Source organism: Centroberyx gerrardi, chromosome 7 (assembly GCF_048128805.1).
Source record: "Centroberyx gerrardi isolate f3 chromosome 7, fCenGer3.hap1.cur.20231027, whole genome shotgun sequence".
NCBI classification, from domain to species: domain Eukaryota; kingdom Metazoa; phylum Chordata; class Actinopteri; order Beryciformes; family Berycidae; genus Centroberyx; species Centroberyx gerrardi.
Window position 1 is genome coordinate 11346843 of NC_136003.1, and position 69445 is coordinate 11416287.

Sequence of the window (69445 nt, forward strand, 5' to 3'; positions counted from 1 at the left end):
GGCCTAGCTCCCTACACACAAAGGTGAGGACCTAATCACGGATTCAGCTAATGTGATAGACCTATATAAGATCTACACTAACCCAAATTATACTCCCTTGCACAGATGACACAGGGCTTATCCCAGCCGTTCCTACACTTCCAGATCAATGGAATCTTCTCTACACAACATGGTCTCCAATCCATAGAGACGCGGTTTACAGACACGCCATGCGATAATGATCAACACTCCAGGGATCTGATAAACCTTCAGAGTAGCGTTCTCAAATACCTGTGTTCTGCTGTAAGACATGTAATGCCATTGTCATTGTCATTGTCATACGTACACAAGGGCAATATGGCGGGCGTCTGTATCACACTGAAGTACGATGTACCCCCTTTTCAGATACTGCAGAAGGATGGATGTCGGCGTACATTCAGCGTGCAAGGATATATCGACGTAAACAATGTCACTGAATGTATGGAAGCATAACTTGTCCTGGTCTAGCTATTATAACCGAAGAAACAATCTGTTGCCACACTGAAGAAATGAAGGCTATGCAGGAGTTGGAAAGTGCCACACTGGAATATTTTGGGCCCCTGTGCATATGTACAGGGTTGGACATGATGCACATATAAGAAATCAAGCCAGATGGTACATCCAAACTGTGTATGCATTTCAAGTGATTGTGTAGAATAAAGTGTATCCTACGGTCTTGGTTTTAATTCACTACGCTCACACAAATGCAAGTGTGTTGTGTGAGCTCGACGAGGGCCCTCATGAAGTCCACAACTTGGACTCTACCGCTGTGTCAGATGGACATCTGTTTATGACACAGTGTTATTCTATAGCATTTTGTTATTTCTTTCTACCATCATAAGAAACAGACACACTGGTAAATATCACAAGGTTTTTTTTTTGGGGGGGGGGGGTCCGCTTTAGACCAGTTGACCATGTAGAAAGATTTACAGGTAGTCTCCATCTTGCCGGGGAAGGCTGAGGGTGTCTTTTTTACTCAATGAGCAGTAATGAAAGGCAGTCTTTTCGATGCTCAACGAATAGGTATTTCGTACGATCCCTCTCTGTGTTGCAGAGGCTATGGCTGAGTAGAAGACTGAGCTGGAAAATCACGCTATGGGTGGGAGCATGGGCCATCCATCCATCCAACCGTGGACGATTCATCCAACCGAATCAGACTGTAGTGGCATTTAAGATCAACCCAGTCACTATGTTCAAACATTCATAACATCTTCAAATCTCAAATGATCAACTGTCTCTCCTGAATGGCTCAACGTTGTAGAGTGTTTCGCTTCAGGTTCAGCTTTAAGAACTACACCAGTCAAAATGAAAATGACGTACGGACTACATTCACCGAGGCGACGTGCAAGTTTGCTATAGCGGTGAAAAACAAAAACGAGCTTGTGGGGTTTGTCCACAGTAAAATTCAAAGACATATAACCGCAATACAACGATATGTTTTACCCACATATCGTTGTATTATATTATTATATTATACTTCCAACATGGAGACGGTGGACAGAATGATATCTAACATTGACTTGTACAATGAATACAAATCCATGGTAAATGGCGGAGGAGAGATACTACTGTGTGTCGGGATCCCCACACAGAATGGATGGCTTAGATTAGACCACAGCTCGCAAACGAGAAGAGTGCCACTGCCCCCGTCGCAGCTGAGAACACGGTCACCGGTGTGAAGACAATGTGTGTCAGTAAAAACACCATGGGTGTCATACGCTTGAAGGAAGCGGTTCTGATGCGCTTCCAGATGGAGACGGAGGCAGGTGAACAACAACAGAGCTCTGATCCTGACATCCCCCCCGATGCTTTATCCAAGACATTCCCGCACAAAGCCGACATCGCACAGGAACCGACTACTGACACCCAGAGATACGAGGAAATATCCGAGGACAAGTTGGAGGACATGGACGTGACCGATGCGAATGCACCGCCCGTCCCTGAGCCCACAGTGGACAGCGGTAATGTGTTTGTCATTGGGGTTGCTGCTCAAGTCAAGGCGAACGAGTTAAAACGTATCTTCAGTGACTACGGCAAGGTTGTCACCGCTACAATAATAGCATTCGACACCAATCCTTCGGCTCGGCACTACGGACTCGTCGCCATGTCTTCGGTCGACAAGGCCTTGAAGTGTGTCGAATGTCTCAACGATACAGTGCAGTTCGGAGATAAGATGTTCGTCATGCGTGTCGGAGAGTTAGACCTCGGAGCCGGGGTTAAACCTGCAAAGGAGGACAATCTGACTGTACACTTCGTAGACAAGTGGACCGGCTTGGATGCAGGGCCCGGGGTTTCGGGTTCTCGAGCACTGTAAGACACTTAGTCGCAGTATGAAGATTAGTAAATTCATAATTTTGAAACAATTAAATCATCCATATCTTACCAGGTGCTTGAGCTCAAAGGTGACAACAGTCTCAATAATGTCAGCAATAAAGAGAAACACCGATTCATGCTGAGACCCAGGAGCAGAAAAAACACTTATCTGAAAGGAAGGAGTCAAGGTAATGCTGCTGGCTCCAAGTCACACATTAACACCTACTATTATATTTGTTTACTAAACAAATCAAACAAATGAGTTTGCTTCTGATTCGGATTAATATGAGGTGTATGTTATCTTGTCCAAACAAACTCTTGAAACTCCAGGTGGGAAACCGCAGCTCATGGTTCCACAGTTTATGGTTTCAGATAGAGAAAAATTGCACCTAATGGAGCTGATATCCTTAGCTAGCCAGCTGATGATTTAATGCAAATGTGTTTGTTGTCAAAACCTGGCTAAAGTGGGAGGAGAGGATTTTTTTTTTTATCTTGATTTTCAACTGCAATGTTGGTTTGTTGGTTCTCTTGGAAGATCTGTTAAAAAAAACACCTGGCCTCCATACTGGGCTACTACAGCAACATGCATGCAACCAGCACAAAAATACACCAGGTCTAGAGAAATACTTTTCACTTTATTTCAAAAACTTTGTCACCATACAACACACATACAAATAATGTATAATATCCTTTCCTATTTTGCAGGCTGCACCATTGCAGCAATAATTTGCAACAGTGATTCCTGTCTCCAACATTGATCCCCGCATCTGTTTCATTATCATGATGAATGCATGCATTGTCATGTAATAACTCGTTAACTGGCGATGTGTTACAGGCACGCAGCAGCACTGCTTGACCTTAGAAATAAACTCTAGTGAAATCTATTCTGTGAGGAGTGTAGTGTTCCAATCTTAAGAAATAAATATGTACATTCATAAAAGCCATCCATTAGATAGACTTCAGTAAACATAGATGTTATGTAGTTCAATGATTCTGATTGCACAAGGTCTGACATCAACTGTCTGTGTCCCATGATGAGGCATTTCTGCAACACAGGTGTATTCCTTCACTCCTCCAGAGTCAGCGTAGGCACTTGGAAGGTTCCAGTGAATTAAAATGGTTCTTCTAAGGCCCTCTCCATTTGCAGTTAGTCTCTCTTTGATCCTATTTTGCAGTAAAGAGTCATGGAGACAACCATGGCACATATCTGGGGGGGAAAGGATATCCACATCAGGGATGAATCAAAATAAATAAGTAAATATGTAAGAAAATATGTAAACAAACAAATAAAATGGCTAAAAGGTTTACCTCCAGAGCCGCAATTCCCAGCGCCACTGCCACAATAACAACTGCGTTGTCATCAATCAGCTTCTTGAACTTTGGGAAGCAGCCAGTGATTGTCTGAGGAACAGAAGGAGTGACAGAATGACAGCTTAGTAATACAAAATGGTTTTGTATCAGACACTTGGCTTCTGTAGCCTACTGTTTCCAAATTCAAAGCCCAGGAGTATTGTGGAAAGTAAACCCATATAAACTCACTCCCCCACTTTTTTATTTGTGAAATTAACTCACTCATTTAAACTGATATAAATCTTTTGCATATAAAATGGTTGCATACAATATAGTAAGTAGTTTCAGACAGAAGTAAATCACTATAATGGGGTCTTTTAAAAATTAAGCCAATTAATACGATTCTGAAAGTATATTTATTTTTTCTTTCTTTTTTGTTCCTATTGATGGTTGTTCACCTTATGGTGATCACCAGATGAGGTAGAATTCCCTTGACTTCTTTTTTCTTACGTAATTACATTACTGTCAAAGCCCATACTGTGTTGGATACACTGGCAGCCACCGCTGAATTACAAGGATTGCTGTCATTGCGCAGCACAGTGGTGGGTATCAGGGCCAGATACCCTGGGCACACTTGTCCTATTGGGCCCCCCTCCCCCTGGTACCCACCCACACACCATAACTCAAGATACTAGCCTGTTCAGAAACAACACAAATGTGAACCTTTTATAGGATGAAAGTACATCTGAAATTCAGTTTCAGCTATTACAAACTGCCATTGCTTCTATCTACAGCTCGCTCATTCAATTTGAGAGTGATAACATTTGTCCAACCCCAAACTTTAGTTTTAGGTGGTTTTTGTTTACATTTGGATTGCAGGTTGTGGCTTTAAGGAGGTGAGGTGACAGGTGGTGAGAATTAAGGACCAAAATGTAGAAATGTATTGAAAAGGTTTGACTATGTCTGTAGCTAGACCCCCCTGCCCCACCAGTACATAGCTAATTAGTGCTCTACATCTTAGTTGGATGATATTCACTAAATGCAATGCTCATAAACATGGCATGGTGGCAGTTCAATAATTGTGGTTGGGGCCTCTGTATCAAAAAGAAATTGTGTTTAGGGCCCCCATTGTCAATAGAGGCTGTGACTTGGGTCCCATAATTTAAACTGTGGCCTGTAGTTAGGCACCTCAGTCCCACTTGGCTGCACATTTCAATTGAAATTAGTGAAATGTTGCAAATTGATAATGTTCGCCTACTCTCTCGGGTAGAGTGGAGACTGAAACGACTGAAACGAGGAAATGTAAGGCCGTCGCCGAGGCACTCGGAGTTGACAGTATACAGTCGCCCTCGACATTCTTTCACGTTTCACTGAAAGGGGGCGGAATCCGGAATCCCTTAGTTCAGAGGTTCTCAACCTTTTTAATATCAAGGACCCCTAATTTAGTCCACATTAGGGCCACGGACCCCCATTTGATGAGATTGCTCTGTAGTTTGTCGTCTGTCCTGTCCGCTCGCTCTGTGGATTCCTCCGGGACAGAATCAAAACATGGCTGCAGCTTTAAGGCTCTCGCTCGCCACACCGCACACACCTGCTGCAGGCTGGATAGCAGTGGAGGTAGTTGGGGCAGCGCACCTGTCCTGAGCTGCAAGTGTGGGCTAGTCATGGGAGGTTCGATTTGTCTTAAAATGAATGCACCAAACAAGATTTACAACATCACTTGAAATTAACAAGGATGATCACAAATGTAGCCTATCTTCCTGTCAACAAAACAAATGCCACCCAACTTGAATAAATGTCAAACAATTCCACATATATATTTCCAAGTTGAAAGTTTATTTTCCAAAGTTCTATGTTCATACAATAAAATGCATATGAAGTGCTTAAATGCGCATATTCACGGCAAAAACAGCGCAGCCGCCGGAACGCATCGAGGTCGCGCTCTATCTGCGAGGCGCCGCCGGCAGCGCTGGAGCCGTTTCCAGCGCTCCTCGGAGCTGCAGTATGATGACAGCCACAGACAGCGAGGCAGGACGCGTCCCGTGTGCCCGTCACACTCACTCCCGTATAACCCGCCGCTCAGGTCTGTCTCTTGCGCAGAAAGGACAGGGTGCGGCTCTGGAGGTTGACCGAGGCGATGTTGTCGAGCTCCGGGTCGGTCGGCCCAGCTGACAGCGGAGCTTTGCCCCGTGATTCTAAACCAAGAGCCCGCTGCTCTCACTACTTGTCCCGTATGGCCGGTGGATATCAAGTCTAAAGTCTGTAATCTGATTTTTAAAAAAAAACAAAAAAAAGAGAGAGAGAGAGAGGAGGGGGGCTCAGACAGACTAACCAACCGCTAATGTTCGCCTACTCTCTCGGGTAGAGTGGAGACTGAAACGAGGAAATGTCAGGCCGTCGCCGAGGCACTCGGAGTGGACAGTATACAGTCGCCCTCGACGTTCTTTCACGTTTCGCTGAAAGGGGGCGGGATCCACCGGAATCCCGTAGATCGGCCCAAACCAATGACATCATGGCTGGGAGGGAGGAGACTTCGGAATTTGTCCAACCGGGATCATTTATCCAACCAAAGATCATTTGTCCAACCAAATATCATGTATCCAACCAGTGCTCGGCCCAAACCAATGACATCATGGCTGGGAGGGAGGAGACTTCGGAATTTGTCCAACCGGGATCATTTATCCAACCAAAGATCGTTTATCCAACCAAAGATCATTTGTCCAACCAAATATTTGTCCAACCAAATATCATGTATCCAACCAGTGCTCGGCCCAAACCAATGACATCATGGCTGGGAGGGAGGAGACTTCGGAATTTGTCCAACCGGGATCATTTATCCAACCAAAGATCGTTTATCCAACCAAAGATCATTTGTCCAACCAAATATTTGTCCAACCAAATATCATTTATCCAACCAGTGCTCGGCCCAAACCAATGACATCATGGCTGGGAGGGAGGAGACTTCGGAATTTGTCCAGCCGGGATCATTTATCCAACCAAAGATCGTTTATCCAACCAAAGATCATTTGTCCAACCAAATATTTGTCCAACCAAATATCATTTATCCAACCAGTGCTAAGTGAATGAGGACTGAATGTGGTGTACCACGGAGCTTCGGAATCAATTGCGCCGCCCATTTCCGACATTGCTGTAGATAAAAGGAATGGTACTGTAACAATACTCCACTTCTGTCACTGAAAGAAGACTAGCCTACATGCTACAAGTATGCTGCAGCTACAGGAAATCATTGTACACAGTGAAACACTGCGTGGGAGATCAACTGTCTGGCAAGAGGATGACTTTCTACCTGATTTCCTCGAGGACGAGGTCCCAGTGCCACAGCTGCTCAAACATCCCAGCAACCAACTTCAAGTCCAGTCAACTATGGGTGGTCGATGGGAAAACCTTCGGCGCGTGCTCCGACACACACTGCAGACTCTCCGAAACTGTGCTGCTAGGCTCAATATAAGGCTGGGCTTTGAGGAGCAGCACGGACACGTCCTTAACATTTACCTTGACAGAGAGAGGCTTGCTGTCATTTCCATAACTAGACTGCTGGGGGAGATATTCAACTTCCCTGCTGGAGCGACGGAGCCTCAGACTGCAGCAGAGCCTCGGAGGAACGCAGAATAATCAACCGTGCCTCCCACCACCACCAACAAGCTTCACAGTATAGATGAAAATTCCAATAGTGCAATTACTTCTAATAAACAAAACAAATGCCACCCAACTTGAATAAATGTCAAACAATTCCACATATATATTTCCAAGTTGAAAGTTTATTTTCCAAAGTTCTATGTTCATACAATAAAATGCATATGAAGTGCTTAAATGCGCATATTCACGGCAAAAACAGCACAGCCGCCGGAACGCATCGAGGTCGGGCTCTATCTGCGAGGCGCCGCCGGCAGCGCTGGAGCCGTTTCCAGCGCTCCTCGGAGCTGCAGTATGATGACAGCCACAGACAGCGAGGTAGGACGCGTCCCGTGTGCCCGTCACACTCACTCCCGTATAACCCGCCGCTCAGGTCTGTCTCTTGCGCAGAAAGGACAGGGTGCGGCTCTGGAGGTTGACCGAGGCGATGTTGTCGAGCTCCGGGTCGGTCGGCCCAGCTGACAGCGGAGCTTTGCCCCGTGATTCTAAACCAAGAGCCCGCTGCTCTCACTACTTGTCCCGTATGGCCGGTGGATATCAAGTCTAAAGTCTGTAATCTGATTTAAAAAAAAAAAAGAGAGAGAGAGAGAGGGAGCTCAGACAGACTAACCAACCGCTAATGTTCGCCTACTCTCTCGGGTAGAGTGGAGACTGAAACGAGGAAATGTCAGGCCGTCGCCGAGGCACTCGGAGTGGACAGTATACAGCCGCCCTCGACATTCTTTCACGTTTCACTGAAAGGGGGCGGGATCCACCGGAGTCCCGTAGATCGGCCCAAACCAATGACATCATGGCTGGGAGGGAGGAGACTTCGGAATTTGTCCAACCGGGATCATTTATCCAACCAAAGATTGTTTATCCAACCAGAGCCATATAGAGAGAGAGTTGCGTCAACGGAAGTCCAAAATGCTTGATCGTCACGTGATTCACGTAGCTTCACCAAAGATCATTTGCCCAACCCAGAGCCATATAGAGAGAGAGTTGCGTCAACGGAAGTCCAAAGTGCTTGATCGTCACGTGATTCACGTAGCTAGCCAAAGAGAGCAGCCAGGGAGGGACAATCCGGGGGAGACCTAGAATCAGAGCCTACAGGTGGATGCTGGGGTGGAGCTGGGGATGATAAAATGATATATGGTTAGCAGCAGCTAAGATAAGATAAGATTGCACTTTATTGATCCCCTAGGGGAAATTCGGGTGTCACAGCAGTGGTGTACAGTACAATGACAGGAAATAAGGTATATAATACAGTAAAATAATAAGGTAAATAAGAATAAAAATGGTGCAGAAAAGATGAAGGCAATATAGATCAATATAACACACTATAAAAACTATGAAGATAAACAATATAAAACTATTAAAAAAGTGTCTCGTGTCCAAGTGGACACAGTTACTGACTGGTTACCATCCTTGATAATAAACACTTATTTCCAAATGTTAGGGAAACCACAAATAAGTGTACGGTTTCCCCACTGACACGGAGAGGAGAAAAAAATGGTTGGCTCAAGTCAGCAGGAGCAATCTTACTATCACTAAAGATCACAACAACAAAAAAATATGCGAGGTAATAATATTCAAACACTTCATTTGCACTTTTTCACAAACAAAGACCATACCATTGGGAAGCTTAATGTTTGGTTTATTAAAAATAAGGAACAGGGAAAGGCTTGTAAAACCCAGGGAGTTGAGACTCAGGGTGCAGGGTGAGGGTGCTGTCTCATTGCAGGGAGTCTTCAGGCTCCATTGAATCCCCCTGTGGTTCTTGTGCTGAAAGAGAGAGGGAGAGAGGGAGAAAAAGACAGAGGAGAAAGGGTTAGACACACCTATATAGGCTTGGATGGGAAATTGCCTTGGGAGATGAGGTGTGGTCTTTGTTCCTCAACTTAAGTTATGGAACTTCATTAGTTGTGATCATCAACAGCTTTTGCTGCTGATGTTTAACAAAGTATGACAAGTGGCATCAGTTACTGATGTGATATTAATTTATATAAAGTTGTCTCATGTTCTTGGTTGTCTTTTATATATGTAATGAGTGTATACATGTCCAGTGCTCCTACAGCAGGTTACTAATATACACTAACAAGATAAGATTACTTATATAATACAGTAATAGAATACATGTTTAGTATGATTACTTATATAATACTGTAGTATAATACTTTTAGTATTTAGTATGATTCCCCATTTAGCCTAGTATGATTCATTTTTCAAAATTGCTGGCCTATTTTAAACTTACCTTGTGTTTTCAATCTCACTTAGGTCCTCCAACTTCCCTCTCCCTTTGCCATCAATCCAAAATCAGCTGAGCTGCAACATAATATAGACAGGTAATAGTCAACAGAATCACAAAGCCTAAAAACACTCAACCCATAAGTTACGTTTTTGTTTACTGTTTTGAAGTCTCAAATATGCACTCTAAATCCATATCAATAGCGATGTATCACAAACATAGCTCTCTTCCTTATTATTGTGTAACGTTAACTTTATTATTAGCTCTTACTCCAAAATGGATATCCTCATTTCACCACCTCCACCCACCACTCTACAAACACATGCCCCAATGTTATATTTAACTAATATTTAACTCCCCCCACCCCGCAAAAAATCACGTTTAGAAGTATTTTTCTCTAATTCCACAACGTTGGATGAAATGGCATTAAGAGAACGGAATTTATAATTAATAGGCTGTTCGTGGTTAACGTTATGTGTTGCTAACTTTATTCAGTATCCTAGCCTAATCTGTTATCTGTTAACGTTCCCTAAATCTACTAATTTAGAGGGGGATAATCCACTAACATGCTTTAATGCACATGTTAATTTGATACAGATGTGCTGATAATATACAATCTGATTCTTTAAACATCTTACCCTTTCAAAGTACATCACAAACGGTCCATTCCGCTGCAACTCTACTGCGCTGCTAGTGTTAGCCGCTAACTTCCGGGAACTATTGAGAGGCTCCGCGATCCGCCATTGCTGTAAAAAAATGGTCCATTGGAGAGAACGGAGATGACGCAACTCTCTCGCTATATGGCTCTGGCCCAACCATTTATCATTTGTCCAACCATTTATCATTTGCCCAACCATTTATCATTTGTCCAACCAAATTTATCCAACCAGTGCTAAGTGAATGAGGACGGAATGTGGTGTACCACGGAGCTTCGGAATCAATTGCGCCGCCCATTTCCGACATTGCTGTAGATAAAAGGAATGGTACTGTAACAATACTCCACTTCTGACACTGAAAGAAGACTAGCCTACATGCTACAAGTATGCTGCAGCTACAGGAAATCATTGTACACAGTGAAACACTGCGTGGGAGATCAACTGTCTGGCAGGAGGATCACTTTCTACCTGATTTCCTCGGGGACGAGGTCCCAGTGCCACAGCTGCTCAGACATCCCAGCAACCAACTTCAAGTCCAGTCAACTATGGCTGGTCGATGGGAAAACCTTCGGCGCGTGCTCCGACACACACTGCAGACTCTCCGAAACTGTGCTGCTAGGCTCAATATAAGGCTGGGCTTTGAGGAGCAGCACGGACACGTCCTTAACATTTACCTTGACAGAGAGAGGCTTGCTGTCATTTCCATAACTAGACTGCTGGGGGAGATATTCAACTTCCCTGCTGGAGCGACGGAGCCTCAGACTGCAGCAGAGCCTCGGAGGAACGCAGAATAATCAACCGTGCCTCCCACCACCACCAACAACAAGCTTCACAGTACAGATGAAAATTCCAATAGTGCAATTACTTCTAATAAAATGGGCAATGCCTACCGCTTGTACACCAAGTCTTTGACATTCTTACCACCCAACAGATGGCTGAATCTTTTTCTGTCCACACACAAACACACAGGCTACACAACTTCACCACCCCTTCATTATCCAGAGCTGAAATCATAACAGTGAAGAGAGAGAAGTAGCCTACATCTATTTCTACAGGTAGCCTATACCGTCACTTCAACTCAAGTTGCTCTGTAGTTTGTCGTCTGTCCTGTCCGCTCGCTCTGTGGATTCCTCCGGGACAGAATCAAAACATGGCTGCAGCTTTAAGGCTCTCGCTCGCCACACCGCACACACCTGCTGCAGGCTGGATAGCAGTGGAGGTAGTTGGGGCAGCGCACCTGTCCTGAGCTGCAAGTGTGGGCTAGTCGTGGGAGGTTCGATTTGTCTTAAAATGAATGCACCAAACAAGATTTACAACATCACTTGAAATTAACAAGGATGATCACAAATGTAGCCTATCTTCCTGTCAACAAAACAAATGCCACCCAACTTGAATAAATGTCAAACAATTCCACATATATATTTCCAAGTTGAAAGTTTATTTTCCAAAGTTCTATGTTCATACAATAAAATGCATATGAAGTGCTTAAATGCGCATATTCACGGCAAAAACAGCGCAGCCGCCGGAACGCATCGAGGTCGCGCTCTATCTGCGAGGCGCCGCCGGCAGCGCTGGAGCCGTTTCCAGCGCTCCTCGGAGCTGCAGTATGATGACAGCCACAGACAGCGAGGCAGGACGCGTCCCGTGTGCCCGTCACACTCACTCCCGTATAACCCGCCGCTCAGGTCTGTCTCTTGCGCAGAAAGGACAGGGTGCGGCTCTGGAGGTTGACCGAGGCGATGTTGTCGAGCTCCGGGTCGGTCGGCCCAGCTGACAGCGGAGCTTTGCCCCGTGATTCTAAACCAAGAGCCCGCTGCTCTCACTACTTGTCCCGTATGGCCGGTGGATATCAAGTCTAAAGTCTGTAATCTGATTTAAAAAAAAAAAAAAAAAAAAAGAGAGAGAGAGAGAGAGAGGAGGGGAGCTCAGACAGACTAACCAACCGCTAATGTTCGCCTACTCTCTCGGGTAGAGTGGAGACTGAAACGAGGAAATGTCAGGCCGTCGCCGAGGCACTCGGAGTGGACAGTATACAGTCGCCCTCGACGTTCTTTCACGTTTCGCTGAAAGGGGGCGGGATCCACCGGAGTCCCGTAGATCGGCCCAAACCAATGACATCACGGCTGGGAGGAGTCTTCGGAATCAATTGCCGCCCATTTCCGAAATTGCTGTAGATAAAATGAATGGCAGGACTGTAATGTGTCAACAATACTCCACTTCTGACACTGAAAGAAGACTAGCCTACATGCTATGCACAAGTACCTATGCTACAGAAAATATTTTTACACTGTGAAACACTGCGTGAGAGATGAACTGTCTGGCAAGTGGATCACTTTCTACCTGATTTCCTCGGGGACGAGGTCCCAGTGCCACAGCTGCTCAGACATCCCAACAACCAACTTCAAGTCCAGTCAACTATGGCTGGTCGATGGGAAAACCTTCGGCGCGTGCTCCGACACACACTGCAGACTCTCCGAAACTGTGCTGCTAGGCTCAATATAAGGCTGGGCTTTGAGGAGCAGCACGGACACGTCCTTAACATTTACCTTGACAGAGAGAGGCTTGCTGTCATTTCCATAACTAGACTGCTGGGGGAGATATTCAACTTCCCTGCTGGAGCGACGGAGCCTCAGACTGCAGCAGAGCCTCGGAGGAGCGCAGAATAATCGAGTCGACAATACGAACACACTCAGCATAAACCGCACAACAACGTCGACCGCACAAGTACAGTCATCCATATGCATCACATCCACAGCTGCAACACCATGTCAATCGAACAATGCCAATATCACATGTACTGTAGAAGGCACCAGTGCATGTCAGTCAGCGCAGCGATAACAATATCCAATATCACTGCCCTAAAATATGACAAAGTACAAACAACTGAAGGAATAACGTTAACAGAGCTTCAGTTCCAGTCCCTAAAGGTGCAGCTGGCTATGTTCAAGGCCAATTACACCTACGAAACCTGCTCAGAAGTGTCAGAAATCATGAGGAACATGGTACCCGAGGTCCGTGGTCTCTTCAATCAAGTTGAGGCACTTGCGCGTTTGCTGCTCGTCGTCCCTGCCTCATCTGCTGACTGTGCGCTGAGAGGCGGAGAGAAGCTTCAGCGCCTTAAGACGCCTGAAGACCTGGCTTCGCGCTTCAATGTCACAAACCCGACTCAACAGCGTGGCTGTTTGTCATGTTCACAGAGTGAGAACGGAAAACTTGGACAAGAAGAAACTGTGTCAAGGATTTGTTCAAGTTACTGATCTGCGCATGCACGTTTTTGGGTCATTTTAGAATCAGTAGGCTAGGGGGGATTTTTTTTTTTTTTAGCTTATGTTACTTTTTTTTGGACAATGCGCATTTGTTTCTTCTATATTTACATTGCATTGTATGTTTTTTACATTGTATGTAAACAAAACAAATGCCACCCAACTTGAATAAATGTCAAACAATTCCACATATATATTTCCAAGTTGAAAGTTTATTTTCCAAAGTTCTATGTTCATACAATAAAATGCATATGAAGTGCTTAAATGCGCATATTCACGGCAAAAACAGCGCAGCCGCCGGAACGCATCGAGGTCGGGCTCTATCTGCGAGGCGCCGCCGGCAGCGCTGGAGCCGTTTCCAGCGCTCCTCGGAGCTGCAGTATGATGACAGCCACAGACAGCGAGGCAGGACGCGTCCCGTGTGCCCGCCACACTCACTCCCGTATAACCCGCCGCTCAGGTCTGTCTCTTGCGCAGAAAGGACAGACTGCTGGGGGAGATATTCAACTTCCCTGCTGGAGCGACGGAGCCTCAGACTGCAGCAGAGCCTCGGAGGAACGCAGAATAATCAACCGTGCCTCCCACCACCAACAACAAGCTTCACAGTATAGATGAAAATTCCAATAGTGCAATTACTTCTAATAAAATGGGCAATGCCTACCGCTTGTACACCAAGTCTTTGACATCCTTACCACCCAACAGATGGCTGAATCTTTTTCTGTCCACACACAAACACACAGGCTACACAACTTCACCACCCCTTCATTATCCAGAGCTGAAATCATAACAGTGAAGAGAGAGAAGTAGCCTACATCTATTTCTACAGGTAGCCTATACCGTCACTTTAACTCAAGTTGCTCTGTAGTTTGTCGTCTGTCCTGTCCGCTCGCTCTGTGGATTCCTCCGGGACAGAATCAAAACATGGCTGCAGCTTTAAGGCTCTCGCTCGCCACACCGCACACACCTGCTGCAGGCTGGATAGCAGTGGAGGTAGTTGGGGCAGCGCACCTGTCCTGAGCTGCAAGTGTGGGCTAGTCGTGGGAGGTTCGATTTGTCTTAAAATGAATGCACCAAACAAGATTTACAACATCACTTGAAATTAACAAGGATGATCACAAATGTAGCCTATCTTCCTGTCAACAAAACAAATGCCACCCAACTTGAATAAATGTCAAACAATTCCACATATATATTTCCAAGTTGAAAGTTTATTTTCCAAAGTTCTATGTTCATACAATAAAATGCATATGAAGTGCTTAAATGCGCATATTCACGGCAAAAACAGCGCAGCCGCCGGAACGCATCGAGGTCGCGCTCTATCTGCGAGGCGCCGCCGGCAGCGCTGGAGCCGTTTCCAGCGCTCCTCGGAGCTGCAGTATGATGACAGCCACAGACAGCGAGGTAGGACGCGTCCCGTGTGCCCGTCACACTCACTCCCGTATAACCCGCCGCTCAGGTCTGTCTCTTGCGCAGAAAGGACAGGGTGCGGCTCTGGAGGTTGACCGAGGCGATGTTGTCGAGCTCCGGGTCGGTCGGCCCAGCTGACAGCGGAGCTTTGCCCCGTGATTCTAAACCAAGAGCCCGCTGCTCTCACTACTTGTCCCGTATGGCCGGTGGATATCAAGTCTAAAGTCTGTAATCTGATTTAAAAAAAAAAAAAAAAAAAAAGAGAGAGAGAGAGAGAGAGGAGGGGAGCTCAGACAGACTAACCAACCGCTAATGTTCGCCTACTCTCTCGGGTAGAGTGGAGACTGAAACGAGGAAATGTCAGGCCGTCGCCGAGGCACTCGGAGTGGACAGTATACAGTCGCCCTCGACGTTCTTTCACGTTTCGCTGAAAGGGGGCGGGATCCACCGAGTCCCGTAGTTGGTTCGGCCCAAACCAATGACATCATGACTGGGAGGGAGGAGACTTCGGAATTTGTCCAACCGGGATCATTTATCCAACCAAAGATCATTTGTCCAACCAAAGATCATTTATCCAACCAGTGCTAAGTGAATGAGGAACCGTCAAGACACTGATTGTGGTGTACCCAAGGAGGTTCTATATTAACATAACATTAACCTATCGTATTGTTGAGTTATCAAGGACTCTTTCGTGTTTTTGTGTTGAGACATGTTAAAGTTATCATAGGTTATGTAAACCGTCTCTGGTTATGTTACGGCTTCAGCTCGCGTCTTGCTTCACCATAGTAGCGGGTTAATATAGAACCTCCTTGGTTGAGTAGCGGTCGCTGACTTCGTTGTTTATATGTGATTTCTATTGTCAATAAAGATGTCCCAAAAAAAATAGTAGCGGTCGCTGAGGCTCATGGGTAGGCTAATGTAGCCTTTCGCTATCCTCCAAAACAGATTATTTCTCAGAATCGAAGGTGAAATAATTAAAACGGATGGCCATAATATTAACCCATCGTATTGTTGAGTTATCAAGGACACTTTCGTGTTTTTGTGTTGAGAAATGTTAAAAGATATCATTAAAATCGAAGGTTATGTTACGGCTTCTGTGCTCCCGAGTCCCGACTGACAGAAAAAAAAACGTGCTGCAGGCACGAAAGATACTTCCAATTGAAATACATTAGTTTGAATGTCGTTCTGAGTTTAACGAAAAATCGTGTCCATATATACGAATCAATAGATTCAATTTCGTGACTATTTCACGAGCTGCCGTGAGACCGGGTTGAGAGTTACATTAAATAACCAAGAACTTCATTTCCCATAATGCCAATCTGCTGCCCTGGACTTCGAACACATCATTATGCCACACACCTGCATTTACTTAATAGACTCTCTCACTTCATTCATTCAATTTAACCCATTTATCCCATTTAACCAAACACAGCATTCCTGCTAGAGAGTGTGTGCAAGTTATTTGAGTTCTGTCAGGAATCACTCATGTTATTATGCATTTATGCAAATAGAGATGGCAATTGGCGGTATGGTTCTACTATTGAGGATGCTCCCTGCTGCAGCATAACACATAGATTACATAGCACCCCAGCAAACATTTCCTCGACCTGCGTCGAGGCCAACAAGTCCAATAGACGTCGAGTCACAACGTGACTTTATTTCGATCATTTGCCGACATGAAAACATAATCTTAGGGGAATGGTGATTTCGAGGAAAACTTGTTTGACAATGGTGTAACTGAATAAACACTGTTTAAAATAACAACGATATAACTTTGTAACGTGAGTGTGAACGGTAGTGTTTACACATGAATTGTGTTATTGAAAAGTGTTATTATTCTAAACGCAATATGCTATCATGTATATGGCCAATAGGGGCTGAAATAGGTGTATGTTTTATTCCAGCATTTCCTCGAGTTCCATTTAGGAACTATTTTTCCTTGCGCACCAACACTAATAAGTAATCCCTTTGGCCTCCAACGCATGCGCAACAGGTGATATCAGTTCCACATTGAGTTCGACAGGGCATGCAAGTTGCAGGTGAGTTTCGAAAAGACACTCCAATTTAAAATGCAAATGTATTTGTAAAGACATTATGCTTTTATCATTTGCATGCTAAACTGTTGAGTTTGTGGCTACATGACGTATTATCATAGATAGCTGGTTTTCGTATTTGTACATACGAACTGGGGTCGGGGAAGCTAGCACGCTAGCTGTGTGCTCTTGAAAATGAAACACGTGCATAGTCGGGTGGCAAAGCAGTTTTCCCGTGCATTAGTCCTGCGAACTTTTGTTTATTTTTAGGACCCATTCTTCTCTATTTTTCTAGTCTTTATTCATAGCGAGGGGGTGGTAGCTTCTGATGTTGCTAGCTAGCCTTACTGTGCACTCACTTTGCGCTGACTGTGCAAAGCGTCATGAGCTACAAAAGCGGCCGGCAGTCATTCATTTTCAATGGGAGCTGCCGACGAGAGGCGTCTGACGCCGTGGCAGCAGCGAGCGGCGCGATGCCAGCGACGAGTTGAAGTTGAGCTGAGCTGAACTTTATGCAAATTAGCAGCGACGCGCTGAAGCAGCAACCAATTGCAGATCGGGATTTGATTTTCTTCCCGCTGTAAACGTCTCCCTATGTACTGAAGTTCCTAGCAAATATTTGTTCCATACTGACAATGGAGGAGAAACTGATTGTTGCGGTCTCCGGTTTCCCGGAGCTGTATGACCCGTCCTTGTTCGTTTATAGACATAAACAAAAAAAAAATATGCATGGAAGAAGGTGTCAGAGATAGTAGGGATTTCAGGTAAGCGTGATTAGGCCTACTGTACAGTGTAGAAGTAGTAAAATTAAACTTACTGTGCTACTAGCTTAAATACAAATGCCAGAAGCATTATTTTATCAAATACAGACTAGGTATATTTTGCAGGAAAACGTGGAAGTTTGTTTATTTGATCATGCTTGTCACAGTTCACGGCAGACCTGCCGAATAGCTCTACTACAAACTTGATATATTGGCCACAACCGAAGTTGATGTCTGCAGCGCTGCTTGAACGCCCCGCCCCCTAGCGACGACTGCTGAGGGCTGGCAGCGAGCAGCCAGCGCCCAGAGCGCCCAGCGGCGCTCATGATAGAGTTGGTGTAGCCGATAGACAGCGCTTTAGCCTGGGGCGCTAGATGGCGTTAATTTCCAACAGGACCTGGCCGCAGACAGGCGCCTCCGCCGTTGACAGTCAAAAAATGCTCCAACAAGAGGCTCTGGAAAGATGAATATTATTTTTTGTTGTGCCTTTTTCAGCTGCTGTGAAGAGATGGAAGGTGAAGGCCGCAGAAAACGAAAAAGCAGCCATAGGACTTACCCTGAAACATGCACCAGCAAGGACTGGGGGGAACGGGGTTTGAGTATCAATAAACTTTATGCAACATTATTTTCAAAATGTTTTTGTGTTTTCTTTATATCCTGAATGCTGTCTTTTGGCGAAGAGTATTATGTAATGTATTTATGCTTTCTCTATGCCCTAAATAGGTTAAAGATTTTAAAAAAACTAAGCTATCATAGAAAGATGTGAAATTTAGCGTAATTCTATTTTCTTTCATAAGTATGTGGGTATTTAGTGGCTTAAAAGTAAATTTTATATAGGTTGAAATAATGTCGTCTATGAGCCGTTGAAACGACGTGGGTCGAAAGTCCGACGTCAGAAAAACTTTAATATCAGCCCCTCCACTAGACGTCGAGTCGACCTCCCGGACCAACGTTGATTAGACGTCTGATCGACGTCGAAATGTTTGCTGGCACATGATAAATGAGATGCAGGGGGTATTGCAATAATCCCCCAACCCCAACATAGAGTCGGACCGCCAAGTCACTGTGTTCGGCCTGCCTGATTCCTACCAAGAACCAGGAATAACCATGCCACCTAAGTGAACTATAGTTTGCGCAACCATTTTGCATAGGACACAGCAACACACCACTCGATGCCCTTCTCATCTGTAGTAGCCTACTGCAGGGCATGAGTTGTGTTTCCTCTAAGAATAGGCATGCCGCTCCCTCTAGTGTTCGTCAACAGTCCCTACAGATGTAGGCTACACAAAGGCAAGATACTGCTTATCCTGGTGCATGCAAAATATTCTACCTGTAGTGACAAAATGACAATGTGTACAGTGGAGCACCCACTGCTTCCTGGATTACCAGGATATCCAGACAGATATTTTGAGCCATCAGTGGCTTCTGAGACTACTGCACATCTCCAGGAACATCTGCAGATCACCAATGATGAAAGATGAAAGCAAGATCTAAATGGATATTCTACATTTATGTGAGAACGAGAACCAGCCACCTACTACGCAGAGCAACCATTTATTATGAGGAAATAATTAAAGCGCCATCTAAGAGTTCAAAGCTTTGGGTAGCAATAATATCACTTCAGACAGGAACACTCTAGTCACAAGATAAAGATAAAACCATATAGCAACAAATGGTCAAATATAGCGAGAGATTCTGTGTAAAACCCCCCAAAACAAAATTGTTTCTCCCTACAAAGAGCTGCATTTAATTTATTGTCTAACCCTTTGATTCTCAACCTTTTTCACATCAAGGACCCCAAATTTAGTACACGTTAGGGCCACGGACCCCCATTTGATGAGATTTTGTATTTATTTTGTATATTTTTATTGTTAGATATAATTTTGTCCAGAATTCCATGACTGTCTGTATTGTAGGTAGAGAGATAACAGTGAAACTATGATCAAAATAGTCTTTCCTCTACATTCTCTAATCATGCTAACTTCTTGTAAATGAAATAATGGTGAAGTTTAACACTTTATCAATTTGCTGGGGACCCCCTGGAACCCTCTGACGGACCCCTGGTGGTCCCCGGACCCCACGTTGAGAACCACTGGTCTAACCCATGTAAAGCAACAAGCATGCTGCAGTTGCAAGCTTGCAAGCCCAGTTGAGGTGACAGCCAGCAGCATGTCAGCATCTTCACATGCCAAAATACAAAGAAATACTGAATTGAAATTGAAACTCAACAACCACCCAAAATGATGCATGCTTGCAACATAAGAGCAAATCTTGAGGACTGCATCTCCCGGCATTCTTAGCGGTGACGTGAGGTCAGACCAGACTGGTTTCCAGGGCTTGAAGCGGACATTCATGACAGGGTGAGGGGGTGAGGGTCGGACATGTGAACGGCCGTCAGCAGGAACATGAAGATCGCTTCACCGAGCGGCAGAGTGGGTGCAGCGGTTGGTGTAGCCTCCTTACAAATAACAGCAGCAAAGCACGCAGCAGCGTACAGTGTGGATGTGAGTGTGAAGACATTTAAATAGACCGCCAAATCAGTGCAGTGAGATGCGATAGGTGCGGCAGCAGTCAGCTGACAGCATAGCATGACGTGTCCTGCCAGAACTAGGTCATTTCCTTGTCTTTTGTAGTTGGTTGTATCTTTGTACAGTATGTCGTGTTACTCTTGTTAAATCATTTATATATTTACATCTTTCTGGTTTAATTTAGACAAGTCCCTATTTAGTCACTGCAATGTATTACATCCCATAGTTCATTCATTTCCTTTTCTGTGGCAATTAGTGTAGTTTACTATTATAGGCTACCTTTATTTCTTTGTGTTGATAATCATGCTTTACATGCTTTACATTCATATGTAGCCTAAGTTAATTTGCTAGCAAACTTTCCCCTTGAAATATGCATCATACATAATTATCATGGTAAATGATATTTAGGCTATACAATATTTTGCGTAAATTAATTCAGAATATTTGTGTATCTGGGAAATTGTTAATGAGTTCAAGGCTTTAATTTATTTGTTTATTGTTTTCCACTTTTCCCAAAAGCCACTCATACCACACATATTGTCTTGTCATAAACTCAAATGCATCTGTTAAGTTAAAAATTCAGAAAAGCAAAAAAAAAAACAACACTATTTGGGTTGGCAGTGATGTTAAATTAACATGGAGCGGAGCTACAACAGAGAGAACAAGAGAGAGTTGATGAGAATTTGTTTTATGTTGATTCATAAAGACTTTTTACAGTTTATAATTTACTGTTTTGTGTCCCCCAGTGTTGATGCATTTCATACTGGCATCAACACAGTCATAGCAACAATCATAGAGACCAAGCAAGAGGCTAAAAAGTCTATTAAATCACCAAGACATAACATTCATATACACATACACATACATTCAGAGCCACTCGTGATAAACAGGGAGGAATGCATGGATATATGTAATTTAATGCAATGTGTGTGTGAGTGTTTGTGCACACACTCCATACACCACTCTATAAGGCACATAATAAAATAAAGAGTTCAGATGAGGCTGTGTGGCTTAGTGCTTCAGTTCCCTGTGGGGCTGTAGGAGCTTACCTCAGTGACACTGATCCCAGGTCTGTGATCGCTCTGACAACCTTACCAAAGCAACTCTAGGGAAAAACACATGACATTGTGTTTATTGACAGCAGTGAAGCATCAATTAAAACAGCTAGAATCTAAATGAGAATCAATGTCTCAGTGGGACACGTCTTTGTAGGCTACCATAATATTTGACCAAGAGTTAGGTTTGCCAATTGGTTGATTCTTGATCAATACTTATATAATATATTTTTCTTCAGAGAGGTAATTTAAATACAGACACTGTTCTAACAGAAATGCAGTGCATCAAATGAAGGTTTCATTCAGTACCTCCCTGAGTCCAGCAGAGAGTGCAGTTCCATCACAAGCTGCCAGTCTTGTTCACACAGCAGGTCTTTGGGTAGTTCAACCTGGAGAGCTTTCAAATCCACATGCTTTTCACTATGACAGTGTTGATTCTTTTAAATCACTTGTCAAGACTTACCTCTTCAGAGAGGCATATCATTTATGATTGCATTGTTAGTTTTAAGTATACTTAAACTATTTTTATTGCTGTTTTTTAATGCTGCTTTAATGCTGTTTTGTTTTTAAGATATAAAGTGCTTTGAGTTATTGAGAAAGGGCTATATAAATAAAATGTATTATCATTATTATTATTATTATTATGACAAGAGGGAAAAGCCAATCACTACAAAGAGATTTGATCTGTGAATACAATACAGTTTCCACAGCACTTAAATTATATTTGATACTTAAAGTGAAGTAGCAAAGTTAACACTGGTCACCCTGGATATTCTCATATAACCAAATGAAACACCTTGAACATGCAGTGTTGCTTGATGATGCATGATGGAGTGTCTGCTGCTGCTGGGTCCATTTAAGCAGCAGCGTTAAGCTCAGCAGTATTGTAAGGCACTTATTCACAGTATGAAGATTAGTAAATTCATAATTTTGAAACAATTAAATCATTCATATCTTACCAGGTGCCTGCACTCAAGGGGAAGACAGTATCAATAACGTCAGTAATAAAGAGTAACACTGATTCATACTAGAAAAAAACACTGAAAGGAAGGAGTCAAGGTAATGCTGCTGGCTCCAAGTCACACGTTAACACCTACTATTATATTTCAGACTAATCACACTAAACAAACAAATGAGCTTGCTTCTGATTCAGATTAATATGAGATGTATGTTATCTTGTCCAAACAAACTCACAGCTCATGGTTTCACAGTTTATGGTTTCAGATAGAGGAAAATGGCACCTAATGGAGCTGATATCCTTAGCTATCCAGCATATGATTTATTATTTGATTGAGTGACTGTGATTACAAAGTTCAAAATGCACTATAGTGTCACTGGTCAAATATGTTTGTTGTGAAAACCTGGCTAAAGTGGGAGGAGAGGGTTGATTTTTTTTTATCTTGATTTTCAACTGCAATGTTGGTTTGTTGGTTCCCTTGGAATATCTGTAAAAAAAAAAAAAAAAAAAAGCCCTCCATACTGGGCTACTACAGCAACACACATGCAACCAGCACAAAAATACACCAGGTCTAGAGAAATACTTTTCACTTTATTTCAAAAACTTTGTCACCATACAACACACATACAAATAACGTATAATTTTCTCTGCTATTTTTGCAGGCTGCGCCATTGCAGCAATAATTTGCAACAGTGATTCCTGTCTCCAACATTGATCCCCGCATCTGTTTCATTATCATGATGAATGCAATTGTCATGTAATAACTCGTTAACTGGCGATGTGTTACAGGCACGCAGCAGCACTGCTTGACCTTAGAAATAAACTCTAGTGAAATCTATTCTGTGAGGAGTGTAGTGTTCCAATCTTAAGAAATAAATATGTACATTCATAAAAGCCATCCATTAGATAGACTTCAGTAAAAATAGATGTTATGCAGTTCAATGATTCTGATTGCGCAAGGTCTGACATCAACTGTCTGTGTCCCATGATGAGGCATTTCTGCAACACAGGTGTATTCCTTCACTCCTCCAGAGTCAGCGTAGGCACTTGGAAGGTTCCAGTGAATTAAAATGGTTCTTCTAAGGCCCTCTCCATTTGCAGTTAGTCTCTCTTTGATCCTATTTTGCAGTAAAGAGTCATGGAGACAACCATGGCACATATCTGGGGGGGAAAGGATATCCACATCAGGGATGAATCAAAATAAATAAGTAAGTAAATAAGAAAGTGAAAATGTAAACAAACAAATAAAATGGCTAAAAGGTTTACCTCCAGAGCTGCAATTCCCAACGCCACTGCCACAATAACAACTGCGTTGTCATCAATCAGCTTCTTGAACTTTGGGAAGCAGCCAGTGATTGTCTGAGGAACAGAAGGAGTGACAGAATGACAGCTTAGTAATACAAAATGGTTTTGTATCAGACACTTGGCTTCTGTAGCCTACTGTTTCCAAATTCAAAGCCCAGGAGTATTGTGGAAAGTAAACCCATATAAACTCACTCCCCCACTTTTTTATTTGTGAAATTAACTCACTCATTTAAACTGATATAAATCTTTTGCATATAAAAATGTTACATACGATATAGTAAGTAGTTTCAGACAGAAGTAAATAACCAAAATGGGGTGTCTTTAACATTACATTACTGTCAAAGCCCATACCGTGTTGGATACACTGGCAGCCACTGTCGCATTACAAGGGTTGTCATTGCTTGGGCAGCACAGTGATGGGTATTGATTCATGTTGTTGCTGTAAAATGGAGAGTCTGTGAAGTCGGTGTAGCCGTAGAATCCACAGCATTTCAGCTAACAGGGACACAGGGAGAGGATATATTACACAAAGCACTGGCGACATGGAGTGAAAAAGATTGTCAGTTTATCGCACATTTCATAATTTGTCCAACAGAACAATGTACCGTATCCATAGTAACATTCCAGAGCCCTGTGACATCAGGATTTTCCCCATAGTCCCTCTTGATGCTTTCAACTGCCTTGGTGCCCAGCTTGTTGATCAAATCCTCTGCCTAGAATGCAAGCACAGATTACTTTTTGCATTCCAATTAACAAAGCAAGTGTCAACTAAGAGCAGGCTGCCAATATTCTGTGTGTGGAAAAGTTCCCTAATGACTTACCAAGGGTTTGAATACCAAGATCACCACAGCTCCAGCAACCTCCGCTATGAAGACAATCAAGACTACGATGAAGAACTAGAGGAAAGATAGGAATGTTTTATTAGGCGCTGCATGAGATAAGGACATTTTAGGTGAAAATGTATGTTTGATGAAGATCTGAACGCTCAAACCAAGGGTTTTAATAAAAAGATATTATATTCTTGCAATAATTGGCTTAACAGTCCTTATACTAGAAAACCAAAAAGAAAGAGAAAGAAATAGGCTGTACAAAATTGAGGTGGAATCAGTCCTGCCACACAGTCTCTAGTGTCTATGAGCACCATTTTGCAGCCGCCCTTTGACCCCCAATACAAAGCAGCGGACAACCTACCAGCAGCAGCATGCACCTGCTCTCCCTCACCGCTCCACAGCAGCCTAGAAAGCCAATGACGAGCAGGACGGCTCCTACTGCAATCAGCAGGTAGCCCACGTTGAGGAGCTGGCTGAGCTCTGCCGGGGCGTTGTCGATCTTCTGGAGGAAGCCGAGGACGGAACCGCTGTCCACCTTCACCCAGACCCCGACGCCCAGGATGGCAGCACCCGCCAGCTGGAGGAGGGAGGCAGGGACAAGAGGGGATGGATGGAAGGGTGGAGGAGTGGGGAAGGAGAAGAAAGGGGAAATGTTACGGATGATTCTCTTTCACAGAGGTATTTCTGTTGAGGGCGGAGTGAATGACTAAATACACTCTTCCTAGATGTCAGTCTGCACGTAGCAGTTGACCAGTTGTGCCAAATAAACAAAGCAGATATACTTTGTATATCTTGATATTCATTACATGACTGCCTTGTGTGCTTCCTTCTTCACACGCAGGACATAGTTCTTATCCAGCAAACCAATATTTTGTCATGCATTTTGGATATTAAACAATACAAATTCCCCCATTAGTTCATTTCTGTGTCATAAACTAATAAAGTTGCAATTTGTCTTTGTACTTCACTTGCATATTCTCATAACTTTTTTCACATTGCAACTTACTAACGATGCACACAGCAATAAAATGTATATGATAATACAGTTTTGTTCCATGGGGAACAAAACTGTATTATCATATTTTGAATGATTTCTCGTTAGATATAAAACACGCTCAACTTACAAAGATGATGCCATTAAAAGCAAACATCATGACTTTGAGGAATCCAAAGCAGCCCATTGTTGCTGCGGATTGTTCTACCTATAAAAAAAGAAGGAAGAAAAGAAGAGGAAAATTGAGACCATGTTCACCATGTTTTATCTCATGAAGATTTTTATATGACATTGAAGTTTTCACTATCTTTTTCTTTGGACACGTGAAGTTTATTCCTCCATAAAAATGTTATTCATATTTAACAGCACTTTTTACAAGTTCAAGTTCAAGTTCAAGTTCAATTATTTACATAGCCCTTTATCACATGCACGTCTCAAAGCACTTCACAGAGAAAGAGCCTAACTACGTAGATCCAACATAGAAAAGAATGATGCAACACAAACAAGTGACACACACAAGTGACAGGTACTGTTTTGTGCATACGTTATCAATGACCTTGTTGATTGAGTTTCACTACGTCATTATGCTCTGCCAATTAGGTGACAAGTTAACAGAGTGCGTTTGTATAGGTAAGATGCCGTTTCCTCTCTTTGAATTGTTACCAGGAGACCGGCACTCTGTCAGAGCGTGAGAGGTGGGAGAGAGCAGGGTGCGGGTAAACACCTGCCACTTTCCCAACTCCTCTCACCTTTTACCCTTTGTAAGTAGAAAAACTTATCTTTCTCAAACACTCGGAGTGCCCTTGCTTTGCTGAGGACATTTACTATACGCATACCAGCGTACATGGAACTTGGGTGAGGGCTTTGTTTAGTTTACAATTACAAGTACAGAGGCAGTGACTAAAGGAGTACGCCTCACTGTATTTTCATTAAAATGTGTCACTACACAAATAAAATGATGGGCCAGTGGTATGCAAATAATTAAAAAGTTGTTCCCCAGCAACATGTAGATTTCCCACAGCCCAGAGACATGAAGGACAGGTGAATTGAAGAGTCTAAATTGCCCATAGTATGGTATATGATGTATATTATGTAGTATATGATGGACAGTATGTATATGATGCAGTAAACGATGTATATGAAGTATGTATATGACCTAGTATATGACGTATATGATGTATACAGTATATGTAGTATGTATATGTATGATGTAGTATGGTATATGACATGTATATGATGGTATGTAAAGCACTTTGAGACTTGACTGTGATAAACTAGACTAGACTAGATTTCTCTTTCTACAACTTTCTCATTCCTCGAGAGAAACTTTCTCTAATTACATTCAAATTTAGAATTTGAATGTAATATGGGGAAATGAGGAACTGGATTGAAAGCATGGTCATAGCCTATGGACACACCTGCAATACACTAAACAAGGTACAAGAACAAGGGATCTGGCGTCTTCATTTGCATAGACAACTCTCTGGCCAGCCAGCCAATCCATCGCATGCCAAGGAAGTGGTTAGAAACTTTATGGTCCTAACACTCAGCACCAATCAGGGGCACATTACAATGTAGCAGCCCATTAACTACCTCCATACCTGCACACACACACATACATACATGTGTTATAGCTCAAACGCTCACACATAACACATACTCCAAGCACACACACACACACAAATACATAACAGACACCTACACACCACATACACACACATGCACACGGTGGCCTATCTCCTCATCCCACTTCATTTTACGACCCGTTTGTTCTCCCTCTGCTCCTGAGTCACTTCAAGCACTTCTGTCCCCAATGTGTGTGTGTGTGTGTGTCTCTGTATGGACCTCCCAGATGGGGAACAGTGGCCTTTGTGTAGCGTGACAAAACAGACAAATTGTTATCCCAAACAACAATGACCGAGCAAAACACCCTATTGTGTATTGCAACAGGCTGCTTTTTGAGAATATCTAATTGGGATGTCCTTCACAGCCTCCATTCACTGCTATTTCATTCATACCGCATTGTGAGAGGCCCTTTATGTTATGTTCATTCCCTAACACCTTCCCCAACCATACTTCATCGAGCATATCAGATATGCAAATATGTATCGAAAAACAGGAAGTGACTGTGACCACAATGTCAGAGTAAAGCTGGCCCTCATCAAGTTAATCATACATTTGGGGCCAGAGAGCAGCGGCCAGGACGTCCTTAGAAACATAATGAGCGATCGCCTTGACTCCCCCAGCTCCCACCTCTTCTCTAACCCCTGAGCTGTTCCCACTTCCTCCTGGTCAGCCGTCTCCAGCGACTCCACTCTAACACTGTGTAGTCAGCCCGGTGATGTATTAACAGGCTGGAGTCACATGCAAATCACAAACAAAATGTCCCAGCAACAAGCGAGAAGGCACCCACGGCGCACTAATGACTCTAAAATGACTTATTTCCTTCCCTTTGATTCACCATTTAAAATACACTATGAAAGAATGCTTCTGGGGCTTTACAATAGATTTACATAGTGTGTATAATGCAAATAATGTCATAAACAACATCCATCATTGTATCCATCATTAAAATGCTTGATGAGTCACACAGCATGTCCCTCTGTAACACAGGTATCAAAGCTTAACATCGGTGTACTTCAGTAAAGGTTTATGTAATATTACTTGGTTGAAACGTCTTATAAAACATGTAAACAAAAATGACAATCTCTCTCCCCTAGCTTGGAGATGACATATATAACATAAAGACAAACAGATTGAGCTATATTTGTTGGTCTTATGATAGAGTAATTCTTATTTTGGGACGTCAATACCCAAGAAAGAAAAGAAAACCAAGCAGTAGTTCCTCTTCACACTGATCAGCAAAGCCTCTGAACTGTCTCTGACTGACCAACATCCATCAAAAAACAGGAGACAAATCTCAAAGGATGCCATTGAGAGGAATAATTGCAGGCTGGAGCCTTGGTCTCAGGAGACACACAAAGGATCATTGTTGGATCCCTCCCTACGTTGTCACGGCACCTGAGTTCACCAGGAAAAATAAGCGTACCTAGAGCCCCCAAAACACACAACATGAACAAGCTACCATATGGTATTGCTCTAACTGACAAGCGGTTGAAGTCAAGTCATTCTTAATGCTCCGGTCCTACCTTTCAGAGGAGCTATTCCAGGAAGTTGCTGCGAGGCCGGGGGAGTCTCTACCTTCACTCCGATGATGGAGGCTGTTGCTGTGGGAGCAGAGTAAAATGTGAGATAACAGGAGCTCAGGAGTGTGCGCTTGTTTCTCCCTTTGTCCTCTGAAAATGACCTACAGTATTCTCTCTCTCCCTCCCTCTCTTCCTCCCTCTGTCGCTTACTCTGTCAGATGTGGAGGATCTTCTGAGTGAGTAGTTTACTCATTCAGCTCTCTGCTCTTATTTAGAGCTGCCACTTGGTTATAAGTCAGGGAGAGGGAGGGGGAGCGGGTGGGCGTGACCTAAGCATCACCATGGAGTAAAGGCTTGCCCCCCACCCCACCCCCCTCCTCCACCTGAGGGAGAGAGGGAGCACCTGTCTGTAGCCACGGCAATCTTTAACATGCACACACATACACACATGCTTTGTTTGGAGGTGTGAATTTGTAGCTGGTGTGTGAATAAGAGTCAAATACAGCAACATTCCATGACAATACCACTACATTTAACTCCCTCCCACAGTAGGGAGAGTCTCAGAAACTGGGCTGTCAGCAGCTTGAATGTCACTCGGCATCATCGCTTGGTCAGACTTTGACCTCATCTTTCTTACATTGTACAGCGTGACATTCACTGTGTGTGAATTTCACAATCTTGAGTCTTTAAAAAGAGATGAAAGACCGCAGAGTGACAGGTGGAAATAGATTCAACTGCAAAGAAGGGAGGCGCTTGGATGATTTACATAGTAGAAGATAAATGATGATCAGTCACAACATGCTTACAGGTGAAATAGCATTTTAGGACAGCTGGTAAAGCATGGGTATGTGCTGATATGAATTATATAATATGAAAATAATACTCAAATTCTCACAGTACATTATTAAATGCTAGGAAGTTGGTTATCAATGTCTATTGTACATATATGGCATACTTCCTCATTTTAAAAGCTTTATTTCATATAAACTCACATTCATGACTCTTATACTGTCAGCACTCTTATATCTGACCTGGAGTCTGATAAGCGTCCCTCAAGCCAAATCTTGCTGTAATACCATTCACACAAGGATCTGAAAAGCCAGTAACTGTCCAACATTCAGCTGACTGAAAGAGTCCAGCATCTGCGTAGTCATTTTGTGACTAAGTGACATAACACTCATGCTTTTCATGCCCTTCCTTACTATTTATGCACACCCACACTTCGACACAACCGCACACAGACACACACCCCCGAGCATATTATTCAAGAGTCAAGAACACACTGCATTTTATTAATCATTTGTCTCAAACAAATGTCAGAAAAAAAATGTACAATACCAATACGTGTCATATTCACATATTTTACAGTGAATCATCGGCGGATGACACTGACAGAGGGGACAAAAAAGTGCATCTGCTTAGAAACTAAATAAAAAAACGTTCGACATCACACGAGACACAAGCGCTCCACACACTGACAGAACATGAGACAGGGACACAAGAGGACTAGTCACTTTCCTGAGAAATTAAGCATCACATACAACTCAGTTGGGCAGTATTTCTCATCGCTGCCTATGAGTCAGGACACTTGGACGGAGACGACAGACTAATAGGAAAATCTATGATCAAGACTACAGTCCACATGGTCCACGCAATCCACGCCCAATCTGGATGCTCAAAACGGAAGACCCAGTACTTGTGTCATGACAAGCAGTATAGTGCAACACACGAAGGTCACAATTGCAAACCTCATTGACAAAAATCTTCACAGCCTCGATTTAGAATGCAATATTTAACAAACATTTGTACGGACATCTTGATATTCATGCCACATTGATTAAGGTCATGAATCATTTCTCTTGGTGTATCATTGGACAGAACGATCATCTATACTCTGTAAGCAAAGAAAACAATGAATGGAAAACAACCCGTCAATATATCCGACTGTAGAGAAACAAAAGATGATGTAAACTTCTTTTGAGCTTTTTTTCCCCCGGTACCAAATGTGTTCGAATCCTCATCTGGGCCTCGGAATCTGAAACAGCTTGTGTCCCGCACAGCTGTGAGACCGGCCCACCTTTGGGTTAACTGCCTCTGTAAGGACATGTTAGGTCATCCTGAACACCAGAGGCAAGACGCTCGGAGTAACAAGCACAGCAAATTAACTTCACTTCACGTCTTCCTTCGGTCTCCGAGGGCCGTCCTCTCTCGTTTGGCAATGTTCGCTCCTACCGGCAGTGTTACGGCGCCTCAGGTCGCCTGCTTGTCCGGATGGCTCTTTAGCTTGTGGAATTTCACGCTGTCCAGCTTCTCGAACCTCTTGCCGCAGTACTCGCAGGTGAAGTTGTAGTGGGCCTCTGGAGTGTGCTTCTTCATGTGCCAGTTGAGGGAGGCGCGCTGGCGACACTGGTACCCACAGATCTCACATCTGATGGAAGACAAGATTGAAGGAGTAGGGAAGAAGACAGAGAGGAGGGATGATCATGTTGATGACTATGAGGTGTATTGCATTTGTAGATGCTTATCCACAGTCAAATAAAATCCTCACTCATTTTCAGTGGCAACTTGTTGCATGATAAAAAAAACCTAAAACTGGGATATTCCTAAAACCTGCCGTCTTCTTCAGTGAAATGATACTACAGCTTCATATCCGAATTATAATGCAGGTGAAATACATTTCAATATTCTTGCTCAGTTCCAACTTTGATTGTGAGTGTGCTGCAGGGAGAATGATTCCAGCAAAGCACGGTACAACATCCTCACTTAAAAAAACAAAACAAATTAAAAAACAGAATATGTAAACAGCTTTTACAGAAACCCAAGTGACCCAAGTGGTGGTTTAGCATTACCGAATTTCAGGTTTTACTACTGGTCTGCTACCCTTAGGATCATCCAATATTGGCTGCAAAACAAGGATATAGCCTTTTCCCCAGTTTGGTTGCGATTGGAGGCCTTATCCTCTAAACCTACTCCACTACCTGCCCTGGAATCAATTCAAGTGCTATTTTGGGCTCCAAACACTTTCCTCTTCTGCTCCAATCGCTCTAAACCCGGTCTTTCCCCCCATCCTTAAATGATGGGGCGTTTTCCATATGGTCTGATCTTGGCATTAAAAACTTTTGCCTCATTTCAACAGTTATCAGAAAAATGTGCCCTTCCAAGACATCACTACTTTAGATACCTACAAATTCAAAGTTATGTTTGTAGCAACGATCCCAAATTCCCTACCCTTTCTAACACACCACTGGATACTTTTCTTAGTCCCCTCGCTTCTTTGAAGGGTTCAGTGTCGACTTCATATGACCAAACACACTCCTTATGTTTAACTTCCTCAAGTGGCATAAAAGCACTGTGGGAGAGGAAATTCCAGAAGAGCTGTGGAATGCCACTTTAAAAAGAGTACATACTTCATCCATCTGTGCTAAACACGCTTTTATTCAGTGTGAAATTGTTCATCGGGTTTATTGGACCAAAGCGAGGCTCTCTAAAATTTACATGGATGTAATTCCTAATTGTGATAGATGTAATTAATCCCCTGCTAATATCTCACACATGCTCTGGTCCTGCCCATGTCCTGAAAACTATTGGAAAGGAATCTTCAAAACACTCTCCGATGCAAGTGGAATATAAATTGAACCTAATGCCCTTATGGCATTATTTGGAGGGACCCCACCCACACTTCAACTCACCACTTTAAAAACAGATGTCACAGCCTTTGTCATTCTACTCGCCAGGCGTTTGATTTTATTTAAATGGAAATCTCCTATGCCCCCCTCTCATGCTATGTGGGTTAAAGACATTTTTAATCACATTAAGTTAGAGGAAATCAGATACACACTAACAGGCTTTTCAAACAAATTTTATAAAACCTGGGGCCCTTGTCTTGTTTTCATTTAAAAAAGTAACTTTGACACCATACCTGAATAAAACTTTCACTTCCATTGTCCTATGTTTGTATTGTAAACCTGAGGTATTGTTTAATGCATTGAGATTGTATATGCAGTACAGACCTTATTGACATGTAATTTTTCCAGATTTTTTTTTCCCCCTATGTGTATGCCTTTGTTTCTTCTTTGTGGGGTTTTATGTATTGATGCTCATATTATGACATAAGTGCCATTATTTTATTATGATCATTTATGTTAAAAACCTAAAAAAAAAAATCCATTATTTGCAACAATGTAGCCGACTATGGTGGAAAATATCAACGGACTACATGCATTTATACTTTATATGACAGCAGCCTGCATGCTTCCTTCAGCCAGTGAGAGATCAAAACTAGGTTCTAGATAGAGCTTGCTCTGCATTGTAAATTCAGTCTAACTTGGCCGGTGCACAGAAGCTTAATGCTAAGCCTTGAGTTCAGCGTTAGTAACTTACTGAAGCGGTGTTTCTCCTGTGTGCGTCCGCCTGTGAACCTCCAGGTGATTCTTACGTTTAAATGATTTTCCGCACGTCTCGCAGATGAAATCTCGGACCCCTGCAGAAAAAATTCTATTACATTTTGGGGTTTATGAAGATAGACTCTGACATGCTGGGAGCTGAAAAGTCTGTGATCCTACCTGAATGGATGATCATGTGGCGATGTAGATGGTTTGACAAGTAGAACTTTTTTCCACAGCCTGGGTGGGGGCAAACCTTGGTTCTCCCTTTCCTGTGAACGAGGTTCACATGGTTCTACAGAGAAAAAACATGGAAACAAAGAGATTATTGTTATTTTAACCTGCAGCTAAACAAACACTTATTTCATAAAAGTAAAAGTAGCTGAAATCCAGTGTGGAGCATGAACGAAAAAAGTTATGTTGTCTACCTGAAAGCTGCTAATAGCTACATAGACTTGACTGCAGCCCTCATAGGGACAGTGGAACATCTTGAGCATGCCGTCTGCCTCGATGACGGGGCCTCGCCTGTTCCTCTTTGACCTGACACTACGAAAAAAGACAGAATGCATGGTTAGTCCTCAGAATAAGAGGACTATATACTGTAACTAGAAGTTGGTGATTACAGTCTCTAGTGAACTTGTATAGCCTCAAAACCTTCCCACTTGTGTCTTAGAGCCATCTCCACCTACATTCACCAAATATGTGGGCCACTAACCTGCTCAGACTCCTCTGCAGCTCTCTCTCACTACTCAGCTCCAGAGGCTCAACAGTGGGCTGCAGCAGCTGCTTTTCACTCAAATCTGAGGAGAAAACAGTGCTATTACAAAATGACTCTGATACAGCTATCATTTATCAATAGGAAAAGCTTACACAGCAAATGCTCAAAGCACGGTTTGTCACATGAAGTAAGGCTATAACTTCTCAGAGTAATTCTCAGAAAATGTGATGCCAATTCTTAATATAGCAGACCTGTGATGGAGTCTTCCTCCTCTGCTGTCCTTAGGTCCGTGTCTGATTGGCAGACCTGGTTGTAGGTCACGCCTTCGATGACAGTGCAGGTGACCTCCTCCACGTCTCCGCCTCCCATGTTGAGCTGGATGCCTTCTGACGCCAGAGCCTCATAACTGGGGCCAGTGATGATAATTAACTGGGAATAAGAGGAAGTCACGTGAATTGCTACAATGCGCAACCAGGGCAAGAGAGCTTTGGACAGTCTCCAGGAAAGAAAAAAACTATTGTAACTATTGGGAGAATCAACAATGCACTCCTTTGTGGTTACCAGGTACTCCTACTGTATGTTGACTGAGCTGGGCGATAATTCAACATTATCATTTATTGTCTTTCAGTTGAATCATATCGTCATGATATGGTGATTTTGGGATATCTTGACACACAATTCTGCTGTCTAAACTGATGATAACAAGAAAGCTTGACATCACACCTAACATTACCATTCGGTTCAATGGGATGAACATTAATTTGATTATTTAACGTGATTTTGTATACGTGAGACATGTAGTGATATATATCAATATTGAAAAAAAAACGTATATTATCGTGATTTTGATTTCAACCATACATCGCCCAGCCCTAATGGTGAGTGTGACATTAATAGGAAGGATAAAACTTCCTTTGAATGTCTCCACAGAATAAAATGCCTCTCGTTTACCTACCTGTGATCCCTCCAGCGTTGTCCTCTGGTCTGGAAGCTCACAGCTGGTCACCACCGTCTGCAGCGTCTGAGGGTCGAACAGCTCTCCCTGCTCTGCCACCTGCATGGGCGGCGGGACCTGCAGGTCCGGCTGAGAGCCCAGTCCGACCGAATCGCTCAAGCTCTGCGACAGCGCAGAGTCCTCGTCGGTCTTCTCCAGCTTATCAACTAAGGATTCGGTCACCGTAACGCACTCATAACCATCCGGCATTGTCCTGATCCCTTCATCTCCAAGTCTTTCCCTTCTTCCACCTCCCCCTCCTTCTTCGTCTTTGTCTCTCCTCAGGTCCTCGGCCTCGTCCTCTGAGGTGATGGACTCTCCCGCCGAGTGAAATGCTGCTCCAGCGGAGTCTTGCTGTCTCTCCATTACCATCTCCATCTCCCAGACGGGCTGCTCTGTCAACGGGATGTCCCCAGAGGGAGCCTCCATACCGGGCTGGTGGTTGAGAGCGGTGGCCTGTTCCATGGGGCTCATAGCTGTATCTTGTACCCCAGAAACATCCATATGTTCTCCCACATCTAGAGAAAAGCAGACAAATAAATTATAGACACTGGCTTATCATCAAGAAATATAGATCAATTAGGAAATTAAGGTGGCTCAAAACGCTGATAATTTTGCCTGTGGCTGGTAAGAGTGTGTTCTCTACTGACTGCACCTTTGAAGTGTCTGTGAGCATTTGCCTCCTTTCTTCTCTTCCTGGTCACAATGCCTTTAGCCACCGGTACGTCTATCTTGGCTGCTCTCTCTCCATCACCCTCGCTGTTCATTCCCCCCTCGTTCTCAGAGTCACTTGCCTCCCTCGGTGGTGAGAAAAGGTACTGCACAAATGAGTGGTTGGAGTCACACTGCCAGATAGCAGCGGTGGAGAAGCTGGGCTGGGGCTCCAGCGCCCTGAGTTGGGGCTCGTGAGGGCAGGACCGGGAGTGCTCCTGGTACCAGGACACCAGGCTCTGCAGGCTGGACACACGCTCCTTCCTCCCTGCCGAACGACAAGAGTCATGCAAGACAGGTGAGTTATTTGGGAGTTTTCTTTGATGGGAATTGTTCACATGCATTGGTGGCACCACTTCCTCTTTGAATTGGCCCGCCCAAGTTTTCTTCCATTATTTTTTCCTTATTAGGTTTTTCTTGGGAGTTGTTCCTTGTTTTAACTGAAGGTTGGTGGTTCCAGTTAGGCTAGGCTAGGCTCGGCTAAGTAAGATACATGCGCCTGTTATGTCTTTCCAACATGCTATTTTGTGTCTTGTGCTTTGTTTTGCTTCCTTGTGTTTTATTTTGTTGCATACTGTATTGCATCTTGTTATGTTATGATTAATTATTGATCAATTCAATCTAGTTAGGATCATTCTCTGTCTTGTCTTGTCTTTTGAGACATGATGAAGGTTTACAAATGAACTTGACTTGACTCACCTTTTTTTGGTTTTACTGACGCCTCTGGGGCAATCTTCTTCCTAGAAGACAGAATCATATCCAATGTATGGGAAATAATTTGGACACTGGCTGGGTAGGCTAAGCAGTTTACAACAGATGCACAATGAAGCCCCATAAACTGGTCAAGGTGCCAACACTTTGGCGTCTGACAGAATGGAGAGATATTTCATGAACAACAATGACAACCAACCACAGTCGACCACTATGCGGCCCTGCATCACCCAGTGAGCTAGGTTAATACAAATAAATTGGTCAGCGCGTGGCCTACCCGCAGTGTTTTTGCTGGTATTTCTCCCCATAGGTAGAGTTGAGCAGGATGAGATACTCGGCCAGTCCAGCATCACTCAAACTCGTCCGCCTGCGGAGCTCACTCCACAGCTTGTGCGACTCTCCGAGGTAGACTCTCCTCACGTCGTACTTCTTCCGGGACTCCAGGCGCCTCTGTGCCCGGTCAGAGTCTGTGAGCCTGGGCCGGCCTCTGCAGCGCCTCAAAACCCCTTTCACTTGGTCCCCGGGTTGATTAATGTCCAGGGGACCCTCCAACTCTGCAAAGCGATCCGCCATCTTGGCAACAACAGCTGTTGTTGTGATTAGCCAGGACTACGGAAGCTGTGTCAGACCTAACAGGAAGCGTGAATAGAAACGCTTTCACTGCCTTTCGTTTCACCTTGTGGGTTCATGAAGTTTGCTGGATAACCCTATACACGTTTGACTCTCACACGAGCGTGTAAGGGGAAAATACTAAGTAAACTGTCTGCTGTGGACTTTGAGAAACACCGGGGCGGAACGCTACAGCACACAAAGTTTGTTCCGCACGGACCATATTAGCACGAACACCCACGTGCAACATGTAAACAGACGCGGGAAGCATTGCAGCAGAACACAGGGACGTTTTATAATTGTGAAAAAGTTGACCGTATCGCAACAGAAGCAGCATGACCGATATTTTGACACTTGTGTTTAGGACTTTTATTCCACAAACGGGTCTAACCAAGGATTTCAAGCTCATTTGTCCGTCAAAAACAAACTGCAGTACGCTGGTGGTCGGGGATCACAGCATCAGCCGCTCTTTGCTGCTGCTCGCGGCCGTGACAGCCGCCTCCGAGCTGGGGATGAAAGTATTATTCTTCACCCAAACTCAAATTCAGAGCCTCCCCGTCTCTCTTCAGAACTGCTTTCCCAACTTGAGCCCAGACAGTTTGAAGGTAGCCACTTTACTCCCATTGTGTGCATGATAATGCAGCATGCCGCCAGTCGTGTCATTGGTGTAGTCACTGGCTGTCACACTCCTCCCTCTATGGCACTTCCTAGTGTGTAATAACTACTTTTTACGCAGGTGTAGGCTAATGTGTGTTACAGTGAGAACGAATGTGCGTACCAAGCTTGTAATGCAAATGTTTTGTTGAGGGGGACTTCACTTGTAGTTCTTCCCCACAAGAGAGATTACCCTAAAAGCTCCCCATATCTGTATATCTCTGATCAAGACATGTTAGATGGGGCCACATTGAGCAGAAAGCCAGAGCAAAACCAGTGGGTTAGCAGTGGTGTTTGAACAGCTTATTAAGGTTTTTGTTTATAGTGTACAGACATCTTAAGATTATGATAGGTAATTTAGGCCTATCGTTTTGATCCAAGAAGCTTCTCACTAAACTTCCATCTGCCTGTTTATCAATGCGTTTTTTAGAAAATCAAGTTTTCCTATCCCAGGACTGTGGAGGAGCTGCTCCAGCAGGTGGCTTGCCTCCACGAGTCAGCCAGCACGCCTCCCACCCCTCCATCACTGATCATAGTGGACCGGCTGGAGGGCTACCTGCGTGGCCCTGGAGGCGGCAGCCACACCGGGTTTCACCAAGGGGAGCAGTCCTGCGCCGCACACGTGTCTGTGCTGCTGTGCGACACGGCTGCTTTCCTCACACAGGTCCTGGAGCAGCGGGCCTCCAGCTCGGCCCCCTGCCGCGTCATCGCCTCATTCCAGGCGGAGCCGGAGGTCGGGCAAGCCGGCGGGGAGCCTTCAGCCCCGGACCCCGTCCTTGCCGTCCTGGACCGCTATTTCCAGGTTCGGTGCACCCTGGATCGAGACAGAAGCTATGGAGCCACGGCAGCCGGACTACAGGAGGTGTGGCACATTTTCCTTTCTGGGACAGGCATCACAGAGGCCGCTTGTGCCGAGGGTGGTGAGGACAAACACCCGGGTGTAGCCCAAGAGTGGCAGCTGGCCACTTTTCCTAATGGTTTAATGGAGTTTACATTGGTCTGAAAATGTGTGGATCAAGACTTTCGTGGGTTACTTAGTGGGTGAATAATTGAAGGCCAGATTTTATGATCATTTTCAGCACTGCCCTGCTTTAAATTTAAGAGGCAATGTACTCACGTTGGAGAAGAGATGTACAATAATAGGCCTTGGCCACTGATACCTTTATTTCACAAACCCTTAACAACTGTTCCCACACTGCAAAAAACGTCCATCTTAACGGGTCATTTAGTCTCATATTCAGCCTTCAAATCTTATTTTTCTTAAAACAAGAGAAATTCTGCCAGTAGGGTGAGATCACTCCATTTGTTTCCAATGCAGTTTCACTTGTTTCAGGAATTTTCTAGAAATGAGTGTCAGTATGTGGAAACAAGTCAGAATAAGGCAGATCACTGCACTACTATCAAGAAAATCACACTATCCTACAAAGTCCTTGAAACAAGTTGATTTGCAATGGAAACAAGTGAAATTATCTCACCACATCGGCAGCTTTCTTCACTTGTTTTAAGAAAATTACGATTTTAGGACTCAATAATAGACTAAATGACTTGTTAAGATAAAGATTTTTTGCAGTGCATTATTTATCTTCTGTTATGAGCAATAATAATATTAGCAATAATATTTTTAGCCATGCCTTTCGATTAATTTAATAAAGCAGTTCTAGCATCTGTCTTAACCTATGTGACTCCGCTGGTAAAATCTTCTGCCAAGCCTTGCCTCATTTACAGTGATGTGACCTAATATTCACCCATTCAACTCATGTGACTGTCCAGCTGCCATACCAGAGGCTTCCAGCAGAGACACTGTGTCCTTATTCTTCTTTCACGTTTCAGTGCAAAGGAGCACAATGGCTGTAGATGGCACAACGTTTAACAAGTTAAACATTTTAATGGCATGAAGGTTTTATTAACATATTAATGAACATTTACACTTAAAATATATAAGTAGACATTGCAGAATTTGATGACCTCGATTTACAACACTGGAACAATTACCTATGTGAGACATTGAGATTCGGTAGTCAGTATCACAGTAAAATCACATTAAAGTATTTAAAAAATGAGAAAAAAGTATTGCATATATTTCTTTTGAAAAATAAATGACTTCATTATGAAGAGAGAATGTGATTATTTCAAATGTTTCTAAAAAATTAAAGAAATAGAAAGAAACTATACTCTATTCCTAAGTAAGGCCTTGAGGAGGAGAAAATAGTCAATGCAAATATTAATTCCAAAAAGGAGATATCCACCATCTGAGTGACAAAGTGACACCTTCTCTTACAAAATGATCTCTTCTGTAATATAGGAAAACTCATATTGGGGACAAAAAAATTAAGTTATTCACACACCTAAGACAATTGATAATAAAATACTAATATTAGTGATGATAAAATTATGTTTTTTAAATATTGAATCATGAATTGCAGTTGACAACTTTTTCTAAAAAAAAAAACCATGGAATTTGTAAGTTTTTTTGTAAATAGTTGCAATATTACTGTACTGAGAAAGGAAATTGGTTGACGTCCATTTTTGCAAAATGCGTTAAAGTGTGACACGAAGAGACTACAGAATAAGGAAATTATTTACAGTTTGATTCCAAAACTGGGAGTTGAAATGTTTGGTGTAGACATTGTCAGGTCTAGAGACAAACATATACTGCTAGGTGGCAATAAGATGGCAACAAACATTCATCCTTAGAATCCTGGAACCAATTTTCAGAATTCTTGGGGAATAAACACGACAAGAAAGAGAGTAACTAGCAAGTAGATCATCAATCACTAGAACATGAACATTGCCTTAACTTTCCTGCACAGCCTACAGTAGCTATCTTTTGGAAATGGTCACAACTTAGTGATTTGATCATTCTCTGAAACAACTGCAATACACGATAGACAAAAATATTTACAAATACAATGAGTTTCATTAGTATTTGGAAAATGATGATGACTGACACGATGGCTATGGGGTTCAAGGAAAGGCTGTGCGATTTAATTTGAGGGTATTTCAAGGCACATCAGATGAACAGGTAAAGAACTAAAGACCTTTTTGTTCATGGTCCATTTCAATCATACGCTTATTAACTGTTTATCCAATATGGTGTAAAGTAGCCTCAAATTACTGCTGACAGTCTGCATTTCAACCTCGCAGTCATTGTGCCATTTCACTTTCAAAATAATAAAGAGTACACCGCTCAAATAATCGTGAGTCATTATCAAAATACTTATGGAGTTCACTGTGTCAACTTGCATTTCAGTGAAGATATAGAAAACTAATGAACTGACCTACAGGATATACAATATACAAATAAATTGATATAGAGACATTTACATCAGTGTTTTAGGTGTAAACCACAGCTGCCATTTACATGAAATGATATTGTCCAGAAGAGGGATTCTTTGACCAAAAGAGAAATGATGTATCCACATCCAGCAGACTCTTCTTCCTACATTTCCCAGAGTCTTTTAGCTTACATGTTGGTGTCAGTCAGCCTCTTGCTTCAGTCAGAGACTATATCTTTTTTACATTCCTCTTGCGGCGACAGTCAACGAGAGGCAATGTAGCGTTGGTTGAACATCCAAATATCTTTCATTGTTTCAGAGCCTGCCTCAAGCCTCAGTCAGTTTGCAGCTGTCGTTCAGCTCAGCGCCCAGTCAGCAGCCGTTGTGAACTGGGTGCTGCCTTGTCAGTAAGGGTCTTCTGTGAGCGGGGATCTCGTTCTTGTACTCGTTGGCGTAGATAACCACTTTACCGATGTCGTCTACTCGGCTGGAGCTCATGGGGCTGTAATCCATAGACACTCCGGAGTCCGCCACCGCCATGTAGGTGTACCCGGGGCCTTTGGGTGGCCAGGTGTGGTTTGGGTACTCGAAACTGGACTGGGACGAGAGGCGACCCGACCCGGAGCTCTGCCGTAACGAGCCCAGGTCAGAGTGAGATTCGGATGATGCTGTCCTTCTGGAAGCGAAAAGCACCTCCAGAGGCAAAGTCTCCTCGAGGATGTCGTCCAGGTGCTCCTCTCCGCTGCGGTTGTTGGGGCTGAGGGTGACGTAGGCGTCCTGGGACTCCAGCAGAGAGGACTGGGAGCAGGGGATGGGATGCTGGTGGAACGCCCGTAGTTGGTCCATAAGCCAGTGGTTGTGGGGTGTCTCTCTCCATCCCTCCATCAAGGCTGAATCTACCCTCCTCAGCCTGTTCTCCTTGTCCACCCCTCGCTCCTCATCCTCCTCTGTGGCTAAAGCCCTAGAGGCTTTGGATGGCAGAGGCGGGGAGGGCAGTGAGGGGCTCAGGCTTAGCTCTGACAGGACCTCCAGGGGAGAAGGGCGCTCCTCAGAATAGAGGAAAGCTGGACTGAACCTCAAGCCTCCGTTGGTCTGGCCTAACCACTCCTATGGACAAACAGGATTAAGACATTAGCACTAGATATGGGGATAGCAGTCTGCCTAGGCTTCTTATGAACCACTTTGATACATCCTATAATGATGTAGTTTTCATAGTAATTTTTTCTTACCTGAAAGTCCCCACCATAAACAGTAAAAAGACCTTGGAACTTGCTCTCGGGGTTTGGAATGGCAGGCCAAAGCTTCTTAATGAGAAACCTGAAAACACAACAGAGATACATCACAAAATGTCATTTTACATTTGTCTTTATCCATCACTTATATTGTAATGCTGTTACAGCAGCAACCGTAAATGTATGTATTTACGTATTTATGGCTATAGAGACATGGGAAAGTCTGTATGCACATATGGTTGGCTGACCTGCGATGGGACAGGAGCACAGTGAGTGACAGGACAGTGAGGATGAGAGAGATGATGAGACTCAGGGACACAATGAGTGGGTCGAGGTCTGGAGGAGACACAAAATGATCACACCAAAGAACGGGATGAAATAAAAAGTATTGTTATCAAAAAACAAAACATTTGGAACAAACCAAACAAAACAGAGAAATGCAATTTCCTTCCAAGAAAACACAATATTACTCTAGAGACACCTTTAAAGGTATGCCTAGATTTGATATGCCGTTGGCATTGCGTTTCTTTGAAAAGGGATAATCCATTTTTGTATTGCATACTGTGTTTTGCCATGTGAATGAACACCCACCTGCCGCCAGTGTGTCCATGAACACGGGGTCACTCCAGGCACTCCAGTAGCCGTTGTAGCTAATCCCGTCCAGCTTCACACGGACCCGCACCTTGTACTGCGTACCTGGCTGCAGGCCTCTCAGCATCAGCTCTGAACTGGCTCGCACCTCCTCCACCTGAAATACAAGGAGAAACACTCCTCAACTCTCTAATCTATGCGCGCACTTTCCCTCCAAGCTGAGAGAGAACCTTGGTGCTTGCAGCCTTGAACAGCCGCTGACACAGATGAGGTCATGCAGTACATTGTAATGAAGTGTCCTGCCGTACCTGCCCCATATGGCTGTCTGCCGTAGCGTAGCTGACCTCATACATCATGCTGTCATCCATGTACTTGAGAGGAGGAGGCACCCAGCTCACGCTCAGCTGGCCCTGCTGACCCGTGCCGCTCACTGTCACGTTAGCAGGAGGGTCGAGCAGAACTGTCATGCAGATAGACAGGAGGTGGGCGGTTAGATTGGATTTGAAATAATGTGGATAGAGCACCGTCTTCTTCCACAGAAGTCTGACACACACTGACACCCTGCTGAAACACTTACATACAGTGATGTCATATGCATATTTGGTACAAGGATGTATTGAAATATATATATATTATCTGGAAATAGACAGCAACCAGACCTCAAGGGCAATTTGAGAGTGGATGAGAGTGAATGCTATCCATCTTGCTCACACTAATTATAAGTCACTGACCGGATCTAGCGACATATTTTGCAGTACACCAAGATGACTTACAGACAAGCTCGATGAGGAGACTGCGATTGTGGATCAGTATTCCATCCCGATTAACTTGGATGTCCATCTGGACAAACATCTGGGTTCGGTTCAGATGGCAGACGTACAGCCTCTTACCGCCTGCTGTAGGGAAGGCCCTCACTGGACACCTGCTGCTGTTCTCATTCCTAGTCAGGACAGAGGTAGGTTTAGGAACAGGGTCCTTTAGGTTTGGTTTTAAAGCTGTTGTGTTCAGCTACTTGAATGAGGCCAGTAGGAATTCTCAATAAGCTGGTATGATGGTTAGGTGCTATTTTTCTATGTATCTATAGGGTTAGATCAATATATCAGTTAGACGATATTGTCCTTTTATTAAATATTGGATATCAGCCAGTCATGTGGTCCACTGCCAATTTGATGGAGGTTCCTCCCTGACCACAGCTACATAAAAACAGTATGGAAAACCTGCACGGCATTTTTTTCCTTTGCACATTTCATTCATTTAATTGTTAAACAATAATTTGTAAATTAATTCTTCATTTAAATGTAGTAATCTAACCTATACAGTACTAATCCTAAAATAATTTTATTAGCATTCGTTTCAATGGAGGGTTTCAGTATCACTACTGTTTCAGAAGCTTTACCAAATTCTAGAGGAAAACACAGAATTATTGCAATTTTTTGGCAAAAAAACAGAAAAAATATCGGCACAAAATATCGAATATCGGCAACAGCAATACCGGTATCAGCCTTCAACCCATGACCATGTTGTGAAAGCAAAACTGCTGGCTCCACATGGCTTGTTGTCATTCACTTCCCTGTATGTGACTCACTGGTATGTGTATGTGAAGGAGTACTGATCCACAGAGCCGGCCCTCTCCTCATCTTCCTCCCAGAAGCAGGTGAAGTCTTTCCTTCCCTCAGCAAAACATTTGGGGTTTTCTGGCTCCTCGCTCAGCAGCAGAGACACTGGGGAGGGGAGGGAAAACAGACAGGGTCAAAGACCGCCATGTGGACAGGCACATCATGACCATCAGGCTTTTTGGTTTGCTTGTTTTGATTTTCTTAAAGTTGGATATAACATCTAGTTATTTATTACATCATTAGTAGACTTCAGGAAAAAAGTGAAATTAAAAAAACATAATCCTATAGTAGTGATTATAGGATTGTCCGAGGTTTCCTTGTGTAAATTGACTCAAACAGCTAGTGATATATGCAATGAAGTTCTGGGGTTCAATTTTGAAACCCATTAAGATCATAATCTGCCACGTCACCAATTCAGTTTACTTCCATCTAACAATGGCCCTAGAAAACATTTGATCCTACCTTTCTTTTCGAAATCTTGTGCGCCCTGGACGACGGAAGCTGTCTGGGCGCAGAATAACATGGAAAACGCCAACAATCGGTTCAGGTGAACACAGGTCATCCTTTTGTCTTCTCCGTGAACAGAAAGACTTTGGCTTTCTGTTGTCCGCCTGCATAACTGGAGTACAACCTGCCCCAAACGTGTCTTGTGTAGTTCTCGCCTTGTGACAGCTTGTTTTTGGAGATACCATGGATAGCGCAGCGCGGTTACGCGCCTGCATCTGGGCGATAAGGAGTAGAGAGCCAAGCTGTTTACCTTCTCCTATAAGTCAGCGAAGAAGAGGTGGAGCAAGATTAGTGTTGCAGAACGTTTTACACTCTTGTTTGTGGGCGGGAATGACGCGCTCATTGATGTTTACAACTTGTGTCTGCAACGGCGAGTGAGCCCTTGGAAATGTGTAATGCGATGTCCCGTGCGTAAAAGACGCATGGATGGATGGATGGATGGATGGATAGATAGATAGATAGATATATAGATAGATAGATAGATAGATATCTTTCTCAATTCAGGGATCATATAGAGGCACAAAGTCAGGCCATGTACCCAAGCAACGGAAACCGCACATGGAACCAGTCCACTCACACACCTAAGCAGTAGACCTAAACGGTTCCTTATCTGCATACCACACACATATGTTTTCTTCGCTTGACGTGGCGTTATCTGCGCTGCAGACGCCACTGTTACTTGTCCCGTGATAAGGGGGCGTAGCCACCCATCCCCGTCAGTTTAAATGAAATTTTCAGCGCTTCTTTACATCACTTGAGGGAGGAGGAGGAGGAGGGATCTGGAATCTGATGAACTGGGTACTGATATAATGAAAAGCTGCATTTGCCATTTGAGCCATTTAGCTCCAGATAATGACACTCTTGAGTCACTTTAGTGGAATTCAGCACCAGATGATGACACTTTTGAGCCAACTTGGTGAAAATAAGCTTTTGATGATGACATCTTTGAGCCATTTTAGTGAAATTCAGCTTGAAAGTAGAGAAGGTGGTTTGTGGCAAACTGACTGGTAGGTGACAGGAAGAGGGGGACCAGGAAATCTGTATTGTTGTGGAAGACAATGTCAGTGTGGTTTCTCTGCTTCTTTAGATAAAACGTAACAAAAGCCCTGGCCTCACGTTGTGAGGTCGGGAGGTAGGATGTATGGCCATAAATTATAGATGCTGCTGTCACCACAAACACAAACCAGCCATGTTGTAAGGTGTTAGGAATTAGAAGACAATGAATGATGACTACTCTCACCATTTCCCTTTTGTAATGAATGTATTCTTTATTCTCATATACACATTTCAACATATTCAATTTATACTTGTATAAGCAATTTCTAACAATGTTTCCATCCAACACATTCAGAGCCTAAAACAAAGGGTATCAAATATCTGTATGATGTGACACAAAACAAGTTGATCTCCCCTCTTTTAGAAACATAATCTGGAATGCAACACAACATAAAAACAAAGAGATCTGAATAACATAAGAGAGGAGACCTTCCAGATTAACAACTCTAGATGCCATAAACTCATTTGTAAAAGAGATGGTCAGTAGTTTTTCCAGTAACTGACATGGCAGTTACTGGACAAAGTGGTTACCAATTCAATATCAGTAGAGTTCAGCACAACAGTGCCAAATACAACTTTAGCACATTCAATCCGTATTCGAGCAGCAGGCGTTCTAAGATCATTTACCTACACAGTGACAGAAAGTATATTGCTGTCTGATGACTCTTTCTTCCATTTAAATACATTGCAAAACCGCACAGTGCATTATACAGGTGGTGTAATACAGATTTAGTGTTATGAATCAGCGCCCCGAGCCCAACCTTTCACACATCCTCCTCATGGTTAACCTCTGCACCACAAAACAAAGCTAATTTTGGACTGATGGAAGGTGCAGATGAAACAATGAGATCAGCCATCTTATATCTGTAACAGCATATCAGTAATCAGCAGCACACGCTGACAGGAGAGATAACTGACCACAGCCTTATACAATAGGAGGGGGTGGGCTGACCAGTTTTTGGCGGCTTTGACCCAACCCCTAAGCTGTGTGAACAGGGGCTTTGGCATGGTAACATGAAGCTGCTATCATGGTACAGAGGCTGTGGTTGACGCCAACTGACAGTCAGTAGTCAGCGTGTGGACAGTGATAGTGGAATGGCACTGTATGAGAATGAGAAGAGAGGAAAGGGTGTCCATGCATTCGTAGACCAATATCTCCACTCATAGTTTTTCCATTTGCTTTCACAAGTTCTCCATTTGTGGTACAATCTTATGCAGAAGGACATACATTTGAGCAGGGCGACGTTGTACATTCAATACTGAACTAGAATGTCAAAAAAATGGTAGTGTACAGTTTGACCGGTGACAAACACAATTACTTTTGATCCTGTGGAATGAAGAGGATAAAATCTCCCTCCATTGTGTTTACTTCAGTGGAAATAACAAAATAACAGATATTACAGTAATGTGATATGAAGTAACACAGGCCCTTCAGATTGACAGTTGCCACTGCTCTCATTCTGCATCAGGTCATTTTTTTTATAATGGCAACTGGACAGTTGAGGCCTTGAGTGTCTAGACAGATAGCTACACTGTGCTGCACTTCCACATAATAAGCAATATTTCAGTAACAAAAATGATAATTTACCACAGTTATACAGTGTAGTAGGTTAACTATTTTGCCATGCTGTAGTAGGGGAGCAGTGTGTGTGTTGTGTGTATTATGGTGAGAGCGTGTGTGTGAGGAAGAACGCAGCGCTAAGGAAAGAGTGGCACAAAAGGGTGAACGAGGACAAGCTGTGGCACAGGTCATGTGACCTGCGTGAGTGTCACAAATGTTAAACGACTTCCTTACACAGGCAAAATCCCACAACACACTTCTAGTGCAATATTGCTCTTACACTGTCGGACTGTCATTTTCCTCCAGCTTTCTGGCATAAGGAAATCTCAACATTAGTGCACAATACAAGTCGGCCTACAGTGGCAGTGCAAGACTAGCATACGATTGGAGAGGTCATTCTGACAAGGTTACAGTGGTGGTTTTCTTGATCATCTCGATTGATGGATTTTGTTATTTCATGTTGTTCCATACCCAGGAATTGCTTTGGAATCTATATTATATGATGAGAGATATTTAACACCTTAGAATCTCACAACAGGGAAATAATTTAGTGGAAGAAAAGGCAGCACCAGCAAAAAAAAATAAAAATAAAAATTTTATCCCTAAAAACAACAAAAACATAAGGTTTACATTCATTCTCACCACTGAATTTCATTTGGCTGTGCTGTGCTAATATGTCTATACTAAAGGATTATAAATGATCTTACTAACTAATAACTGGTGAAGATAAGGTGAATTCTGATTGTTTTCAACATTTGATGGAATCCAATTTCTTTTGTCATCATTATAAACATTATAAACTGTACTCCACTAAATTTATGGCAGTGTCCACTCAGTAAAGTAAAGCCCCAATCATATGAATCTCAAACATAACAATAAACCCCAAAGTACGACAAACTACAAACTCTAATCATCGTGACTCCATCACATTTGGCATCTCTAGCTTCTAGCTAATTGAATAAGCATTTTTCTGAAAAAAGAAAAGCAACAAGAAATAGTTTAAAATGCTAACAGGGCAGCAGATGGAGTTAATGTGGTCAAGGCAGTTAATGTGGGGATGGGGGTGGGGGTGGGGGTGGGGGGTGCGGAGTGGGCTTTAGTGGAGTATCAGCTCACCGCAGAACTAATGGTGTCAAGGCCACATAGTGCAACATCAGAGAGGTAAGAGGCGGGTGTGTGTGCATGAGAAAGAGCGAGAGACAAAGACAGAGAGACAGAAACAGAAAGAGAGAGTGGGCCTCCTTGGGGGGGAAAGACAGGAAAGGAGACAGGCTTGGACGGCCAGAGAGAGGGGTGTGGATGTGCTGATGGATTATCTCAGCTTGCTGTTCCTTGGGTTTGCGGTGGGCCGTGTGGAGCAGTGGGAGGGAGGAGAGCTGAGCGAGAGAGAGGTGCAGCACTTTCCACGGTTGAGGCACGGTGAACAAGTTGGCCTTTGTGTATGAGTAATTGTGTGTGTGTGTGTGTGAGTGTGTGTGTGAGCGTGTTGGGCGACTCGGTGAGAAGGTTTAGCAAGCGCAGCCGCCGTGGCTTTCTGGAGGCGAGTCCTGAAGGCCCTGGTTCCTGTGGTTGGATACGAGGTTGATGTCTCCCTCCATGCTCTCGTTCATCTTCTCGCAGATGACGTCCACCAGCCGCTCAAACACCTGCTTGACGTTGATGTTGTCTTTGGCGCTGGCCTCGAAGAACTGGAAACCTGAAGGGGAATGGTGGCGTAACAAGTGGGAACATGAGATGGTGAACGGGAGAAAACTTTGATTTCATTTACTTTGGGCAAAAAGATTCATGTTAAAATAACCATACATATCTGTACCAAGAAGCAAGGTTAAAGTTTAACATATTGTCCCATCCTTAGAGGACATACAGTATATATACAAGTGTATAGAAGTATAAGCAAGTAGACAGATTGCAGTTGTATATCTGTCTGTATTCCCTCTACTAATGAGAACTTTCTCACCTAGCTCCTCTGCCAGTCTCTGGCTGTCCTCTGTGGGCACGAGCCTGTCATCCTCCAGGTCACACTTGTTACCCACCAGGATCACCTGAGCATTGTCCCATGAGTACGTCTTGATCTGAGTCGCCCTGCAGGACACAGACAGAACGGAGTTGCACAGTCGGAGGGTTTAAAAGGAGGAATACAAAAAATCAACATTCGCTGAAAATCCGTAATGTAATAATTGACCCAACAACCAAAAAGTGTATATGTGGCACACACGGCACAGAATAGGCAATCTGTGTTTAAGTGTGAGTGACTTTTACAGTTTCAGGTCTCTCTTGAAAATTAGATACTTTATTTTAAGAGACTTTCCAGGGTAAATAATGGCTAAATATAAATAATAGGGCATACCTATGAACATTTTGTTTGTTTAAAATTTGCTGTTACAGTCTACATTTGAGCCTCCATGCTTCACTCACCAGTCCTGAACTGCGTTGAAGGAGTCCTGGTTGGTGATGTCATACATAAGCAGGAAGCCCATGGCACCTCTGTAGTAGGCTGTAGTGATGGTGCGGTAGCGCTCTTGTCCCGCTGTGTCCTGTATTCAGGAACACACACATTCACATGCACATGAGCACACCTTTGATATCTACGTTTGACATTATTTGTTAAGACATAAGACACTTTGAATTTCTTAAGGCATAAAAAACTGTATTAATAATTCCTCTGTGATCATCCTCAACATGTTTTCAGTTTTGAACCACAGGGGGGCAATATTGACCAAACTATGGCCTTGGTGAACTGCTATACTTTTCTGTTACTAGTCTCTTATGTGTTGCCACTGATACATGTGGACAACATGTCATTTGGTGACAACATGTAATTTGGTGGTAGGAGTACATATTGTGCATTAGACTACTCCAATACCACAGTCTCAAACAATACAAAAACACATTTACACATGGCTATTCTAGCCTGAACATGTGGTGCCATCAGTGGGTGTTTATGAGTGTTCTAGTTTAACAATGGGAATGGTGGGCAGGTAAACTGTCATTTTCCCCAAAAAATGTATCTAATTTCTATTCATGAGAGGGATACAATTGGTAATTTGTGTTACCAAAGGTGATGTCATCCCCCTTGTTATTGTCTCCTAATAAGTAGGGTTATCAAACTTGTTTAAAGCTTTTAGATAGTCATGTTTTTACAGAACATGCTGTCTGTGTGTCTGTCTGTTTAGTGTTATGTCTTTGTGATGTACTGTAATGTTGAATGTGACTCAATCTGCTGTAAAACTAATTTCCCCATGAAGGATAATAGATAACGTCTTTTTCTCCATTCAGTGGTCTATGAAATTTAATGGCCAGACTATGTCCTTGGTGTACAACACCTTTCTTCTGGTTTATCTGTTTTACTCCATTGATAAACCAGGAGATGTCAAAAGAGAGATGGACAGTCAATAAGCATAGCAACTTACAATGTCATATCGCATCAATGTCCTACGAAATGATAACTCTCAACATCTATGATGAGAGGTGGCTGCCCAATTACAACATTTTCATCTAACATCCAAGTCAGGATTCTATCTGGTTTGACAGAAAGTAAAAAAGATAGTTACATAGATCCTAGGTATTGGTGAATACTTTTATGCTCAGTTATTATGATTTGACTCTTACACCAGTCTCTCTCAGATCCTTTGTACTGGTAAACACAAGGGCAAGCCAAGTAACGACTGTAACGTGATTGTGAAGGTGTGATTGTACTCTCTGAAACCTTTATGCATCTCTCTCCTCCTTACTGACTTCATTAACACATCAAAATGTCACTGGCTCCAGTCCGCACAATCAGACAGGAGATGGCATATAGATATGCGCTCCTCATCATAATTTCTCACCAAACAAGCACTTGTTGCTTGCATCAATAACCAGGCAGGGAGAATGGATACATAGAGAATGAGACACGACCGTTGCAGAGTCACAGAAGGTGTGGCCAGCTGAGCTGCTGCCTCCCTGTTTATCGGAAACATCTTCTAATTCAGTGGCGGTTGTGTGTGATGTCACAGTCAACGGCCCAAAATAGGTCCGTGAACGCAAACACTCACACACACACACTCTCTCATGCACACACACACACACAGAGCAAACAGGTCAAACAGGTGAACAGATTGAGTTGGCACGGCAACTCCCCAAGCCAAGGCCCACTCTAATGGTTACTTGGTAACCTGACTCCTTCATTTGCATCAGGGTCCTATGTGTGTGTTTCTGTGTGTGTGTGTGTGTGTGTGTGTGTGTTTCTTCTCCTCACTGATCTTCTCCTCACAGTGAGGAGGAGGAGGAGGAGGAGGAGGAGGGTGTTGTCCAGGTAACCAGGGGCCATTGAGGTTTATGAATGTTCCATTATAGGCAGGACCACTCTGGATGGTCGGCCCAAATGATCCTTCTCGCTTTTCAAAATGGACAAGAGAGAACAGATTGCTGGGTAAAGCCTACCGACAGACACAACAGAGAGAGTGAGAGAGTGGGGAAAGTGCTTACCCCACCTATATTCTTTTATTCTTTCCAATCCAATATTCAGAGAGTCTGCCTTCTGTCAGGCTATTTTGGTTTCAGTAAAGTATGAAATATCCCAGGTCCATCCTTATCTGATGCATGCAGACATGATCAAATATTTGGCGGGGTAATAGGACTTCTAAACAAATAGACAGTCTCCAGGGTTGCAATAATCAACTATATCCAGTAAACAAGGCAGGTCCCTAAAGCATATGAACAATGACAGGGGGAGTTAAAACAGGCTTAGGGTCAGAGACACTGACGTCACTGGGACCCTGATCTTTACACATGCGTCACCTGCTTTTATATTAGCTGCCTACGCAAAGCTGTGGCACACACTGGCTATAATCCCTGGGCTACCACACACCATGTGCATGTGTGTGTGTTAGTTTGTGTGTGGGAAAGCCATATTTGCTAAAAGATCTAAGACAGAATTTTCCATGTCGCATAAAAGGAGGGACATCAACAATGTGCGAGAGTGCGCACATATACATATGCGTGTGCTGTGTGTATGCATTTTAGCTTGTGTGTGAGGGCCGTGTGGTGTGTTATCAGGCCAACCTGTTTCCATGTCGCACAAAGGGAGGCTGGCAGCTGGCAGAGTGGGACATCAACAATGCTGTTTTTCTAAGGACCTGGTGAAATCTCTTGCAGATGGTGTTCAGCAGGAGCACGAGGGCTAACATGAGTTTAACTGCCAGGAAAACTCATCAGAGAGTTGATCATTAACACCACATACCTCTACATTTGTACCTTCAAGGGAGGGCTCATATTAGGACATGCCTGCTGGTCCCACACCCTTTAAATACACTGCAGTAGCACTACACTATATCTTCATTACGTCTCAGTCAGATGCTGACAGGGAACTTCCTCTGCTTCCTGAGCTTGGGAAATACCAGGTCCCTTTGTCATTAGACAGCAGACACATATTCCCACCACCAGCATGTTATGTCAAGGCCATACACATGAATACAAAGTATGCTCACCTTTTAAAAACCCAACTTCTCACCAAATTACCATTGGCACATAATACAACCATTATGGTTAGTGCTGATTCAGTATGCCCACCTCCTCAGCCTCTACTACACGACTGCTGACAACTAACACTAGATCATTCATTTATTGGTGAAGGGTTGGTCCGGTAGGTGAGTGTGTGTTTTGGTGCGGGCTCATTTGCTGCTCATTCATCTTGATCACTGAATAATACAGTGGCTCACAGAGTGTTGGTCCAAATGAATCATGTGTTTAAACAGCCTAAACAATGTATAGAAATAGGATTTGTACCACAGGACCTGTGCTCTTCATTATAAGGAGCATTTTGAGCAACATACAACGATATCCTGTTGTCTATGATCCATTGTAATTTGTAAGTCGAACTGTATGTCTGCTCTTGGTTCCCAAATAACTGCAACAATTAATGCTGGGCAAAATACCTCCAAATCTGAGGTAAGACAATTTCCCATAGTTTCTGGGGATAAAACTGTCACTTGCCTCAGTATCGCCGGAGCACCGTGATAAAATAAAAGCTAAGATAAAACTCAGTGAGGCATTTCATTATACCAAGGGGATTAGGAGCTAAAGGAAGGTTATATTAGCAAGCTCAAGCCTTTTTTGATGAAACCTGAAGAACGAGTCGCTACAGAATTAAATGGTAATTTAAATACTGAACACAGTGAACACAATGCTCATCTCTCATTGAATTACACCCAAATAGAGGAGCATCCCTGAACCCCCTGCCCCTCCGGCTGGGATTTGTCTGAATCAATTCCAAGTCTGGACAGCTGGAAATGTCCTCTTTTGGTGTGGCCAATCAATCTTCTTTATACATGAGTGTGAACTCCCAGATCCCAGATAAAGGGTAGGGAGAAAGGATGTCTCTGCTTTTTAGACTTGCACAATTTGCACATTAAACTTGCACAGTCGCTTCTTCTCCAAGCCTAAGGTGCCAGACAAACCTCGCCTTGAAATGTTTTCTGGTTACCATTTTGTCTCCAAGTGCACACAGAGCTAGAGTGTAGAATGAACTGAGAGACAGGCAATGGGGCTTCATCATCTTAATAATCATATCCATAACATTTCTATGATGTTATATGCATTTCCAAAAATATGGCTCATTGCTGATCCTTGTCTGTGGCCTGTAGCTTGGCAGCCAAAACTACTTTCTATTTGCCTATCAAACAGACCATGTGGTGATGCAATGGGATACCATGAATCAAAACCCAGTCACTGTATCATTTTGTGTCCAATCTGTCATTCACTCACCCAAATCTGCAGTTTGATCCTCTTGTCGTTGCGGAAGACCGTCTTAACCTTGAAGTCGATGCCCACTGTGCTGACGAAGGCAGAGGTGAAGGAGTCGTCTGCGTACCGGAACAGGAAGGAGGTTTTGCCCACGCTGCTGTTGCCAATGATCAGCAGCTTGAACATGTAGTCAAAGTTCTGGTCGGCCGCGTCCTTCTGGGATGGCTGCTGCTGGAGCCGCGAGTCACTGGATGCCATCTAGAGAGGGAGGAGAAGTATAAGATTTGGGCTACCGATTATCATGAAATCAATCCTGAAACTATCCTAATATACAACATTTGGTGGATGCTTTTATCCAAGGCACCTTCTTACAGCAATCGGTTTTTAAGCATCGGTGACGCCAGCAAGAATCAAACTCCCAATTCTGGCTCTGCTAGTGCAATGCTCTACTCATTGAGCTATACAGGAGTTTCAAATGTAGTTGTCATTTGTCTCATACTGAATCAAAGCTTGTGCAGACGGGAATGAAATCCATCTCTGATCAATGTTACAACTTCATTTAGGGGTGATTAGTTGAAATGAAAAAGACGGCACTGAGATCAAGTTTGGAGCAGCTTAGACTTGTGCTTTTAAATAAAGGGAAGCTACGCCATTTGCCCATCTGCTTAATGATAACCATTCATCTCAGCATCATCTCTCCCAGGGGCAGGTATGAGGTTACCTGCCATTAGGCCTTTTAGTGTCAGTCATCCAAACAGCAGGAGGAGGGAGAGCAGCCACACAGCTTTGGGTGTGAAAAAAAAGGAGTAGAGCTCTATCCACTTTCATTCTCCATCTTCCCTCCCCACAGATGATCAATCGGTGCTCATCCCTGCCTCTGGTGAGACTCGTCTCCGTGGAGACCAGACTAGGACTCAGCTGCCAGCCAGACCCATTAGTGGTCAAGGCAGTCGGTTCAGTCAGCTTTTAACTGGCCAGATGGAGATCTCCAGAGCAGGAGAGAGATATCTATCATACTACCAAGGGCTATGAGGAGAGGAGAGGAGAGGAGAGGAGAGGAGAGGAGAGGGGGAGAGAGGAGAGGAGAGAAGGAGAGGAGAGGAGAGGGGGAGAGAGGAAGAGGATAGGAGAGGAGAGGAGAGGAGGAGAGGAGAGGAGAAGAGAGGAGAGGAGAGGAGAGGGGGAGAGAGGAGAGGAGAGAAGGAGAGGAGAGGAGAGGAGAGGGGGAGAGAGGAGAGGAGAGGAGAGGAGAGGAGAGGAGAGGAGAGGAGAGGAGAGGAGAGGAGAGGAGAGGAGAGGAGGAGAGGAGAAGAGAGGGCTCACTATTGTGTGGATTAGAGAAGCCCTGACAAAAAAAACAACATGAAATTGAGTACTGTGCAGATGTGTGATAAATTCTACACTCATTTTGCATTTCAGCATTTTGGGAAGTGTTGGATCAGAGTGCATTGCAACATTACCACATGAGAAACGATTTAATGAGACTGCATGAGTGAGCTGAAATTTACCAGACACGTAGTTTACACATAATTTGACTAATTTATATGTACTTCTGGAACATATATTGCTGTTGTCTGATGAAAACCTCTCTGAAAAACAGCCTTTGTTTCATACTGACAACCATGCAATGTTAAAAATCTATTCCAACAAGTTTTGAATGGGTATCAGGGGCTAGAGCCATGAACCTTGCTCTACCTATAAAGAACCACTTAACTTTCAGTTCAAGTAAAAACATGAACATAAGCTAAAATTGGAGTTGCAAGGTTTTTCTGTGATTGCAGCATACATGAGGCAGACTTTCAACACGGAGTGGCCTGTGCAATCTATTACCTTGATGTTGTAATGAGATGCTACAATTAACTGGCAAGAGGAACACAACACAACAGTCTTGCATGACTTCACTGTTGAACCAGAAGCCTAATAAACACATTCCTTCCACACTCTAAAGGATTGATATTACATAAAGTCCTGCATTCTAAAAGAAATACCAGAAAACCATACATGTCACAACTCTCGACTAGAACCAATCGCTCAAAACATTAGCTGTATAATCCCATATCACATGACACCGGAGGGTCTCTGAAGGCCTAAAAAGCCATTCATTTGTGCACTTATACACTCCACACAATGGATCCATCCACAAGAAATCATGTTGCTTTCTAATTCCACTCTCCCGTCAGCACAGCCCAAGCCTGAGGTAAACCCAGTCACATGTCTTTCAAGTTTACAGAGCAGCTCAGGATGTTGCAAGGCAAATAAGGTGGCCCTATATAGCCTTATGTAAACTAATTTCTCCAATAGCTTTTTACAACATCATATGGTTCATGGCATAGTCGTGTTGACTGAATGTTGATTTCTTATTACTGCTTCTGTGTTTAAAGTCTTCTTCCTTTATAGGCTACATGTTAAAAGTAACTGGAATGATGTTTGGAAGCATTGTGGAGCAACAGGGGGAAACAACAGCACCAAACACACAGCAGTCCAATCATATTGCAGTGAGCAGCTGGTGATGAATTTGATAAGAGGGGCCACACCACCATCTGTCATTATACTAGGGCACACATCTCTACGGGGACAGATAATTCCTATTCCCATCCAAAAACAACAACTATCCACCATGTAGTGAAGTTAGCCATTTACTAAGCAGCAGCAGGGATGAGAATGAGAGCCTCTTTCATGGTACACTGGAGTAGCATTATCTTGAGTAAAACAAATAGAGGCCATTATGTTGAATAGGACCTGGTGGTGGGGAAGACAGGTCCCTCAGCTGGCACTGTTTGCTGAGCAAGGAGTCAGACCGCCCGACAGCCAGGAAATGGCCACTATTGATTAGTTGGCAGCTGTCACATCTGTTCCTTCATTATGGGAGGACTGACCACAAAGATGAGCTGCAAAGGCTGGGAGATTAGCTTAATTTTGAAACACCAGAATTCTCAACGCCAAATTCAGTTCATGAGTCCATGTAGAACCAGACAGGAGTAGTATGACGAACAAAAATATAGACTTATCCTAAAAACAAAACATTATCAAAGACTTATTAAATAAAGACACGTATAAACGGGCTAACTGCAACCGACCATATGTAACTTTAAACCGTGTGAACCGTACTCCCGAGTCCCCGGACAGAATTTTCACTTGGTCACGAAAGAAGTCTGGAGTCTGGACTGAAGCAGGAAAAACACTTCGGTCAGAAACTTCTTCCAACTCACCTTCTTGCGGGAGAAGGAAAACGTCCCTTTCGGTTCCCTTTCGACTCTCTTCGACAATGATACCGTATCTCCCGTCCGGCGGTGGGGCGGTGAAAGTAAAGTGCACCTGAAATATCCTCCTTTTCCGCTCCGGCAGCAGCAGCAGCAGCAGCCGACGTGTTTCCCTCGACAGTTTCCCTCTCGGCGTTTTGCGGAACGGAGCGGCTCCCGGATCTCGGTTGTGTACAAAGCTGCTACAGTAGCTGTCGCTGTGGCTGCGGCTCCCTCTGCGATAGAGCAGTGCAGACAGACATTGGCTTTACAGTGAAGCAGCCTCCCCGGGCTATGAGGCTGTGTCAACCAACTGGAGGCTGTCTACTGTGCGTGTGCACGGGAGCGCGTGCACCACACCAACACACACACACACACACACACACACACACACACACACACACACACACACACACACACCCTAAAGAAATATCACTAGAATATTCCTGTAATATCTCCACAGGGAGTTAGAGTGTGTCTGTGCTACTCAACAGTGAGTTTATAGTGACCTTACGGTATTTTCTATATGGTATCACTGTAATATTCCTATGGGGATTGATAGTAGCCTCCTAAAAGTTATTACAGGATTACTATGGTTCTTTATTGTTTGGGTACAGTTATTACTTTCTATAAATGTTTTAATAATGAGGTTACTGTGAGGAAGTTGTATAATAATTAGTAAAAAAATGTGTAAAGCAAAGGTGTGTGTGTGTGTATCTGTTGTGTTTGTAACATCAAACTGAATAGCACGCAGTCCTTCGATAAATTATACATTCTATTTGGATCTCAGTATTTTTATGCTGCTTGGGTGCGTATCCATCAGTATTGTATTGAGATCAGACAATTGCAAATTAGGTCTGCATTTCCATATGAGGGATGATTGAATGAAGCTGCATAAGCAGAGATCTGCAGTCCGCCAGACTCATAATTAATTTAGCACACCATCTTACTGCAGGGCGGGTGTGCAGGATCACTAGATTTCCAAATAATGGGAACTAGCAGCAGTTCATATTCAGAATGTTTGATTGTTGCAGTGACATTACACACACAGACCCACAGACACACACACAGAAACACACACACACAGACACACAGACACACACACACACAATCAAACTAATTTCCTTGTGTGGGATAGGAATGAGGAAGGATGGTGGAACTTGTCTAGTGCAAGTCCTCAACACTTCCTTTTGTTTCCCTACTTCCTCATGTTTTACTTTGCACACCCATAGGGGAGGAATTATAAAAAAAGAAAAAAAGGAACGTGGGTTTTCTTTATTCTCTTAAGCTCCTTCACTGACTGATCTCAATCACCTACACACGTAATAGTTTTATATACGATTATAGTCTATAGTTTTTGAGTTTTACCGAATTATTCTTGCCAACAGCTCCTGTCACTTCTTGAGTCCTATGGAGACAATTAACAAAACATCTCACTTGAAATCTCACTTTGCTGAGAAGATGAGTGGATAAACTTGTTCTTGGGTTAAACAAGGGTTATTTCCTGATGCCAGTGCAGGCTGCCTGACAGGACAGTTGGAAAGAAAAGCCCCATTACATTTCCCTGAAGGTGAAGTTGGTCTTTTTCCTCAAGAGACTTGGATTGACTTCCTTGAACAGTCTCCAAAATGACAACAGAACCCATTAATACACCAACCTGTTATAAAAAAAAAAACAAGTTAGAATTGAATTGAAATGATTAGAAGTAATTCAGTCTGTTTATATGGTGTCAAATTTTCATATGCAAGACAAAACCTATTGTTTTGGTAAATCAAAATAATATTCAGAAAACAGAAAATGTCAGATAACTGAAATCTTCTCAGATTAAGGGCAAAATCTTATGAAGAGGCCAACATGAATTGTGTTTGGGAAAAACTTCCCTTAGTACATCCAGTCCCTGCTTTTTATACTAACATTACTGTTTTGGTTTCCATCCAGGGCTCCATTAGTGCTGATATTGTAGCAGTAATAGGGACAGTGCCTCTCATCCTGTAGCTGGCCAACAAGCACTCTGTATTCAAAGCTGGTCCTCTCAAAATCTGATGTGCGTCACTGGTAATCAAGTTAAAACCTGCCTATTCTAAATCCAGGCACTGTCTATTGGGTCTGGGTTTACTCAATGGTGCAAATCAATAAAGATTCGCACACAGTTTCTTTCCAAACTAATAAAACAAGTGCATGGTTTTGGAGCAGATGGAAAAAGTTGTGCGCATCATCAGATGACACAAATGCTCATGAAGAGAGAAACTGATTTGAAATATGGACAGATACAATGCTCACTTTTAAGAACATTACCAGCTGTTGTTTAATCCCAAAATTGCAGTGTTAATTCAACAATATTGACAATTCTAAGTTTAACTGCCATCATGATACCATCTGAGTAAATGACATTTCACAGATGAACTGCAGTAGGCTGTGATCACCAAGAGAACTACAATCTTTCCCTGATTACACCTCTGCTCAAACATCACCCCCTGGTGGGGATACAAGTAATACAATGCTAATACATGACATGAGGTTCGGTAATACAATATTAAGAGCTGTGCTTTACATGTTCTGCTCACATAAGAAAGTGTATGAAACATAATAAAACAGTAAACAGAGCAGAGCACATAGTGTTATTATAAGTACATTCAGCTATATTGTATTTGTTCGAAGGAAGGATCAACAGACCATGTGAATGAATTCTTAAGAGAAGAAGAAATACAATTCTTAAAAGAACTGGGGGTATTGTCATTATTCGATAAAATCAAAGTTAAAAAAACCCAAAACAGAAAAACACTTGCACAAATATAAAAAACAACACAGTTCCTAAGATACTTTGTGGCACAGCATAAATTAGACATTGATTGAATGGGTGAAATGTACGTAATTCACAGCCAAGTAGAAGTGAACAACAATGGTGAGTTTTCTGGATGCTTCATGAAACCATGAGCATCCTCACTCATAAGGACACTTAGGTAGATAGATGGTAAAGACAGGTAGACTTCTATGGTAGGATGAGGGCAATTAACCTTACATAATGTTTGTATTTGTGGGTATATTTAGCTAGAGGCCAGAAAGATAGTTTGGTGAATAGAGGAGGGTTATAAGCAAAGTGAGAGGAGGTTTTTGTATATGGAATGCTGTGTCCGCCCAGTATAAACTGGGAGGAGGGCCAAGTCTCCCCTTGACTCAGACACGATGTCTGCCAGCCAATCACGGCCAACATAATGGAATAAGAATTTTACACGAGTTGCGGTGTTCCCAGCATAAAACATGAAATGACTGCTGTGAAGAAAAGGGAAAGTGAGATATTTGTCCAAATGTCAAACCTGCGCATAACACTTTCTAAATAGTGGCTAAGTTTAGAGCAGTGTAGATCAGGTTGGTGGTGGTGCAGATGAACCCTATCAGGTTGCAGAGGTTGGACAGCCCATGGTAGCGGCCGAACGTGCGCTTGTAGGCTCTGTACTTGGGGTCCTGCTCTTTGAGCTTGGCGTAAGCCTCCTTCTGGCTGCCCAGGCCGATCTGGTTCCCCAGGCCGTGCTCCTCCTCCACCTCCCTGATCTGGAACATCACCTCAGTGGCCATGGGGCCGAACCACTGGGCGTTCAGACCGGCCATGATCAGCGCCACAAAGTACAGAACCATCTGCAAAACAAGAGGAGACACCTTACTGCAAGATAACATGACAAAGATAATTTACTTAAATATTTCTGATTAAAAATGAATACATATGTGTGTAATTTTCAATGCATGTATGTGCATCTTTAGCAGAGTATTTTGTATTCCATCCATGTTATTCAAACAACACACAGTTATGTCTGACCTGCACACTTTCATGCCAGTCCAGCAGCTCTCTGGGGTGGTACACTGCATACACTGCCAGGCTGACAAAGTTACTGCCCAGCAGACAGTAGAAGTATACAGGGAACAGCTTGCTCTGCACCAGACCAAAGGTGTGCAGAGTCACCTGCCACACCAATGCAAAACCTGTTGGCAAAGGGACAAAGATGATTAAAGAGGGACAGAAAGCAAATACGGTAGGCTATCATAAAAGGCATGCATATCTTGCAACCATAACTCTTTGTCTTATGCCCCTTGTACCTGCTATGAAGGAGACCCAGACCTGCATCCCCCAGGAGAAAGAAAGCGCCAGCAGGTGCAACACTTTGACCAAGTCTGTGGGATCCCCTTCTGTCACCATGGTGTCACTCTGCAGGGCCAGATACAGACAGGTTAGCTGACTTTAAAAAGCATAAAGCATCATTCGTTTTCATGGCTGGATCATCCGGTATATGGGCACAAGTCATTTTCACTCAAAAAGGCCACGAGCTGTATTATTATCATCGTTAGGATAGATGTGCTCTGAAATCTGCATCATTTCAGCACGGCGCTCCACATGTGCTGCAGAGCTGATAAGTCAACAGAGTCAGATAAGGATACTGTATCTTATTGAGGGGGCGGGGAGAGCAGAGTAAATACAGGCGAAAACTCACTGAGTTTGGCCCTTAAGTCAATACAAATAGGGGCGTGAAGGTAAGTATTTGAAAGAGAAGCGAAGAAGAGAATTTACAGAGCCTGATGGACTTGACAAGCTAGCAGCTTTAGCCCTTAGCCACTGAGCGGAGGGAGAGTTACACAAGTTACACACTTATCTCGACAAGCCAGTGTTGCTGACTTCATTTCACATTTCTTCGGGGCGGCATAATACACACTACACATTGCTAAAGCTACACTTACCTACGTATCCTCTTCCTCAAATATTTTCAAATGCCGAATGAAAATTATGAACGATACAATGTATGATCCAAGGTTCAGTCGAGCCACTTCCTCTGTCACGTTCTCATCGTGTTTAAGCCACGCCCCCCGAGGCAACAGGGACGAATGACATTCTTTCAAAATGAATATTTTAGAAAATTGAAGGTTTTGAGCCAATCATCGATTGCCTTGCGAGTGTTTACTTCCACAGTCCCTCCCTTCTTTCTCACATTTCGATCCAAATCTGTCATTCCCTGCATCACTGCAATTTTCTTTCCTAGCTTGCCGTTTGATGCGTCATGGACGACGAGGGTGAGGTAAGTTGATATGTTTTATGTATTGGTTTTGTAAAGTACAAAATTCTATTTCATTTTCAGTCAGTTTTAATCTCTTCAAGTTGTGAATTGATCATTTCTCATCTCATTTGATAGAAGAGTGAACCACCGCCCCCTGCTGCTCAGCCACTGCCCCTTGCTGTTGAAGGTGTGCTAAAAGGTGTGAAATGTGTCTCACAAAGTTTATTTATTCCTTTATTAATTCATTTATTTATTATTGGCTGGATTAGAGGAGGAGCCTCTCCGGGATATAGTGGAAAAGCTGAGGTCAGAGGTTGAAAATCAAGCTAAGGTGACTATCTTATGTTTTCATTAGCATTTAATATACAAAATACAAAATTGTATATTCAATATACAAAATCAATATACATCAATATATATATATATTATTTATCTTAACAGCTACAATTTTCTTCTTTGACCATAGACAATTGATGTTCTCAGCAAAGCAATGGCCACATATGAAGCTGAGAGGATCCAGATCCACAACTGTGTTGCACTTCTTCAAGGTGAGTGATCAGAAGTGAAAATAAATTGGAAATAGCATCCATGTCATGCAATTAGTTCTTTTGGTAGCAGTTCACTTAAATAGGTGTACTTCAATAATAAGCATTACTGAAACTTTATATACCAAGTGAATGCGTCCCTCCCTACTTGTGTGTAATATGGGTGCTGTGCTTCCAGCTGAGCTGCACCGTTTGGCCTCCAGCCTGGCTGCCCAGCAGCTGGAGGAGCGCTTTGAAGCCCTGCGCTGTGACGTCACTACTGAGCTCCACTACCTGCACACCGCCTTGGCTCACCGCTCCTCTCACCCTGCACCCTGCTCCAGCATTCAGAGGGATGCTGCCATCCATCACATCTCCCAGGAGTTGTATCACAGGTGCCAGAAAATTCAGGATCGTATAATATAGGATAGGATTTGATGGGATGGGTTCAGATAGGGGGCATAGGACTGAATAGGATAAGACAGGATGAAACAGAAAAGGATAATTGGGATGAGATGGGATGGGACAGGATAGGATAGTTCAACAGGACAGGACAGGAAAAGACAGGAAAGGAAAGGAAAGGAAAGTGTATGCCAAAATTCAGTGTCTTGACCTCCACTGATAAATGCATACTGAACCATTTTATAATAAGCAAATAACTCCCGTTTCTGCTCTCCTATCTCTTGTCTCTGTGTGCTTCCATGTGTCCTTTCAGTGGGAATGTACTGTGGGAGCAGGTTGCCGAGCTGAGGAAGGAAATCCATCACATCCACGGCCAACTTGGCAAGTTTGACATTATGTGTTTGAGATCCAGACCTACAATGTTTACATGATGTGAATAGCTTGGCAACTGCCAAGAACCTGACACGGTTCTCTCCTTCCTCTTTAGGGAATCAGAGGCATGAAATCCAGTGCAAGTTATCAGAGAAGCTAAACACCGATATGGTACTACAGCGCTCAAATTTGTTTCTTCTTCAATTTCAGAACACTGTTAGCCAGATATGATCATAATTGATTATGATTGTGTGAGAACTATGAAAGTTTGGGAACCAGCTATCTCAAATATGATCAGTATCCCCCTTAAAAATGATCGCCTTTGACTCTGACAAACAAACTTTGCCTTACTCCAGTCCTTTTCTTTTCTATTGTGCCTCTATTTCCAGTACTTGCAGAGGACTACTGGCAGCTACCAGGCTCAGGAGCGCTCTCTCAGACAGCAGCAGCCTCAGGATGTGAACACACTGAGGTGAGAAGCTCTGGGGTGAAGTTAGAGCAGTGACAGTCTTGTAGCTTGTCTGGATGATTCTGTTCACCATGTTACCAGTGGTGTGACTCTGTGTTATGATGCTGGACTTGTATACAAATGCTCAACTGTCTGCTGTTTATCGTCTTTTCAGTTTAGATATCTCAGACATACAGAGCAAGCTTGAGGCTGTCAGACTGTCCAAAGGTGAGGCCTGTGAGAAAACAGGTGAGATATGTTATTTCAAGTCATACCTATCTCATGCTCTTATATATCACTACAGTGGAGAATGGTGCTAGAGCTGAGTGGCTCTACTTTATCTTCCATTTAGTTGAAGATGGGACATCAAGCATAAAGACAATGCCATATAATGTAGATTCAGTTGAAGCACAAAATGGCACTGAAGCCAAAGGAAAGTTGCCTAATCTATTAGTAGACCAAGCAGTTGTTACATCATATTTACGTATTTAAAGTAACTTACTACAGAAAGTGCACAGCATGATACAAATTATAATGGGAATACTTTTTTTTCATTTTACAGGAGGAAATAAATTCAATTCAACTCTCTAATCTTCTGCCAAGCACTGATGATCTAAGAAGGATTTGGGATACTCTGTCACAATATTCACTCACATATTTTTGCATTATCATCAGGTTTTTATTATCATAGATGACAAAAATCCATCCTAATAAAATTAAATTAGGTTTGCAAGATTTTCAATCTGTAATTTTTGGACCACATTCATCATGTGGGACTCGCTATCATCTCTATCTCAATTACCTTTCATTGAGTGGCATTCATAGTTTATGAACAGAACATGTCCAGTATTTATCAAATAGAACAACCACAACTAATGCTTATTATTTATTCAAGCTTAATAAAAGAGATGTTTACGTTTAATCTCAATTTTTATTATACCATGTTTTTATTGATATAGCCTATTAAAACAATGCAATTTGATTTTCACATCAATATCTTATCATCAGCAATTTGTATGAGACTTCTATTTTGTTTCATATTATTTGACCTCAGAAATCAGTATTTCTTTGATATGATATTGTGAAACACTCTTGTTGCAGCTCATCTTTTAGATTCTCAGCTGTTTCTTTGGCTGCCACAATAACAGTATTTCTATTTGAGGCAGTTTCATTATTGTTAATCTATTTCTGTGGCTTTGTGGCACAGCAGCACCAAAGCACACAACGTCTTGTTCTCTTGACAGCACATTCAAGGGGTTGAAGTGGCTCAGACCTTTCAGCAGCATCATTCTTTGGGAGAAACTTTTTTCACCAGGCTCCTCAGCAGCAACAGGTAGTCTAAACAACTTTCTTGGTGTCCCCCTCCTTCAGTGGGCTAGTCCTGAGGAGAAGTTTGATTATAATGTTGTCAGTTAATTCACTGCTGACTGTGGCGGCCAAATGGGATTTTGACTAATTTCATCCTCCTCTTCTGAAGCTTTAAGTACTGGTCGGGAGCATGCTTGCCAATGTGGAGTGCTCCAGTATGACAGATGTAGTGATTCAAGCTAATTGATCTGTTGGCAAGTGCTTTCTCCAGCACCTGCCTCCAGCCGGCCACCTGCTCAAGGGTTTGATAATCTTTGTGGTCACAGATAAAGCAGCTGAAAATTACAGGAAGAGGTAAGGCTTGGCCACTCCTTGTCCTCAATTACTTGAACCCATGGAAACAGATCCAGCAGGGAGATCACATCATTAATCATTGGTCTCTTTTCTGTGTTGATATCCCTGGTGAGTGCATCAGGGCCTGAATCACAGTTTTCTTATTTCTTACTGAAACAACCTGCTTGGGAGATAGCACATGTGAAGAAGAGGGCACTTGATAGTACTTCTCTGTCATCTCTGTTGGTTTCCGACCCCTTTATGGAGATGCAAAAATAAATTATCTTGATCATTAACCAGTCTGTCAGTAACTGTCGGTAACTGTCTGACTGCCTGTTTGTCTCTCAAACCAAATCATCATCTAAAAAAATGAATGAAATGTATGAAAGCACAATATAAGCTAAGGCTACTCCAGTCTCACTTACTGTTACAGGATGACTTGGTTCTCATGGCAATTTTTTGTATGACTATCTATCTATCTATCTATCTATCTATCTATCTATCTATTCATCCATCCATCCATCCATCCATCCATCGTGTTTCAATGAAAATGCCATAATGTAACAAAGCGTTTAGTGTGCTCTTCTGTACGTTTTAAATTGATTTGAGTGGATGTTGTGTTTGCCCAAGTCTCATTAGAGGCGGGAGTTAGAGAGCAAGATGCACCATTGGATACATAGGGCGGTTTACGTTTACTTCTAAGCCAATGAGAAATCGAACAAACTCCCAATCAGCCAATCAGAAGAAGCTCAAGAGATGGTTGCATCCGGATGAACGGAGAGCATCCTCCGCTGCAAGCCATCCTTTTGGTAAGAGAACAATCACATCACTGCAGACCCAAATGCTAAATATGTGGTCTGATGAGATTAAACACATAGCGTTACCTCAACATTGCCCTTTCCCCCAAATTATTTGAAATGGCATTTTGTTGAAATATCTCATACAATCTAGTTACTTACAAGCAAGCTAGCAGTTGTTCACGAGCTAGCTTGCTAGCATGTACCGTTAGCTTTGTTGTTTTCTGGCGCTTAGCACGATGCTTGTTGCAGTTGATCTATCTGAAGGAATTTCGAATGCGGTTATGATGGAACTTGTAACATCTGCACTGATGGAACACGTTATTCAAATCGTACTTATCATCTTATTGGTGGTAATTTTGCTAGCCATGATGTTAAAAGTGTATCACACGCCTCCATGTAACGTTAACGTTAGTTTCAGGTTAAATGACCTGTCTATAAAAAGTAAATGGCTAGGTGATTAAAGATTACTGAAAGCACCGTTGGGTTATTGCTGATTACTGATTATGTGTTACATAAACATAGCAGCCCATTCATTCTCTTCTGTGACTGTACTGTGACTGTAGCTACAGTAGTTGCATGAAATACTGCCAAGCTTACAGATGGTAAAAACAGGCGAATCCAAATGATCTCATCCAACAGAAATGTTTTAGTATTATTCACATACACTTTGACTGTCAGTCAAATAGGGTTTTAGTAAAGAATCTCTAAACAATGGTTGGTACCTGTGAAATTGTCTGATAGAATGGACTAACCTACCAGACACAATCATAATTTACTGGCAGTAGCTGATCACAACTTTCCTAACCTACACCAACACACCCCACTCAAGACATGCTCAACGGATGCATAATTGGCCCATCTTGGCTGTATGAAATGGACCAAGAAGTGCAGTCATATATGGCTTTCATTGGTTCTGCTTGTTCTATTTGTATTTATTCACAGTTTTAACTTCTGAGAGGAAATAGTAATTCAACAGAGATGTATTGTAGTAATGGGAATTCCGGCTCTTTTTAGTGAGCTAGATCATTTGGCTCAGCTCAGCAATAAGAGTCGGCTCTTTCAGCTCCCAAATGGCTCTTCATTTAGTACCACTTCTGGCTTTTATAATTCAGCCAAATTTAGCAATGTTTTGACCTATGATTGGTATGTGTGCACATATATCACTTAAATTATTCACTGTAATTATACTAAACCTTATAATTTCCAGAATACCATAATTTTACATTATGTTTGGTATAAAAACCTTAAATAATGTAAAAACATCAAACACTATTACACATGTGTATTGAACGTTTTATTTATATTGAACTATCCAAAACACAAACCATTCCAAACAGATGACACTCAAAACGGAACACGGTGTGTGTGATATTTTTACCTTACAAATTCTACATTCTGCCTTTAGGTTGTCTATGTTATTAAAATGCGTCCAAATGCTACTTCATTTGCGACTGTCACTCATCTTGTTTTCTGCTGTTCTGTCTGTCATCACACGTGATTGGTCGCACGCACATACACATCAACACAACATTCAGTCAGTGCATGGAGTGCGCATGGCCAAGCAGTGTGGCGAAAAGATCATCCTATTATTCTGTCTTGCATTAATTTACAAAAAAAAAAGAAAGAAAAAAAGAAATCGGCTCTCAGACGGGAGCCGGCTCCCATCGTTCACTTAAAGGAGCTGGCTCATAGAGCGGAATGATGTCCATTGACAATGGGGAAAAAAAACTTGATGCCGTTTTTCTTCTGCAGAGCTACCACATCAAACATGGGACGCAGAAAGTCAAAGAGAAAGCCACCCCCCAAGAAAAAGCTGACGGGTAACCTGGACACCCAGTTCACTTGCCCGTTCTGTAACCACGAGAAGTCCTGTGATGTCAAAATGTAAGCTCAGCTCAGTGTAACATCTAAATCCTCTATGAAATGAATTGCATTATGGATACCAGTAAAAATGCATTATGAATAAAAAAACTTTCGTCTTCTGTTTTCCAGGGAACGAACTCGGAACACGGGAATTATATCGTGCACGGTTTGCTTGGAGGAGTTCCAGACTCCTATAACTTGTATCCTTTTAAACAAGAAAAGATCTTTTCATCTACATGGCATCTTGTTGGGTCAATCTGAATTTGATAAATGTTCGTCTCTGTGCATTGGAAGGCCCTTAACCTTTTGTGTCCAGATCTGTCTGAGCCAGTGGATGTTTACAGCGATTGGATCGATGCCTGTGAAGCGGCCAATCAGTAGTCGTGTTTTCCTGTGACTCACCTCCTCTCTAACCTCACTCACTTACATTCCACCCCACTGATCGGTCAGGTGACCTGGTTCCCGTCCTGCTAGCACAATGTAGCAAAAACCTTCAGAAACTGTGGATACACTAAATTCTCTGAGAACATAGATACTTTTCCTGTACTGCATGACACACTTTGTTTCATTTTGCTACCTTGTGGCTTGCTGAGCACGACACATTTCTCTGGCTGGGCCAGAGTTTTGCCATTTTGTTGAACAGGAGGATCCCAGCCTGTCTACATCACAGTTCTCAACACAAGGATTTTCATATTGTCATCTTAGTGATTAGATCATGATGTATTTTTTGGGACAAGACTGTAATGTAAATAGGTTGGGACATCCTTCAAGTTGTCATCAGACAGATATTACCGCTTGTGTAAAACCTTCAGTGTCCACCATTGGTAATGTGTGCGATGTATGGATGGAGGAATTACCATGATTCTCTCATCCCCAGGTTGCTGCAGGGTTATACTGTATGTTGTAGGTCATTACAACACATTCCCGTGGTCCTTTTGTGTTTTTTTTAGTTTTCAATCATGTCAATACTGTACTGAAATGTTTTTGCTGGTTGACATTTCCTTTGTTTCTTGAACTGCCACATCTCTCCTTTTTTAGTGCAGTAGATGTATATATATTTTGTGCCCCATTACATTTTTTTAGTTTTTTTTCCTTTGTTTTTTTAAAAGTCACAATCATATAATTTGTATGAGAAACTACTCTAGAAATTAAATCTGTATTTCACATCTTACTGTGTATTTGTTTGTGTTTTGGGGTAATAACAGTAATGAGAAAATTAAAACGCAACCATATTTTTGAAGTGTTTTTATTGCACAAATGTCATGTTTAGTGAAAGGCATATAGAAAATATTCAGAGGTTGGCATGATGTATAGTCTAAACAATGTTGAGACAAAGTCA

At 43.0% G+C, this 69445-nt stretch overlaps 8 protein-coding genes and 1 long non-coding RNA gene across 19 annotated transcripts in view; 2 read left to right on the forward strand and 7 right to left on the reverse strand.

Annotated features, from left to right (window-relative positions):
• Positions 1–2947: 2947 nt before the first annotated feature.
• On the reverse strand, positions 2948–28687 carry tspan34b (tetraspanin 34b). Of its 2 annotated transcripts, none has more exons than XM_078284675.1 (9): positions 28649–28687; positions 28442–28519; positions 25423–25500; positions 24660–24875; positions 24290–24364; positions 24074–24181; positions 23820–23963; positions 3640–3732; positions 2948–3538 (listed from the first exon to the last, which is right to left on the reverse strand). In XM_078284675.1, the coding sequence occupies exons 3-9, from the start codon at positions 25477–25479 to the stop codon at positions 3479–3481; spliced, it is 753 nt and encodes a 250-aa protein (XP_078140801.1). In that variant the 5' UTR covers positions 25480–25500; positions 28442–28519; positions 28649–28687; the 3' UTR covers positions 2948–3478. The 2 variants fall into 2 exon arrangements, with proteins under 2 accessions (XP_078140801.1, XP_071754654.1); XM_071898553.2 differs by lacking the exons at positions 2948–3538; positions 3640–3732 and adding exons at positions 22736–23324; positions 23430–23522.
• Positions 8891–10976, reverse strand: LOC144539448 (uncharacterized). 2 transcript variants are annotated; one of them, XR_013504960.1, is made up of 4 exons: positions 10627–10976; positions 10141–10248; positions 9509–9579; positions 8891–9039 (listed from the first exon to the last, which is right to left on the reverse strand). It is a non-coding gene; the product is annotated as an uncharacterized LOC144539448 (long non-coding RNA). The 2 variants fall into 2 exon arrangements; XR_013504959.1 differs by lacking the exon at positions 10627–10976 and having other exon boundaries at positions 10141–10497.
• Positions 28688–29743: 1056 nt separating the features above from the next.
• znf653 (zinc finger protein 653) lies at positions 29744–36527 on the reverse strand. Its single transcript, XM_071898560.2, has 10 exons — positions 36232–36527; positions 35943–35983; positions 35188–35511; positions 34494–35050; positions 33790–33967; positions 33536–33620; positions 33249–33366; positions 33001–33115; positions 32819–32918; positions 29744–30866 (listed from the first exon to the last, which is right to left on the reverse strand). The coding sequence occupies exons 1-10, from the start codon at positions 36525–36527 to the stop codon at positions 30689–30691; spliced, it is 1992 nt and encodes a 663-aa protein (XP_071754661.2). The 3' UTR covers positions 29744–30688.
• Positions 36528–36897: 370 nt separating this feature from the next.
• On the forward strand, positions 36898–38777 carry swsap1 (SWIM-type zinc finger 7 associated protein 1). The gene is made up of 2 exons (XM_071898561.2): positions 36898–37168; positions 37648–38777. Exons 1-2 carry the CDS (start codon positions 36899–36901, stop codon positions 38218–38220), a joined length of 843 nt encoding a protein of 280 aa, XP_071754662.2. The 5' UTR covers position 36898; the 3' UTR covers positions 38221–38777.
• Positions 38778–39082: 305 nt separating this feature from the next.
• On the reverse strand, positions 39083–44645 carry epor (erythropoietin receptor). Its single transcript, XM_071898549.2, has 8 exons — positions 44394–44645; positions 43901–44036; positions 43089–43255; positions 42624–42775; positions 42316–42472; positions 41973–42060; positions 41722–41809; positions 39083–41599 (listed from the first exon to the last, which is right to left on the reverse strand). Exons 1-8 carry the CDS (start codon positions 44491–44493, stop codon positions 40865–40867), a joined length of 1623 nt encoding a protein of 540 aa, XP_071754650.2. The 5' UTR covers positions 44494–44645; the 3' UTR covers positions 39083–40864.
• A 1035-nt stretch (positions 44646–45680) lies between these two features.
• rab3db (RAB3D, member RAS oncogene family, b) lies at positions 45681–57316 on the reverse strand. The gene is made up of 5 exons (XM_071898545.2): positions 56988–57316; positions 53800–54036; positions 49471–49589; positions 49013–49137; positions 45681–48751 (listed from the first exon to the last, which is right to left on the reverse strand). Exons 2-5 carry the CDS (start codon positions 54034–54036, stop codon positions 48564–48566), a joined length of 669 nt encoding a protein of 222 aa, XP_071754646.1. The 5' UTR covers positions 56988–57316; the 3' UTR covers positions 45681–48563.
• A 1988-nt stretch (positions 57317–59304) lies between these two features.
• tmem205 (transmembrane protein 205) lies at positions 59305–61853 on the reverse strand. The gene is made up of 4 exons (XM_071898551.2): positions 61743–61853; positions 61107–61215; positions 60829–60992; positions 59305–60650 (listed from the first exon to the last, which is right to left on the reverse strand). Exons 2-4 carry the CDS (start codon positions 61204–61206, stop codon positions 60348–60350), a joined length of 567 nt encoding a protein of 188 aa, XP_071754652.1. The 5' UTR covers positions 61207–61215; positions 61743–61853; the 3' UTR covers positions 59305–60347.
• Positions 61854–61998: 145 nt separating this feature from the next.
• Positions 61999–69272, forward strand: elof1 (elongation factor 1). 9 transcript variants are annotated; one of them, XM_078284460.1, is made up of 12 exons: positions 61999–62077; positions 62192–62243; positions 62326–62387; positions 62523–62604; positions 62780–62975; positions 63296–63363; positions 63470–63525; positions 63744–63826; positions 63978–64051; positions 64365–64477; positions 65047–65135; positions 66074–66247. In XM_078284460.1, the coding sequence occupies exons 1-10, from the start codon at positions 62060–62062 to the stop codon at positions 64391–64393; spliced, it is 720 nt and encodes a 239-aa protein (XP_078140586.1). In that variant the 5' UTR covers positions 61999–62059; the 3' UTR covers positions 64394–64477; positions 65047–65135; positions 66074–66247. The 9 variants fall into 9 exon arrangements, with proteins under 9 accessions (XP_078140586.1, XP_071754659.1, XP_078140587.1 ...); XM_071898558.2 differs by having other exon boundaries at positions 64365–65135; XM_078284461.1 differs by having other exon boundaries at positions 63978–64030; positions 64365–65135.
• Positions 69273–69354: 82 nt separating this feature from the next.
• Positions 69355–69445, reverse strand: part of cnn1b (calponin 1, basic, smooth muscle, b) — an 8458-nt gene continuing 8367 nt past the window's right edge. Inside the window, exon 7 of the mRNA XM_071898546.2 lies at positions 69355–69445. This exon is cut by the window's right edge and continues 2154 nt beyond it. The gene's annotated coding sequence lies outside the window, so the exon portion shown is untranslated.

Excerpts from the sequence above, each read along its gene's own strand:
- tspan34b (XM_078284675.1), bottom strand. The coding sequence starts at position 25,479 with ATGGGCTGCTTTGGATTCCTCAAAGTCATGATGTTTGCTTTTAATGGC. Across the intron at positions 24,365-24,659 it reads GCAGGTGCATGCTGCTGCTG|TTCTTCATCGTAGTCTTGAT; the intron begins GTAGGTTGTCCG and ends TCTTTCCTCTAG. Across the intron at positions 3,733-23,819 it reads CTGCCAGTGTATCCAACACG|ACAATCACTGGCTGCTTCCC; the intron begins GTATGGGCTTTG and ends TCTGTTCCTCAG.
- znf653 (XM_071898560.2), bottom strand. The coding sequence starts at position 36,527 with ATGGCGGATCGCTTTGCAGAGTTGGAGGGTCCCCTGGACATTAATCAA. Across the intron at positions 35,512-35,942 it reads GTCAGTAAAACCAAAAAAAG|GGAGGAAGGAGCGTGTGTCC; the intron begins GTGAGTCAAGTC and ends GTCGTTCGGCAG. Across the intron at positions 33,968-34,493 it reads CAACGCTGGAGGGATCACAG|TTAATTATCATCACTGGCCC; the intron begins GTAGGTAAACGA and ends TCTTATTCCCAG.
- swsap1 (XM_071898561.2), top strand. The coding sequence starts at position 36,899 with ATGACCGATATTTTGACACTTGTGTTTAGGACTTTTATTCCACAAACG. Across the intron at positions 37,169-37,647 it reads TGAGCCCAGACAGTTTGAAG|AAAATCAAGTTTTCCTATCC; the intron begins GTAGCCACTTTA and ends TGCGTTTTTTAG.
- epor (XM_071898549.2), bottom strand. The coding sequence starts at position 44,493 with ATGACCTGTGTTCACCTGAACCGATTGTTGGCGTTTTCCATGTTATTC. Across the intron at positions 43,256-43,900 it reads TCCTTCACATACACATACCA|GAATGAGAACAGCAGCAGGT; the intron begins GTGAGTCACATA and ends TGTCCTGACTAG. Across the intron at positions 42,776-43,088 it reads TCTCCTCATCGAGCTTGTCT|TTCTGCTCGACCCTCCTGCT; the intron begins GTAAGTCATCTT and ends TCTGCATGACAG.
- rab3db (XM_071898545.2), bottom strand. The coding sequence starts at position 54,036 with ATGGCATCCAGTGACTCGCGGCTCCAGCAGCAGCCATCCCAGAAGGAC. Across the intron at positions 49,590-53,799 it reads GGATCAAACTGCAGATTTGG|GACACAGCGGGACAAGAGCG; the intron begins GTGAGTGAATGA and ends TCCTGAATACAG. Across the intron at positions 49,138-49,470 it reads TTCAACGCAGTTCAGGACTG|GGCGACTCAGATCAAGACGT; the intron begins GTGAGTGAAGCA and ends TGTGTCCTGCAG.
- tmem205 (XM_071898551.2), bottom strand. The coding sequence starts at position 61,206 with ATGGTGACAGAAGGGGATCCCACAGACTTGGTCAAAGTGTTGCACCTG. Across the intron at positions 60,993-61,106 it reads CTGGGTCTCCTTCATAGCAG|GTTTTGCATTGGTGTGGCAG; the intron begins GTACAAGGGGCA and ends CTTTGCCAACAG. Across the intron at positions 60,651-60,828 it reads ACTGGCATGAAAGTGTGCAG|ATGGTTCTGTACTTTGTGGC; the intron begins GTCAGACATAAC and ends CTTGTTTTGCAG.
- elof1 (XM_071898558.2), top strand. Across the intron at positions 62,244-62,325 it reads ACTGCCCCTTGCTGTTGAAG|AGGAGGAGCCTCTCCGGGAT; the intron begins GTGTGCTAAAAG and ends TGGCTGGATTAG. Across the intron at positions 62,388-62,522 it reads AGGTTGAAAATCAAGCTAAG|ACAATTGATGTTCTCAGCAA; the intron begins GTGACTATCTTA and ends CTTTGACCATAG.